The sequence below is a fragment of the Chenopodium album genome, chromosome 1 (genome assembly GCF_948465745.1).
Source record: "Chenopodium album chromosome 1, dcCheAlbu1.1, whole genome shotgun sequence".
In the NCBI taxonomy this organism is placed as follows: domain Eukaryota; kingdom Viridiplantae; phylum Streptophyta; class Magnoliopsida; order Caryophyllales; family Amaranthaceae; genus Chenopodium; species Chenopodium album.
The window spans coordinates 27,355,548-27,427,636 of NC_137834.1; the positions used below are offsets into that span (position 1 = coordinate 27,355,548).

The 72,089-nt window shown below is 35.6% G+C and overlaps 5 protein-coding genes across 7 annotated transcripts in view; 4 read left to right on the plus strand and 1 right to left on the minus strand.

Moving 5' to 3' along the window:
- Nucleotides 1-12,614: 12,614 nt before the first annotated feature.
- Nucleotides 12,615-20,013, plus strand: LOC145642942 (syntaxin-22-like). Its single transcript, XM_081694099.1, has 7 exons — nt 12,615-13,125; nt 13,228-13,321; nt 14,335-14,474; nt 14,577-14,639; nt 15,743-15,900; nt 16,014-16,114; nt 19,748-20,013. The coding sequence occupies exons 1-7, from the start codon at nt 12,941-12,943 to the stop codon at nt 19,811-19,813; spliced, it is 807 nt and encodes a 268-aa protein (XP_081550225.1). The 5' UTR covers nt 12,615-12,940; the 3' UTR covers nt 19,814-20,013.
- Nucleotides 20,014-23,087: 3,074 nt separating this feature from the next.
- Nucleotides 23,088-31,236, plus strand: LOC145630435 (syntaxin-22-like). The gene is made up of 7 exons (XM_081682694.1): nt 23,088-23,251; nt 23,464-23,557; nt 23,670-23,809; nt 23,902-23,961; nt 30,363-30,517; nt 30,806-31,012; nt 31,133-31,236. The coding sequence occupies exons 1-7, from the start codon at nt 23,088-23,090 to the stop codon at nt 31,234-31,236; spliced, it is 924 nt and encodes a 307-aa protein (XP_081538820.1).
- Nucleotides 31,237-52,100: 20,864 nt separating this feature from the next.
- On the plus strand, nt 52,101-58,046 carry LOC145577515 (uncharacterized). Its single transcript, XM_081635035.1, has 2 exons — nt 52,101-53,129; nt 57,632-58,046. The coding sequence occupies exon 1, from the start codon at nt 52,203-52,205 to the stop codon at nt 53,109-53,111; it is 909 nt and encodes a 302-aa protein (XP_081491161.1). The 5' UTR covers nt 52,101-52,202; the 3' UTR covers nt 53,112-53,129; nt 57,632-58,046.
- A 1,204-nt stretch (nt 58,047-59,250) lies between these two features.
- LOC145577610 (DNA cross-link repair protein SNM1-like) lies at nt 59,251-64,631 on the minus strand. Its single transcript, XM_081635119.1, has 9 exons — nt 63,888-64,631; nt 62,553-62,733; nt 62,181-62,420; nt 61,966-62,110; nt 60,365-60,499; nt 60,190-60,256; nt 60,024-60,101; nt 59,883-59,935; nt 59,251-59,790 (listed from the first exon to the last, which is right to left on the minus strand). Exons 1-9 carry the CDS (start codon nt 64,492-64,494, stop codon nt 59,692-59,694), a joined length of 1,605 nt encoding a protein of 534 aa, XP_081491245.1. The 5' UTR covers nt 64,495-64,631; the 3' UTR covers nt 59,251-59,691.
- Nucleotides 64,632-69,426: 4,795 nt separating this feature from the next.
- The window catches only part of LOC145642943 (protein FAR1-RELATED SEQUENCE 8-like), a 4,977-nt gene continuing 2,314 nt past the window's right edge, over nt 69,427-72,089 (plus strand). Inside the window, exon 1 of one of the 3 annotated variants that reach the window (XR_014115737.1) lies at nt 69,427-70,345. Coding sequence is in view for 2 of the 3 variants with exons in the window: in XM_081694100.1 (XP_081550226.1) it covers nt 70,940-71,770 (831 nt within the window). In the remaining variant the exon portion in view is untranslated. The other 2 variants (XM_081694100.1, XM_081694103.1) reach the window with 2 other exon arrangements.

Here is a 72,089-nt window from a genome sequence, read left to right on the forward strand (position 1 = left end):
CTTAAAAAGAATTATGACTCAATTTTAGGTATATTTATTAGCTCAAATTAATTAATTAGGCAAAGTCCTTTAGTCCTTGGTTAGTTTATTTAAGATTTATTTACAAACACAAGTCAAACCAAGCGGTTAGTTTAGTCACATAATAAGTATGCACAAGCAAATAATGCACAAGTAGTCAAGTAGGCACAACATGATGCAATGAGTTTGCAACCTAACCATGGCTCTAGTTCTCTAAAGTTCGGGATATGGGTTAGTCAAAGAGGGTCCATGGTTAATTGTCCAGATGCACCGCGCGGAAGCCTAATCGTGAAGGGTTGGCGCGAGTGGATGGGACACCGCGAGTTTTAGAAAAAAAACTCGCTTCCATGGTTTGGTGAATTCAACATTCTTGGATGTACCCTTTGTTGCTCAGAGCGTTCAATCAGGTAGACGGAGCATGAATTCTCAGGGGGTTATGTCCATATGTAGAACACATATGGGTTTTAGAAAAGTGAGAAAAACTCAATCAGGAAGTAGGATCGAGCAAACGGTGCGAAAAACTGGTCGAAATTAGAACGCATATTTCTGGCTCGGTATTGGAAGAATTTGACGCCAGCAAACAGAGGCCAGCACCACTTTTTGGCTTTAGCGCCTGGCGACAGAGGTTGTCGTCTAGTGCTAAAGTCAAAATACTGGCGCTAATCTTTGTTCGCTGACGCTAGTTCCTACATGCCTCAACAGCTTTCTGTGCTCGATAAAATTTTCCAGTTTCGCGCAGTGTTATTTCGATCCTAGTTGTGAAAGATATTCCTCAAATTTCCTACATGTAAAATCCTATGTTTTAACTCATTACGGATGATCTTTCCAATTAGATCTTTTTTATGGATATGACAATAATGTTAATCAAAATTACGCACATGAAATACTTAGAACGTTTCGAGTCTCATCCACTCATTCTAAATCATTGCCGAAATAAATTTCAGGAATTAAAATAGAAATCCTCCCCAGTGGATTCGCCAAAAAATTGTAGGGAATATTTCAAGCATTAATCCCATAGCTTGAACCCCACTGTGATCATACACTAAAGTACGGTGGCGTCCAAACAAAAGAGTCGCCAACAAGTTTTAAGAACTTGTAAACCGTTCACGAGGTGAAGGTTACACCCCTTAACGATCCAAGAGATCGTCAACTCCATAAGGTCTTGAACCAAATAGGGTTCGGGGATGAAGGTACAAATCCAACCTAAAAGAGATTGAACCTGCCCTAATAATAGGCCTCCACTTTATTTTGATCGTATTCATGTGCGCTTTCTGACTAACATACAATCAATAGGATTAGCCCTAAACCTATTTAATCTATGTTGGTTGAATATTAATGCACAAATAAACTATTATTGGCGATCACTGGAATTATAATCATATTAACCCTAAACAAGATTATTAATTATCTTATTAAGCGTGATTACAAGTACAAATTCCCTTTAAACATGCATAAAATAAATATCAAACAACATAATAATAATAATAATAATAATAATAATAATAATAATAATAATAATAATAATAATAATAATAATAATAATAATAATAATAATAATAATAATAATAATAATAATAATAATAATAATAATAATAATAACAATAACAATAACAATAACAATAACAATAACAATAACAATAACAATAACAATAACAATAACAATAACAATAACAATAACAATAACAATAACAATAACAATAACAATAACAATAACAATAACAATAACAATAACAATAACAATAATAATAATAATAAAGCATAATAATAGCAAGATCCTAAGCATTATACTAACAAGATTAATAACAAACCCTAGCATGTCACTAAACAATAAAGATCAAATATTTAGCCCTAACATGATACTAACAATCATAAATATTAGGAAGAAAATAAAAGGCATCATACTTTTAATCATACTTGATATTAAAGTTACCCTAGACATGATACTAGGAATTTATTGTTGTCACCCTAAACATCAAATTAAGGAAAACATCCTAACATGATACTATGATCAAAATAACAATCTAAGCATGTTTTCTATATCATAACATCAATTAAACCATTAAAGTACTTACTTGGATGCCTTGTACCTCTTTCTAATAACAAAATACACGTGTTAGTAACTTCAAGGAAAATAATAATTAAAACAATTAAATTAAATAATTGAAAGAGAGATTTGGGACCAAACCCTCAGAAATTAAACCTTTAACGTCTAGGGCAAAGGCAACTTCGAATTTGGCTAGGTGTATCTAAGTCTAATGTATGCGGAATTTTTATATTTGAGAGAAGGCTAGTTTAGAAAAGAGAGAGAGAGAATAATCAAGAAAATCTTGATGAGAGTTGGTGAATCAAAATGGAGTTTTTAGGAGAATATTTATAGAAAAAATCAGCCAAAAAGATAAAACATCAAAAACAGAGTTCTGACGCAAAAAAGCCTGATTAGCGCCAGGCGCTAAGGCTAGCGCCAGGCGCCAAGCGTAGCGTCAGGCGCTACAGCTGGCGTTTGGCGCTGACTTAGAAATTCACGCGTTTTCTTAAAATCAGATAGAAATTGCCGTACAGGAGGATAAAATCGTATTTTCCTCAAAAACGTTCTTTATTCTGATTAAAATTCTAAAAAAATCAACAAAAGTCAATTTATCAATGCTAATTAAATTAGGAATGAAAAGAACCTTCTAGAAGAATCTAGAAGACTAAAACCATTCCTAATTGCATTAGAAATAATAAATCTATATTAGGCTCTCCTCTAGATCATTGGGCCGCATATAAGACTCAAACCAGGCCCAGTTCAGTAATTTGACCATAACTTCCTCAATATTCATCGGAATTGAGCTTATAATATATTGTTGGAAAGCTATTTTCAAGCCCTATCCAACTACACTACTATTGGACCCATATCATGGACCAACCAAACTGGATTGGCTGTTTTCTTAAAATAGGTTTTCAAAAACTGAGAGAAGAGAAAAGAAATTAAAACTATTCGCAACACTAAACTTTTCACACTTTCACTTCATTCGATTATGATTTGACGTGAAAGGTACTCATCACTGGATTTGGTTTTGGGGAGACACAAATGGGTGTCTACAAAAGCCCCCACTTTGACTGAGTTTGGAGAAACGCAAGTTTCGAAAACAAAAGTCAAAGTATCGATAGGGACGGAGAATGATTCAGAACGTTCTGCGATCCTAAATCATTCTTGTAACGTCGATACCTGCAAACTAGAGTTAGTTAAACAGATAAAAGAGTTAAGAAACGCGTATCTTGCACCGTCGAACACACGTCTCTAGAAGTAACCGATTTGTTGTGACGATCTTCCGCAAGCTAGAGAATACCGCCTGAAGACTGCTACGCCTGTAACCGCCTCCAATTTCCGCCGTGATAGTCTTCGAAAAGATCACTGCTTGTTGATCCTTAATGTTGCTATGCCAGTACGTCGGCGCTTTGCTGCTTGTGAACTAGTATGTTGGTGCTTTTGTTGTGATGACAATCCTCTTTTCTTTGGGAATAGTTGCCAACACAACTCTTGTATGATGTATGAAAATCCGATTTAGGGAAAGTTGTCAATGCTTTGTAGCAATCCATCCTTGGAAATGTTGCCACGATGAAGCGACGATTCGTATCTCGGAAAATTTGCCAAAATCCAATTTTTGGGAAAAGTTGCCAATGCTTCGTAACAATCTGTCATAAGAATTTTGCTACGATCGACAATCCACATCTTGGAATATAACTCTTGAAAGCAATCCACCTTGGAAATTTGCCGACGCTATGCGACAATCCTTTTAGGAAAATATTGCCACAATTGATAATCTGCGTCTTGGAACATTTGCAAAACAAGAGTCGACCGACAATCCACTTCGTGAAAATTTGCCACCTACTGAAATGAATGACAATCCACGTTGAGGAACCTTTGCCGATATTTATGATGAATAGAAACCTACAACAATCCTTTGGGAAATTTTTCCATAGGGAACTGGATTTCTTCTTCGAGGCTTGGATTTCGATTGGGCTCGATTCCTCGGCCCAATCTGGATTTTCTCATCGGGTCTTGATTAATTGATCCAATAGCCCCGGTATCTCATACCGAGCCCTTAATCACCGGCTCTCACCGATCCTGGGCTTCAAGAGTGGTCGTGTCCTTCTAGCTTCCGTAGTCGATCCATGAAAACCCGGGAAAATACTCCAAAAGTGCAATTCCTGTAAAACTCAACTAAAATTACGAAAACACTAGAAAGCACAAATTAGTAATAAAAGTGGCTCTAAAGAGCCAAAAACACTACTAATTATGACCATGGGACGGGGTAAACACTATATAAATTAGACATATCAATACACCGAGGTAGTAAAGGAATAAATAATAAATGTTGTTTGTCACTAATAAATCAAGAATTTAAATTGGGAATTTGCCTTGTTTGATTGAATTGTGTTCGGAATGTTTGTATTGTAATGCATATGAGTCATCACCAAGTCTAAACTTGTAAAACACGTAAAGTGCAAGATGGATGAGCAATAAAACTCTGGATTGGTGCACGTCTGGAGTAATGACAATCAGGGGTTGGGGTACATGGGGTATTAGCCGTGTACTTTTATCGAGGTCGTCTGATCTACGAGTCTCCTATTTCAAATACTTTTTTTTTTAAAACTAGGAGTTAGGTGAGATCTCATACTCACTACTGTCATGGAGTCGCGCCCGTGGTCATTGGATGTTTATTGATGTTTCCAAATGGAGGCATGGGGTTTTTCTTTTATTAATGTTCCAAATGGGACATGGGTTGGACAACCTTGTCTATTGCTAAATCCAATGAAATAAATAAATGAGTTAGTTAATATCAACTATTGAGGTCTTAATAAATTTGATAATTGAGTCATGTGTTGAGTTTGTATTTAATGATGCTTATGCTTGATTATTAGTAGCATGTTAGGTATTTTCTTAATTTATTTCGCAGCTTGTATGTATTCAGCTTTGCTGATTGCGTGCGTTTGTGTGTGTCTTTCTTTGGTCATGGCCTTCGCCTTTCAATGACCCTGTGACGATCCAATTTTTACACTTGTAATATTGGGGAGCAGATTAACCACATGTTCTTTCACATGCAGCATCTATTTCTAGATGGTGTGATCTTGAGTGAAGAGTTGGTTGCTTTTCTTATTTTATTTACTATTTACATTTAAAGTTATTTAAACTCAATTTTGCTTTCACACTATTTCTATTGGTTTCAGTTTTGAATAAGGGCCTTAAGGGTTTCAAGTTGTAAGATTTAATTTGGTTTTGGTTATTGATTTTGAAACTTATATATACTTATTTTAGTCTTTCCGCTGCTATTTTCTGAAACAGCCTTAACGTTTGAACACGTGGCGGTAGCACGCCAATAATTCTCTTGGAATTGTTTTTAAGAGAGAATTATTGGGGTGTTACATGCTCTCATTGCACAAACAACTATAGGTGACTTATCATTAGGGGCGTCTAAAAAAACCCCGACTGTTTGACCCGACCCGACTATTCGATGACCCGCAAGATACCCAACGGGTATTTGGAATTATTTTATCATATTTTCGGGTTGGGTAACTGACCCGTTAAAAAACTCAAGTAATGGGCTGGAGATTAGGCTACCCAGGTACCCGTTAATACTGCTTTTATTTTTTTTTTCTCACTTTTCCTTAAAAAGAAAAAAAAAACTTCCCTTAGGGTCTGTTCTTTTCAACTTAATTTCAGTTCATCAGCTCTAATCAGTTTCAGTTCAGCTCTTAATTTTCTTATCTCATAAGTAATTCATTTCATCTCTATTCAGTTCAGTTCAGTTCAATTCAGCTCAGTTCAGCTCCAATCAGTTCAGTCAGTACATTTCAGCTAAGTTCAGTAAATCAGAACAAACCCTTAATACAGTAAATTACAAACTAGGTTAAAAGGGTTTTAACTCTGCATAGTATTTCACATTCCCCTCTACCTCACCACTCTCTCAGCCGCCTCCCGCTCTCTCTCTTTTTCTTTCAGCCGCACCATTTCAATTTTTGTTTTAAAAATAATTCAAGAACCCCATGCTTTTCACTCCTATTGCAAGACTACAACCCATATCTCTCCTTCAAAATCAAACAAAGAAAAGATGTCAAAACCCCTGATTAGAATTTCGGTTTCAAGAATTGTGCTTGCTGATCTTTTGCCACTGTTTTAGTTATTTCAATCTTCACTACTAATTTCATATATGTATTGGTTGGGCTATGCCTTGTCTGGACTTTTTGTCTAAGTAATTAATTAAGTTCTCTTACTCTTTAAAAAAAAAAGAATTGTAATACAGTATTTTAGTTTATTTCATTTTATGTATTGTATTTCATAAGATAGCAGAGTAGATGGTATAATTTTTTGTAAAAAATTTACTGTAAATTGTGTTACTCGGATACCCGTGACCCGACCAGTGAAAATAGGGTACCCGGTTTTCACGGGTCAGGTCATGGGTCGAGCATTGAACTACTTACAAAGGCGGGTTCCCGCCTCTTCGAGTACCCCAAAACCCCGGTTATGAACAGCCCTACCTGTCATGTAGCCCTGTAAATAGAGCTTGTCTAAAGGGAGGTTTGTTATGCACGGAAAAATGCATAATAAGGGGCAAGACTGTAAAACAACAAGGTCTTTGATAAGTTGAGTGGAATTCCACCTTACTCCCTGTTTTATTTTTTGTCAGCATGTTTGGCATGTATTTTGGTATTTTTTTCGCGTATTTTGTTGGCGGGGTGTATTGCACCTTTTGTTTGTGTATTTTGTTGTCTAAAATTTCCCCCTCTCTTTGTCTGTGTTGAATAGATCATTTCCAAAACTTTCTATCACCGTTTTTAATTGCCTTGATTAAAGCTTCTAAAGCTCTTAGATTCGTAAGTTGGTGGGTCAGTAATCCCTGTGGTGTTTTGGTGAAAATTTATCGCACAAAAAGGCACGAAATGATGAACTGAGAAGTAACAAGTATTTTATTCTTTGTGTACCAACTGTTAAAATTGAGTTAGACTTTGTATAAAGGGATGGATTAGGGTTACATTGAATTTTGAGGTTTGATTTTGTTGATTGTTATCACTCGTGATTTCATTTAGGGTTTGTATAAAGTTTGTCAAAATGGGTTTTGGTTGAAATTGGGGGTTTTGGGTTTTGGGTATCTTCTTGACTGCTATCAATCACAAATTGAATTAGGGTTCGTATAAAGGGGATGAATTAGGGTGTAATTGAAGTTGGGGGTTGTTGTTTTGTTGATTGTTATGAGAAAAATTGATGACTTTTCTAAAATTAGTATAATTCTTACATTTTCCCTTTAAATTCGATGATGTAAGATTGTAATTTTCCCCAAATAGTGTTAGGGTTTATAAAAAGGAGCATCAATGGGTTAATTTGTTGGATTGGGTAATTCGATGTGAATAATGCACATGAATTTGTATGATGTTGAATACTGCACAAAGTTGTTGGATTTGTAATTTGGTGAATATCTTGTTTGAAATGAATTTTATGATTATGTGCCTTTCATATATTTGTTTTCCCGAGCAACTGGTGAAAGGTGTGAATTTCAATATTATGTGCAGTACATATGATTGTTTACTGTGAAATTTTTTATCGGCAAAGAAATCTGAAATTTTTTGAAATCATTATTTGAAATTGTCTTGTCTTTAGTGGAAAAGTGAGTGTGCTACATTTGGAATGATGTAGTTGGGTACAAATGGGATATTAAAATTCAATGTTGTGTTTGAGTTTTTAAAACAATGTGTTGTGTACGTATTAGTCATTTTCAGATTCATAGAAAATTTGATTGAAATAATGTTTAAAAAGATTATGTGTTGTGTTGTAGTGTTTGTTGTGAATTGATATAGTAGTTGACAATAGCAAAGAAGATGATGAGGAATAAGTCGATTGTGAGGTAATATTCTTGGAAACGGTCGGGGGGTGAGTGCTAGTATTGAGTTGAACTAAACTTTAAATTTTTGGTTAGCTATCTGAGCATGTAAGCTTATATTTGATTGTGTTATTTGGTAGGGTTCTTCGAATCACAAAGTCTTATATGTGGCTGGCCACACAGTGCCGCCATCCATTATGAGGGTTTACTTCATTAGTGTTATAGGGTTTACTCGTTCAATTTTAATGGGGTTACTTCATTAGTGTTATATGGGTTACTTGGGGGTTACGTGATCAGTATTACAGGGGTTACTGGGTCAGTGTTATAGGGGTTACTTCGTTTTTTTTTATAAGTAGCCACATGGTGTGGCTATGTCTTCGAATTCTAGAGCGGGAAGTTAAAAAGTAGATATTGGCAAGCCGAAAGGTTTTGATGTTAAGTCGAAGGAGAATTCCAAAAAAGCTTAACACAAACAAATGGTGGATGAGTCTAGTGATGATGAATCTGATTCTAATTCTACATAATCGAAGTACAATGAGAATGTTAAGTCATCTTGGTTAGGGTCATTAGAGGTTTTGTTAAAATAGTATTTTAAGAGCAAGAGTAAGAAAAGTAAGATGGCTCTAGGTTAGAAAGAAGAATCCAAAAGGATAAAGGTGCCAAAAAATGAGGGAGAGAAGGTTTGTGCTAGGGATGAAGTGTTGAAGACCAATTTTGACAATGTGATCCGTGCCATTTATGGCACCTTTAGGCTATGTTTTCTTTATATTTCTATGCTCATTTTTAGTCGTTTATGTCGTCTTTTTAGAGAATAATGCTCGATTTGCGTTTTTTTGTGTTAGTTTAGAGAAATGCGTGCTTTTAATGGTTTTCTTATCATTTTATTCATTTCTCGGCAATTTCTCTCGCTTCTCCGTTTCTTTGTCTTGTTTTGTAGGTACGTCGAGTTCCCGCGGATTTAATAATCAAGGAGGGAGCTCAAGTGCATTCAAGGAATTTAACGGAGCCAAGTTAGGGAAGCCAAGCACGCAAGTCAAGCCAATCCAAGCAAGCTCCACAAACTCGAGTTCCGAGGTGGCGATCCCGAGCGTTAAGGAAGCGAGCCCGAGCTCCTAGAAGCACAGCAGCACAGCCGCGGGCTATATGCATGGGAATTGAAAATAGCATCCACTAGGATCGATATGCACTTTTCAGAATTGAATTTGAGTTAGAAACAAAGGAAAACGAAGGCTTGCAAAGTATAAAAAAAGGACATTTGTGCATTGTTTCAGCCATATCTCGAGTTCTACAGATCGGATTGAGGTGATTCAAGTTGGGTTGGAAACTAGACTTGAAGATATTTCCAATTATAGGTCGCATTCCTTCATACAATTCCTAGATTGTGATTTACAGCCTTCGAAAGTTGGTCCTGCAAATCTGCCCGCCGGCTGGCCGCGGGCGCGGGCCCTGCTGCAGCCTATTTTTGCCCATTTTCGACCAGGAACTTGGAGAGGGCAGGTCGCGAGAACCCCAAGGGCGTGGGCCTAGCCTCGCGGGCGCGGGTTCCAGCCGCGGGCACGGGCTTGGGGGTTTTCTCCTCTGCAGGCGCAACCGATTTCTCCGCGGGCGCGGGTTTCTGGGTTTTACTCATGATTTCTTTTATTTCCTCCTTTTGTATATATAGTGTACGACCTTCTTTATTCTTGATAAATGAAATACTTTAGAATTAGGTTAGATTAGGAGGTTCTCTCTCTAGATTAGGAGTAGTTTTAGAGAGAGAAAGTAAAGGATTACAATGGTGATTGAGAGATTGAAGATACAAGGGTGACAATTGTGTTGAAGATCATCTCTATTATCAATGAGCATTCTTAACTCTATCTCACTTTATTGCTTTGTTTAATTTCATGTTTGTTTGGTTTAATTTTGATGTTTGATGCTTGAATAGTGTAATTGTTCTTGATATATTGTTGATTCTTGATTTCTTTAGTTGTTTGTTGATAGATGATGATATTTGAGTAGTTGTTGGCTAGGAATTGGGTGAAACTTGTATGATTGATTAATTGTGATTAATTTGGGAATTGTGTTGATTGATTGTTGAGATTAAAGTGATTAATGAAGGTTTGCATGTGTGTAATTCGATTAGGCCTTGAGAATTATGCTAGATTGCATTGTAATTGCTAATGACACGAACAATTGATTTAGGAGTTGCAATTATCGATTGTTTTTTATAGTGATTCTTTCAGTTTGTTATTCATAGTGAACCCTAGCTTAACAATTAGGAGATAGCTCTTTGATTCCAATTGATTGCTCTTATCATTAGTCCTCACAACCTTTGATTGGCATGCTCCTCCCAAGTTGTTGCAATTGACATGATTACTTGTTGATCCCCGTTCCTAGTGTTTTATTTGTTTGGTTGCTTGTATCGTTAGTTGTTAGTATTCACTCTTACCTTCGTCTTCGACCTAGCTTAGGGGCATAATTGAAAGTGCTTAAACATTACCGTTCCTTTGGGTTCGACCCTTGACTTGCCTCTATACTTGCATTAAGGTTTGTTAAGTGTTTATAAATTTAGTTTGACTGAGGGAAGATTAGATAACGACCTAGTTTTCCCCTCGTCACAATGTTGGGAAGGTATGAATTCTTCCTTAATGTTGTTTCGATAGTACAAAGGTTAATGATGATATCTTATATTTAAATGGATTTGTTGTGTGTATGTTGCCGCAAGTGAACTAGGGAAGTGTCTGAATTCTGAAAGAGTGAGAAAAGTTGAAAAGGAAAAGAGGGAAAACGGATTAGGATATAGGTTTATACTAGATTAGTACCCGTACATCGCACGGTAGTAACAATTTTTTTCATAATTAATTTGTTATATAATATAAAAATGAGGCAATTCATATGAAATATACAAATGCAATGTGTATAAGAAAAATGAAATAATAAGGTCAAAATAATTAAAATTAAATTGAGAAAAAATTATTGTTGATTAGTTACGTTGAAAATATTTAAAAGTAGTATAAGACATTATATTACATTAATGTTGCATGTTTTCCCCAAAAATAAATATACAACGTACTTTAAAAAGATAAGCTAAGTAGAAAAAAAAACTTTAAAGATGACATCATATATTGTTTTGGCGGGAATTTTTTAATAATAGCTTGATATGTGTCAAAAATAATGTAAGCATGTTCTGTTTTAGTATTAGTTAATAGTATAGATATGAAGGGAAAAATGGGCTAGGGAATTGGGCTCAATATAATTTGTTTTGGAAATCCGTTTTCCAGTTTTTGGAAGCCCAAAATTAAAACCAAAACCGATCCACAATCCATAATTTTTTAAAATCTCAAAACAATCTAAATCAAATTTCCAAAAAAAAAAATTGAATTTTAAATTCGATTCGGTTTGGTTTTCGATTTTAATCCATATTACTTTCACCCTTAACAAAGTACCTATAAATACATTTACACAACAAACCATAGTATAAATGGACAATATTTTAAGATCTATATTTAAGTTTTCAAATTGAAATTTCAAAATCTATAATAGAAGGATCCATAATATCAACTAATTTGTAAGTACTAATGTAGGTCTGCATGTCTGTGTTTGACCCACATAAACTGTCTATGTGTAACTTTAAAGTTACAAATAGGTTAAAGCCCGTGCAACAGATGCACGATTGTTCAATAATTTTATTCGATTAATTATAAAAATAGTGTTTTTTTTAAGTACTCGACACACCAATTATTAAAGAGTAATTTAAGGAGTATAAAGTACATTAATAAATCCGGCCACATATAAAATTAAAATGAAGAATTTAATATTTTAGAAAGTTTAGTTTATATTTTACGTAATCTAAATGTAATAATTTTAAAAAAAAAATAAGAATAAATTATTTTAGGCAAGTATTGTTGGAGGAATATTTTATTTTTTTTTTTTTTTAATTTTTTTAAAGCAAGTATTATTGGAGGGAAAAATTTTAATATATTATTGTCAAGTTTCCATTTTGGTCTTGCCATTAGTAATATGTAATAGATGACCAAAACCTAGCAAATTAAATAGCAAATACAAAGATAATCATCGTGCATTGTGTCTAAAATATACTTCCTCTGTTTTTTTTTTTTTTTTATTATTATTATTTTTTTTTTTTTTATTTGCAACACTTCCCTAAAATGGAAATGTCACAATAGTTGCAACACACTATAATTGGAAAGTATTTTATGTCAAAAGTTGTACTACCACCCTTATTATAATCTCATGGTCCACTAAATTATACTCATAACAATCTCTCTCCTCCATTTTAAGTGTTTTAAATCACATGAGATCCACATTTCTTACACACCGTGAAAAAGGGTGTGTTGCAAGTATTACGAAACGGAGGAAGTATGTTTAATTAAACTTGAATAAATTACCTTTTACACTTTCTTTAAAAAAAAAAAAAAAAAAAAACCTCTTACACTTTTCACTTAAACACCCACTTTACCTCTCTATGACTACATACCCCATACACAGATAGCGGTAATATGGTTTCGTTTCTTCAACATGATCGTCCAGCAGAGGTCTCTTGCTTATGTTTATTGTGCGATATTCGCCGTCTTCTTGAGGGTCTCCCCGTTTGCAGGATCTCTAAGGTGCCTCGACACTGAGTTAGCCCCGCCCATTGGCTAGCCAGGCATGCTAGTGAGCGTAAGATTTTGTTTTGGTCCTTTTGATTTTTTTAGGGGCGTTTGTTAGTTCCTATTGTAAAAAAAAAAAAAAAAACAAAAGAAAACAAAAAAAACTACAAACCCCATAAACTTCACCAAATGACCCCTCATTGTCCCACATTTTATCAAATCATCCAATTATAGTATATCATCCTTCCAATAAATCTCTTAATCTCTTATGCTTTTCATTTGCAGATGTTAACTACCTGTCATTACAATAAAAATCAAGTAATAATTCCTAAATAGGCCCCTCCTCTCACATTTCAAAATCATACTCTCCACTATCACCCCTTTTCTCTCCCTTTTCCCCTCTTTCAGACACACACCATCTCTCTATTTCTTTCATTTTTTTGGCCGGCAATTACACCTCCATCACAATTCACAACCATGAGCTTTCAAGATATCAGAAATGGCGGAGGTCGGCCAACTTCTTCGTCGCGTTCTTCCGCACAATCACCATCTCAAGCCGTTGCCGCCGGTATTTTTCAGATCAACACCGCCGTATCCTCCTTTCGCCGCCTTGTGGACGCCATCGGAACTTCTAAAGATACTCCTGATCATCGCCAGAAATTGTTCGTTTTCTTCCCCAATTTTTGAATTTTGAGCCCTAATGAATTGTTGTTTTTCATGAATTGTGATCATTTTTTTGTTCTTCGAATTATGGATGATTTTAGGCATACTACAAGACAGCGTATATTGCAGTTGGTTAAGGATACTTCTGCTAAGCTTAAAGCTCTCAGTGATTCCGACCACTCTGCTAATGTCACGGTAATCTCTCTTTTTATGTGTGTCATTTTGTTTGAAATAATTTATGGTTTTAGTGTTTTAATTGAAATGTAGTTATCCTAATTGAGTAGATTTCTATGATTTATGATGCTCAAATTTTAGTTGTAATTCATTGGTATGCAAATTAATTTCAATTCTTAGATTTTTTTTACCTGAATTTTGAAGTAATTTGCAGTTTTGAATCTTGCATTTCCATTGTCCCCTCTTTAAATTTGTTCTTAAAATGTATTCTATGAAGATTTTATTTTATTTTATTTTTTATTTATTTATTAATTTACTATGTGTAGTAATTTTTTTAGCTAATTAAATAAATGGAGAAGCCAAATAGGTGTAAAGGGATAATTCGTACAATTTAAAGTTTTTTATACATGAGATCTGATTCAAGGTTTAGCAATATATAGAAGTAGAAATGTGGGTTTTGTTTTTGACAATGGAGGGGAACCAACTAATTTGACAAATCGTTGATTTCTTGACTTTGTAGTTGATTTATTAATTTGATGAAATGGGAAGTTTTTCTGCAACTTTTGTTTGTTGGATCTTGGAATGAAATGTTTACACTGAAAGACATTGATATATTAACAGGACATTTCTTTTGATTACAGATTGTGGTAAGGTATTTAAGGTTTGTATTTTTGTGAACATTGTGATTTGGGTTTGTTGACATGATGATGAGGCTGACTACTGTTGATGAATTCTCAGAATTGTGCCTTAATCATTTGGGACTTTCATTTATTTATCAGCCGCGTGTTAGCTTTCTTGCCTCTAATAATATGGAAAATATAGAACTCTTTCTTGGAACCTTTTGTATTGCTACATGCACTGCTATTTCTATACTTCATGTATGTGCATTTTGTTCATGTATATAAGGAAGCTAAGTTTTATTTTCCTCTATCTACTGTTATGGCTAAACTTGTATGGAGATGTTGTGTAATGTGTATTTGAGAAAGTTTGCATGTAAAGTAGTTTGAGAATCATTATTGTGCTATCTTTTCCAGCAAAGCAAAAAAATTGAAGATGCTAAGCTTGCTAGAGATTTTCAAGCTACTTTACAAGAATTTCAGAATGTTCAGCAGCTTGCTTCTGAGCGTGAATCATCCTACATGCCATCTGGGGCTCCAACTTCTGTTGTAACAGAGTATGCAATAAGCAATTTGTTAGTTTGTCATATCTTTTTTGAACAACAATTTCAAAATAATCTTCGCATGCTGAAAGTTGAGTTTTCCTTGGTTATTAACAGCTCGAGTGGTGAAGAAGCAAAACAGGATCTTGAGAACCAACCTTTCTTGTTGGATCAAAAAAGGTTAGACTTTAACTTGATCTATTGCCTGTTAATGGCAGTATTGTTTGTCATCGGTGCAGGCAATGTTTTTTTCACTTTTGTTATAAAACGGCTCTTTTCTTCTTAACTTATTTGAACAACTACTTAGAAAAGTAAGCTCTTCTCATCAAATCAAAATAAGCCATGTAATAATATAAATTAATAAAAATTTAAAGCTGAAAATGAGTCAAACTTTTAGAAATGCAATGAGTATATGATACTTGCAGTGACTAGGAAAGTAGCAATAGTGTAGAATCATATGTGCAGGCAACAATTGGTACTTTGGGATAATGAAGTTTAATTTAATGAAGCTATTATAGAGAAGAGAGAACAGGGAATTAATTTTTTTGAATAAGATATTAAAAGTATATGGCAATAAGGTTACGAAAATAAGAAAATTTGGTCCGATGGGTCTAAATTCTTCTGATGTGTATTATTTTAACAATAATAAAGTAATTAAAACAAACAAGGAAAACAAAGCATGTGCCTGTGATTTGTCAAGGAATGGATTGTTACAATAAATTTGTTGAGTTTACTCCAACAAAATTTACTACATGAAACTGTTAGATATTAGAACACTTTGCTTATAGACTTCTCTTGAATAAAATATTTTCCTTCAGTTCCTTTTATTGTCCTTTCTGTCATTTAGTACTTTTGTAAAGTTTGAAGTTCAATAAGATGTGTTCTTTGGTAAAGTTTGACAATCAATAAGATGTGTATGATGCTATGCATCCTTATGTTTTAAACTTGCAGCAACAGTGCATTTTCTCATTCGTGTATGTGTAAATAGATCCTTTATACTCCATATGTTTCTAAATATTTGACTCTCTTATATTGTAGTTTCTACAAATGTTTGGGAAAAGTGTGAGATTGACTAAAAAAGTGGGTGAGTGTAAGAAAAAAAAAAAAAAAGATTAAGGGGGAGGAGCGAGCAGAAAGGTATAAAAGTAGTGGGGTAAAGAGGTATTATTGGCGAGTCAAACTTTTGGAAATACTTCAAAGCTGAAAGTGAGTCAAACTTTTAAAAACGGAAGGAGTATATGATACTTGCAGTGATTAGGAATAACGTAGAATCATATGTGCAGGCAAGAATTGGTACTTTTGGATAATGAAGTTGTATTTAATGAAGCAATCATCGAGGAGAGGGAACAGGGAATTAAGGAGATACAAAGCCAAATTGGTCAAGTTAATGAAATCTTCATGGACCTTGCTGTTCTAGTACACGAGCAGGGTGTAGTAATTGGTAAGATCCCGCATTTCACACAGATATGCAAACTCGCATAGTCCAAATTTTGTTGTATATTCTTGCATTTGTATTTGCCTCAGTTTGTAAAATTTTCTCCTTTTTAATTGCAGATGATATCCATTCTAATATTGAGGCTTCTGCTGCTGTCACAAGCCAAGCCAAACAGCAATTATCTAAGGCTTCTAAAAGTGAAAGAACAGGTTCAACTTGGGTAAGTTTCAGAAGTATTTTACTGAAAGTTCATATCTAAATTTAAACATTTTTATCTATGTGTCCTTCCCATGTGACAAGTCACTTCTATCTTTATTCATTAGAGGTCAAAACAAATGGTAGGAAAATTTACTTAATTAATTGACTCCGTTTTGCATGGTTAGATAGGACATTGCTGAACTTAACTATGTTGAAGTCAGAGAATCAGTAAGAGAGTGAAATGATAAACCGTGGACAACTGGACAATATACTTCAAAATATCAACTTTTGTACAATTTAAAATCAAGTACAAAACAAGAAAAAGGATCGGAATCAAGGAACATAATAGAAACTAGAAAGGAAGTGATAAAAACCTCTTCGTTCTCATTTGTTAGGTTAAGGCAAGGGAAAGAATGAAAGTTGGTTTTGGGTCTTTGATACAGGGGAATACTAAACCCTCTTCCACAGTCATTCTCTCTCTTCCTTCTTTGTCATGCATCACCTTCCTCATCTCCCATTGTTCAAGCACCACGTTTAGCTGCACACTTCTTCACCTCTCACCACTGTATTTTGCTCTCCTGGTGATGTCTCATTTTGCTTCGCTCTGCTACCTCCATGGCCTAGACCTTCACCATTGGTGGTCAGCTCGTATGGAAAGAGATGATCTAATTACCAAAAGCTAAGAACTCGATCAACTTTTGTGGGAAAAGTTTGTACTCAATTTTTGAGAACTATTTTGTACTTCTCAAAGATTTGATTCTATAACTTTTTAGCTGAGTTATGTGCCCTTTCTTCTCTCTATCTCAGTCTCCCTCGTCTTTGTCTTGGTGTATATGGTTGGCATGGTTAGATGTTGTAGCAATGTTTTGCCTGGGAAGGGAAGCAATTATGTTGTGGTTGTTAGCTTATGGGGATGTGCTAGTGCCCTTGGTGTGAATGGAAGTAGCAATGGTGGTGGAGCTGATGAAGAAAAACTTTGCCTCAGGAGGCGCTGTTATTCACAAAGTGTTAGGATTTTTACAATTTTATGTTTAAGCTAAGCCATATTGGCTCAGGGCGCAACAGTGTTGTCACAAATCTTTTTACCATTAGGTTTGCCTTACTTCAACATGGCACAGGGAGCATCGAATAGCCTTGGTTGCACCTTAATGTTTTTTACACATTGGGTGAAATGGTGGAGGCTATGAAAGGGGATGGATGGTGGCCATGGTTTGGTGCTTAAGTTGTTGAGTTTTGGGTTGTGTTACTTACATTCTTCATTTCCCCTCAAGTGTCCGTTTTTGGTCTTTGACACTCCAACACGGGCATGGATACTTCAACACTTCATTTTGGACCTAACATTATATGAGTCTAAGGTACATAGGTTGTGGGAATGGGTGTGTTACAGTGTTAGAGGTGGAAACTGGTGTAGGATGGAAGCCCTATATTGGGGAGTCAAAAGTTTTAGAAAAATTGAGGATATGAAAGAGCTGATTTTAGGGGGATCTAACCGTCAAAGGAAAATGTGTGAGACTATTCAGTGTAGATGAATTTTTTTAGTGAAACTTGAAAGTTGGAACTTTTTCCGATTGATAAATGGCGAAGTATTAGTTCATCTTGAAAAGCTAATTTGTAGCATATGTGAGTACAATGGAAAGTCTGCTTATGTTGGCAACTAATGGTAGAAGAGAATTCATTGAATCAATTTATATAAAGATTAGTTTTGTGCCCCAATCTATATATCAATTTTTTGGTGTATCATTGATACAAAATTAGGTAGGAATTGATGTGTTTTGTGACGATTAGCTATCTAGTAGTCATGTAATGATTGATAATAGTGTTAGGTGGAAATGTTCGATTTAATACGTTAAAAAATTAAAAAAAAAATAGCAAAAAATAAATTAAATACTACCTCCGTTACATGTTATATGCAACGATTTGACATAAAGTTGAGAGGAAAAATGTCTAATCGTTGCACATAACCTGTAACGGAGGTAGTAAAATAAATGTTCAAAATCCATTGGGTTGACCCGAACCCAATATTTTGGGTAAGGGTTGAACATTTCTTGACTCGTAACCTGAAGTGATATTCGAGATGACCCATGACCCGACCATAATTGACAGGTTTACATAGTAATAAAATTCTATTAGATTGTTAAATATATTATTTTAACGATTAGTATATATTATATAGGTATGTTTTACGTGTTGAACTACTTCCTTCGCTCCAAAAAAATGTTATGATATAAAAAATAAATTTATATGATAATTTCTGAAAATAATTATTTAATAATTTTTTTTGAATGAAACTATAATTCAACTAGGTTTCATGCCATGCATGCTAATTTTCAATGATTAATTTTAAAATTAACCTTTATTATATTTTTGACTTTCATATGTTATATTCATATCAATTGAATGTTGAAAATCAACAAAAATGGAAGGAAAAATTACACGCACTAAGAATAACCAACATGTGTTGCTCTTGGTAAGTATTATTGAAGTATAAAATACTAATTGATTGAAATTCAAATCATAAATTATTCAACGAAACACACACACACACAAAAAAAAAAAAAAATTATTTAATGATTTGATATTTGCATTTCATTAATTTAGTTTGTATGTAGCTTCTATTACATAAATAAAAAAATTTTAAAAAAATTATATACTCTTGTTGTAATAAACGTATGTAATACATAATATGTATTTACTTTAAAAATGGTCAATAACAATTTTCGGAAAGATCCATCAAAATCTTCTATTACATTTTATAGGAAATTAATACTTAATATATAATTTGTTTCTTAAATATATTTTTTTTTCCTTAAAAAAAAAAAAAAAAAAACCTAAGGACACACATGTCATTGCTGGTGTGTCTTTTAGTATATATATTATTGATTTGTACATTTGAAATATTGGTGTTTTATCGAAAATAAAACTCTATTCCTTAAAAAAAAAAAAAAAAAAAAAAAAATCGAAAATAAAACTCTAAACTAACAATTTTATCCTAAAATTTATCCAAATAGAATTCTAAACTAACTTTTTTTATCTTATGAAATCTATTTAAATCTATCCAACGTGACGCGACACTTGGCGAAAAATTAGATAGAAAATCTTGCGTGGATCTGGTTCACAATAAAATTATTGTGGACCTAAGGTTAATTCACATGTAACTGACATTATATTTAATATAATGACCCTTATTTTTAACATAGTAACCTTTTTTAAAAATTTGAGTGATCTTTAATGTATTATGATCTTTATTACTCATATTGACCATTATATTAAAAATTTCATTAAAAAAATTAACCTTTTATAGCTTTTAAAATGTCACACTAACTTTTATTTCAACATAATAACCTTTATTTTAATATAGTGACCCTTTTTTTAATTAATAAAACAATCATATTGTCTCTAATGTTAATGGTCCACGATAAATTAATGTGAACTATGTCCATTTAAGAATTTGTAAAAATTAGAATGTCAAGTGTTGCTGTCTCGTGGTCTGGCTAAAAGTTTAGCTTTATATATTAGTTATATATATGATGATATGTTACTCCTTTGGTTTTATGTAGCTGTTGTAATTGCAGTGGCCTATTTATGCCTTCTTTCCTATGATTATACATTATACATTATTCTTATTTGTTTTATTTTTTCTTGTGGCACTCGACAGTGTTGGTGGTTGCTGGCTTTGTTTGTATTGGCGATTATTATCTTTGTGATGATCTTAATCCTATAGACTGCAACTAAAGATATGAATTTGATGGGATTGCGGGAGAGTGAATTCTACATTTTGAACCGGCCGATATTCTTTTCTTCTTATTTTTGTGGCTGTAGGAGCAATTTTTTTGTAAAATTTTATGTATGCATGATTTTTGCCGTGTTGTTTTCTGAAGGTTTGTCTATATTTTCCTATACATGTATGTTATTTATTGTCTCCCAAGGTTTTCCGTTTGTATATTCATTGTAATTTCTGCTGTTTATGTTACGAGTAATGTTTTTCGAGTGTATGGCTTCCTGTTTCTCATTGTTGGAGAAATTTGTTTCAAGAGAGAGCAGAGTATATCCTGGCAAAATTCTGTTATGATTTTATTGGCTTGACCTAATTTTTTTTTGTTCTCCCTTTTTTGTTATGATTTTAAAACATATACTCACCCTAGACAAATTATTGCCTTGACCTAACATTTTTTTTTCATAGCGTGTTACAACTTGAAGGTGAGACAAGCTTCACCCAAACATTGGTGAAATTATTATAACTACCCATTACAATTACAGCTGTTAAAGAAATTTATCCACTAACAGATTTTCTAACGACCCTTCCCACTAAAACAGACTTCTAGCTGTTAACAAACTAACTCTCAATTAGATCTTCCCTTATCAGTTCGTCATTTAAAATTTTTGTTGTCCATGAAACCCAACTTAAAGATAAAAATCTAAATATTTCAGGAAGCATGTTCAGGTACATTTTTTAGGTTCAAATTGGGAAGATCACGCAAGAAAGGATTAGTTTATTTTAAATTGTTATTGTTCTAATAGTGGAGCAACTAAGGATTTCATTTAACAAGCTTGTTCATGCATATCTCAACACAATAGTAAATTATCATTGTTTTATAATGAGTAAATCCAAATTGATATCCTATATCAACGAAGCTCGTTGATATAAGGGCATTAACGTCAACTCGGTCATTAAATTAAGGACAAAGTTGGAAGAGAGAAATTACTGCCCAATTTATCCCCTTTTTTGACTGAGTATCCCGTTTTTTGACCTCCGTTATCGTTTTAACATCGTTAATGGTTTTCTGTCTTTGAAATAGCTCATTAAGCCGATGAAATAGCTCATTTCTATACAGTATTTCTCCATTCTTCCCAAATTACAATAAATTAAGGACTGAAAATAAGTTAACAAAATTAGCTCATTAAGGACAGCCAAGTTTAGCAATAATTCACTCATTAGATTTGCATAATCTACACAAAGGCTATATCGGAAAATAAGTTCAGCAAAATTACCGTGATTTCGGATCTACACAAAGCCTGCACTGTCGAAATCTTGCATAATCTCTCTCCTGCACTCCACATTTACTCCAACACAACCAGACGAAATATTGTATCCCAAATCAGCTAATGGTTTATTGATTAGATTTGAGTGTTTGAGTGGCGGTGGTACCGGATTATCCACCGCCGATGATTACTTTATTGAGATCTAAAGGATGATTATCTCCTCTGGAATTTTAGATCTCAATAAAGTAGTCACACAACGTTAATTTTTCCATCCATATCAATACCGTTACAAGATTTGATTAAGAAATTGCTCCAACGGACTACATGTCAGCATTCCACTTGTTTTCATGTGGGTCTGAGCAAAACTTCCAAGTTATTACAAGTTTGCCATTATATCAACAAAATTTGGTTGATATATGATATCAATGGGGTCTGGCTCTTTTATAATGCCTACATATCTTAACAATTTCAAAACCTAATCCAATTTTAGTAAGGGGAAAAGAGATGTAAGAAATTTTGGGGCTTCTTGATGAAATTTGCTCCATGAATTGCCTAAATTAAATTTTATGCAACTCACAATTATCCAATTTATATTTGAATCTCTACTAACTCATTTTTAACTCGATAGCTTTGGTACAACTTCTTTGAAATGTGTTGAATAACTTCTTCTATAACTAAGGGTTTTTTTTTTTAGTAATCAGACCCAAACTAAACTTGACTCGATGGCGATCTGACTTTCACCTCAACTTTGGCTTGTTTGGTTTACATGGGAAGTAAATTCCTATATGAAATCATATTACATGCAAAATTACTTCCCACTTGCAATTCCAAGGAATTTTGTATCCAATTTTGTTTAGAACAAGGGAACTTGAAATTCCAATGAATTTTGATTGACCAAGTGGGAATGTGGTAATTAATTTCCTATATTTTGCGGGAAGTTTTTTTTTTGAGGGAAATATTTTGCGGGAAGTTTAGATTCACATGATTTTTTATTTCCACCATTTTCACATGCATTTTATTTTCAATCAAACAACCACCCCATTTGCAAAATTAATTCCCATGAATTTCTATTTCCTTCACTTTTGAAGATTAATCAAACAAGCACCAAGAATATAACGGATTAGCCTGAAGTTTATTTGGCCTAATGAGAGCAATGTATGTTTAACCCAAGACCAAATTTATACTCCCTCCGTCCTCGAATGATAGTTACTATTTCCATTTTTGGACACCCAAAATGTTAGTCACATTTCACAATTTTAGGTCTCATACAATAACACAAAATGACCTATATACCCTCATTTTTTTTGGATGTATTATATGTGCTTCCCAAAATACCCTCATATTTGCCTTTGTACTTGTGCCTTAATTGAATGAGTTGTCTCCCTTTTTAATGACAATGAGTTTCTCTCTTCTTTAAATTTTGTGTTTGCAAATGATTGAATTTTAGTTCCCATGTACTTTATTTATTTCTCCTTAATTCCCGTGATTTTCACCCAAAAGTGACTATCATTCGGGGACGGAGGGAGTATTACTTGCCGTGAACGGCCTAAATACAACTCAACATTGTATAAACGAAATTCAAATTTTGAATCTAATTTGAATTTTACTTGAATTATAATCAACCCTTTACCCCAATTGACAGCTCTAACATGTTTAAGTCACGTACAACTGTATAAGTCAACAATTTTCGCCGATAAAAAAAGAAAAAAAAATACTGTGTAGGATAAAACCTTGAGTGATGCAAATAGAGGAATAAAATTAATGATCCAATTATTGATGTTCTTAGTTTAAGTTTTTAATATCAATCATGGACATTTAAAATTAAAATTAGTTGACGGCGTCTATCGAAGTCATTCAAATACGATTAAAAGGCATAGTTTCGTTGATTTGGGTTCCTTTTATCTAAAAAATACTCTCAAGTCACAACTTCTGCCAGTTGACTTTCTAACCTTATAATCGAATAATCGGTAACATTTTCTAACTAGAAGTCATAGTCCTAGAATAACAAAACTAAAATGAGTTCCCAAGATGATCAAAATGACCAAGGATCATCATCAGAAAATCTATCACATGGCGTCGCTGCCGGTATTTTTCAGACCAACACCGTCATCACCACCTTCTACCGCCTAGTCAATGCCATTGGAACCTCCGGAGATACTCCTGATCTCCGCCAAAAGCTGTATGTTTACCTCTTTTTGTTTAATAAGTCGTTCATAATTGCTGTTATAATCATAACACCCTTTTCTGTAATGGTTTATGATAAAGAATATAAACTGATTTTGGGCTTTAACCATAAGCTTAATCGTTATGGTTGAAGCCTAGGATCGGTTTATATACTCTATTAGTTTATTTAATTATATACTTATTGGTACATTATTGTGGTTATTACAGACATCGTACAAGGCAGCATGTAATGACATTGGTAAAAGATGTTTCTGCCAAGCTCAAAACATTGAGTGATTCCGATCACGCTGCTAATGTCCCTGTAATTCCCTTGCTTTTCTCTGTATATTGGTATTTTGTAGTACTATGTGCTATGGTATTGTGTAACAAGTGAAGAGATAGTTTCAAAATCAATGTTGTGCTATTTTTTTCAGAGAGGCAAAAAAATTGAAGATGCTAAGCTTGCAAGAGATTTTCAAGCTAGTTTAAAAGAATTTCAGAAAGCTCAGAAGCGTGCTTTGGAGCGCGAATCTTCTTACATTCCATCAGGGACTCCTGCATCTTCTGTAATAGAGTACGCTGCGAGCAATTTGTTTTCTATTCCCTCCATTTCATATTCGCTGTTAGGTAAATAGTACAATTAAACTTTTCCTGACTCTGTATCAGCTTAACTCGCGAAGAAGCAGCTCAGGATGTCGAGAGCCAATCTTTTTTAGAGAAAAAGAGGTAAGCCTTTGAATATATGATTTATTCTTACCTCTTATTTCTGTATGTCATTACTGTTATCACACAATATTCTGGTTAGTTTAGTGTGTTATACTAATAAGCAATAAAACAGAATTAACTTATCTCTTGATGCGTGAACCAAACTGACAATAGCCGCGTCGTGGAGAACCACTGACCTAGAAGACGATTCCGCGCTACCTCCCGGTGCAGTAGACAGATGCGGTCGCCCTCCAGGATAAGCACGGCGCCGGAGTTTATGTGCACTCACAAACCCGACTGGAACTCAGAATACTTGCCCAGAAAACATAACAGAAGAAACTCGTGTTTAGATAATTTTAGAGAAGAGAGAAGACTGATTGTGTTGTGTGTTTAGACTGAGTAGGCTGAAGAGGAAAAACGGAAAGCATAAAAGGTGGGAAGAATCTGGCCAAGAAAACGACCAGGGAATTAATCAGTCAGCTACAATCAAGGAATTAATGACTGAATTAATTCCGTAATCCCAACAGTCAGAAAAGAATAATCCCAACAGACAAAAAGGAATATTCTGTTTAACAACGAAAGGGAAATAAAATTTCTCCAAAAAAATAACAAGGACCCACGTCCGCGCATCGCATTCCCCAAGACCCCAAGTCCCGAGCCTGGCCCGGCGCGCGTGTGTGTGTGGAGTAACACACACCTCCAACTCACTCAACTAAGTAGTGATAAAGCACTACAATATAAAAACAAGGAAACACCTCACTCCCCAATCAATGTGGGACTTTTTCTCTCTCACTTTGTTTTTCTATCAAGAACTTCCAACAATCCCCCACAGGTTCGAAGATATGGAAAAAAGAGAAAGGAAAAATGAATTTTGGGCAAAACAAAACAATTGCATAAGTGTCAATGTCTCGCGACTTGAATTAACACATAGTGGACATCAAGCTATGATCCCTCACCTACCAAGTGACCTTCGTCTTGAACTCAATAGGGAGTTAGGGACCCGTCACTTTGAGCCACACAATTGAACATGTATAATATTCTGAAATTCCGCGAATAAAGGTGACGCATTATACTGGCCATACGTCCAGCCTGGATGCTCATAGGTGCTCTAGAGTATAAGCCCACGAAATACTCATAGGAAGCGGCCACACTTCCACACCTAAGTAGGTGAACTCCATCAAGTGTGAGCTAAAACACACCTCCAAAAATATGGATATGGGTTCATTAAGAGCCGTATGCTCAACCTCCTTCTCATATGTAGCTAAGCACAAAACAAACATCTAGAGATGGACAAATAAAATAAAAATGTGCTTCCGAATTATTACATAATGTTCCCCTTTGAACTCATAGTGAGTAGGAGTTCATTATTTCACAATTCATACAACGGGCTTTAGCCCCATCTCTTCCGATGTTTCCAAAACTAGTTTTTTACATAGGCCTTTAGTTAACGGATCCGCAATGTTCTTTTCGGACTTAACATAGTCCAATGATATCACCCCTTCAGACAACAAATTTCTAATGGCTTTATGCCTCAGACAAATGTGTCTCTTCTTCCCATTATAGGCATGGTTGTGTGCAACAGCAATAGCAGCTTGCGAATCACAATGAAGTGCAACTGAAGGAGCTGGCTTCCCCCACAGTGGAATATCTGCAAGCATGTTCCTCAACCATTCTGCCTCATGACCTGCCAATTCAAGAGCAATAAACTCAGATTCCATAGTAGACATAGCAGTACAAGATTGCTTACAAGATTTCCAGGATACGGCTCCACCCCCAAGGGTGAAGACATAGCCACTAGTGGAGTTAACTTCATCATTATCGGATACCCAGTTGGCATCACAAAAACCCTCCAAAACTCCAGGAAATTTGGAGTAGTGCAAACCCCAATCCATAGTACCCTTAAGGTACCTAAGCAACCTCCTTAGAGCAATCCAATGATCACTGCTTGGATTATGAGTGTACCTGCTCAACCTACTAACAAAATAAGCAATGTCAGGTCTAGTGTAGTTCATAAGAAACATAACACTACCAATAATTCTAGCATATTCAGACTGATTAACTGGATTACCATTATTTTTCTTTAGGTGGAAACTTGGGTCATAGGGAGTCTTAACTGGATCGACATTAAATGAGTCAAACTTTTTAAGAAGTTTTTCAACATAGTGTGACTGATTAAGACAGATGCCATTTGGAGTCCTTTTGATTTTAACTCCCAAAATCACATCTGCCTCACCCATGTCTTTCATTTCAAAATTCGAACTCAAAAACTGTTTTGTCTCATTTACACGATCTAAGTTAGTCCCAAAAATCAACATATCATCCACATAAAGACAAATAATTACACAACCATGACTATCATGCTTAAAATAAACACAAGAGTCACCTTCATTAACATGAAAACCATTACCAGTCATAGTCTTATCGAATTTGTCATGCCATTGCTTTGGAGCTTGTTTAAGCCCATACAATGACTTGACTAACTTACAAACCTTTTCCTCTTGTCCTAGAACAACGAACCCTTCAGGTTGGACCATGTAAATCTCCTCATCCAAGTCACCATTCAAAAATGCAGTTTTAACATCCATTTGATGAACAACAAGATAAAAAATGCAAGCAAGAGCAATTAAAGTCCTAATGGTTGCAATTTTAGTAACAGGGGAGTAAGTATCAAAATAATCAATGCCAAACTTTTGAGTAAAACCCCTTACCACTATCCTTGCCTTATACTTGTCTATGGATCCATCGGCCTTTAACTTTTTTCGAAAGATCCATTTACAAGTAATGAGCTTACAACCTCTAGGAAGTTCAACCAATTCCCAAGTGTTATTATTGAGAATTGAGTGTAACTCACTATCAATTGCTTCTTTCCAAAAAACAGCATCAACTGACCTCATTGCCTCATCATAGGTTCTTGGATCATCTTCCAAAACAAAAATATGCACAAAATCATCATCAATTAAGGAAGATTCAGATAAATAGGAAGTAGTAAAATCAGGACCAAAACTGTTTTCCTTTCTTGCCCTTTTGCTTCTCCTTGGCTCCAAAACAGAATCATCGTTAGTAATAGGAGCATTAGCAATAGGTAAACTAACAGAACTACTAGCATGCAATTCACTATCATTAGAAGGAGACATTTTCAAAGGAAAAATGTTCTCAAAGAACTCAGCATCTCTTGCTTCAATGATATGACCACCTGCATAAGAGTTGTTAGCACCTTTAACAAAGAAACGATAAACTACACTTTGATAAGCATAGCCAATAAAAACAGCATCAACAGTTTTAGGACCAATTTTATCCCTCTTGAAACTAGGTATGCCTACTTTTGCTAGGCACCCCCACACTTTCAAGTATTTCAGGTTTGGCACTCGACCCTTTCATATTTCGTATGGAGTCTTGTCAAGCTTCTTGTGAGGAACCCTGTTCAAAACATGACAAGCAGAAAGAATAGCCTCCCCCACATGTTATTAGGAAGCTCAGAACTAATAAGCATAGAATTCATCATATTCTTTAAAGTTCTATTTTTCCTTTCAGCTATACCGTTTTGTTCGGGTGAATAGGGAGCCGTTGTCTCACGAACAATGCCAAGTTGCTCACAAAATGCCTTAAGAGTGTCAGGGCTGTACTCACCACCCCTGTCACTCCTAACCCTCTTGATCTTTTTGTCCAACTGGTTCTCTACCTCAGCTTTATATTTGAGGAACATTTCCTCAGCTTCGTCCTTAGACCTGAGAAGATAAACCATGCAAAAACGTGAACAATCATCAACAAAAGTAATATAATACTTTTTACCCCCTCTACTTTCGTGATTATTAAAATCACCTAAGTCACTATGAACAAGTTCTAGTACTTCAGTCTGTCTATCTACTGATTTAAATGGCTTCTTAGTAAATTTGGCTTCAACACAAACTTGACATTTCGAAAAATCAGTGTTAGAAAAACTTGGAATCAAATTTAAGTGTTTAAGCCTTTTAACAGAATCAATATTAACGTGACCTAATCTAGCATGCCATAAATCAATAGACTCAGCAATATAAGCAGAAGAAGTACTAACATTCTTATTCATCGTGTCAACTTTAACATCAAGAGTAAAAAAACCCCCATTACAAAAGCCCTTCCCCACAAATTCCCCATTGCGAGTAAGAACTAATCTATCAGAATCAAAGGAGAGCTTCAGTCCAGCTTTCATGAGCAAACTGCCAGAAATTAAATTCCTGCGCATTTCTGGAACATGCAAAACATTAGTGAGAGTAAGCAATTTTCCAGAAGTGAGAGTGAGAACGATCTTCCCTTTGCCTTGGATAGAAGCAGAAGCTGAGTTGCCCATGAAGACATTTTCACCTTCAACCTTGTCATAGGTAGTGAACATGTCCTTGTTGGCGCAGATGTACCTGGTAGCTCCAGTGTCAACAATCCACTCAGCAGCACTACCAGTAAAGTTAGCTTCTAAAACAATAGCAACAATAACGTCAGAATCCTCAATAAGATTTTCTTGACTTTGCCCATTCTTCTTCTTGACCCTGCAATCTTTAGCCCTGTGACCAGTCAAACCACACTCATAACAGATTCCCTTAAACTTGTACTTCTGAATTTTCCCATTAGGCTTAAGGTTACTGTTTTTGGCTTTGGACTGGTTGTTTGATTTGGGTTCAACAAGGTTGGCTTTGGAAGAAGAAGAGGAAGGAAAAACAGAAGGGGTTTTGTCTTTGATACGGTTTTCCTCCTCGATTTTGAGGTGGGCAGCAAGTTCCTCTAGGGTTAGGTCTTTCTTTTAGTGCATGAGTTGGTTAGGAAAATCCTTCCAAGAGGGAGGGAGTTTCTCAATCAGAACAATAGCAAGGGTAGTATCACAAATAGACAGACCTTCAGCAGCCATAGTAATACAAACACTCTCATAAGCATGAATCTGATCAATAATAGGCTTATCATCAACAACTTGAAAACTTAACCACTTACTAACACAATAACGTTTAGTACCAGCATCATCAGTTCCATATTTTTTCTCTAAAGCATCCCAAATATCCTTAGCATGATAAAAACCCATATAAATATCTAACAGACTATTCGACATATAATGCAACAACATGCCCTTACAGGTTCTATCATCCTTAGCAAACTTAACATCACTTTGAGACAAATTATCCTTATCATCAGGTTCAACAATATCATCAAGAACATATGCAACATCAATTTGCTCCAAATAAAAACGCATCCTAATAGCCCAACGTTTATAATTTTTCCATCAAGAGGTTCTAACTTAGACATATCAGGAATCAGAAACTTGGAAGCCATAATCGTCTTTTAGATTGTTATACTAATAAGCAATAAAACAGAATTAACTTATCTCTTGATGCGTGAACCAAACTGACAATAGCCGCGTCGTGGAGAACCACTGACCTAGAAGACGATTCCGCGCTACCTCCCGGTGCAGTAGACAGATGCGGTCGCCCTCCAGGATAAGCACGGCGCCGGAGTTTATGTGCACTCACAAACCCGACTGGAACTCAGAATACTTGCCCAGAAAACATAACAGAAGAAACTCGTGTTTAGATAATTTTAGAGAAGAGAGAAGACTGATTGTGTTGTGTGTTTAGACTGAGTAGGTTGAAGAGGAAAAACGGAAAGCATAAAAGGTGGGAAGAATCTGGCCAAGAAAACGACCAGGGAATTAATCAGTCAGCTACAATCAAGGAATTAATGACTGAATTAATTCCGTAATCCCAACAGTCAGAAAAGAATAATCCCAACAGACAAAAAGGAATATTCTGTTTAACAACGAAAGGGAAATAAAATTTCTCCAAAAAAATAACAAGGACCCACGTCCGCGCATCGCATTCCCCAAGACCCCAAGTCCCGAGCCTGGCCCGGCGCGCGTGTGTGTGTGGAGTAACACACACCTCCAACTCACTCAACTAAGTAGTGATAAAGCACTACAATATAAAAACAAGGAAACACCTCACTCCCCAATCAATGTGGGACTTTTTCTCTCTCACTTTGTTTTTCTATCAAGAACTTCCAACATAGTGATGATCAGGATCCATTGCGTCTGAGGTATGAGAGCTCAATTATACAAAAGAATGTCATATATCATTTGTTTGTTGGCTTCCTTTATTTCCTTGATATATGTGCTGAAGCCCGACATTGCTAAAGCTTAGTTAGTGCTCCGTTTCTATGTTTGGTAATAAACTTGGAATAAATCAGGTTAGAGTCCTAGTGGGGCTTCTCGATATTACATTCAGTATTCAACGTAGGATGATGTAGAACACCGTAGCAGCCTGTAATTTCTTACAACTTATGACATCGACTGTGTATGTACTATTGTTTTACTCAAAAAACGGATGATTACTCTCATTATTATTATGTTAATGGATCCTGTATATGTGTAATGTATGCCAGTACTATATGACTATATTTGAGTAATGCAGATCAATATGGTTGGATGGTAAGATTGAATTTATTGAAGACACTCTTGAGGAGAGGGAGCAGGAAAAAATCAAAGAGATGCAAAGCCGACTTGATGAAATTCTTGAATTCAATAAAGAGCTTGCTGCTCTTCTACAAGAGCAGGATATATTAATCGGTAAGATTATATATGTAGTTTACTTGTATCTTTAGTTTACTAGACATTACTCTTTTTGTCTCATTGCTACACGAGATGGGGTTGAATAGGACTTTGATATTAGTACAAAGTAGAGCGAGAGAAAAAAAGTGAGTGAAAAGATGTGAGGCCAAAAAGCTGGGAAAAATTAGTTGTAAGCTAAATTTGTCACAAACCACCTTATAAAACATAAATCTATTTCTAAGTTTATGCAGTTATGCTATTGTATTTGCTTCATTATTTGTGCTTGATCTCTTTATACAAATGCAGATGGTACGCATTCTAAAGCTGAGGTTTCCTCTGCTGGATCAAGCGAATCAAAACCACAGCTTTGTAAGGCATCTAAAAGTGGAAGATCATGTTTACCTTTGGTAAGAAACAATGTTTTCTACTTTTCTGATTGTTTGAAGTTAAATAAAGATCTACTTAAAAATGTATTAGGCTTTTTCTTATCATCTTACACTAAGGAATTACTAAGTATTTGCCAATGGCCTAATTCTATAATTCGTTTATTGCATGTTGAAGTCAGAGTATATATATGCATATTAATTGTAACTTACATTCTTATCATTATTGTTTTCTTGTGGCACTCAACAGTATTGGTGGTTACTGGCCTTCGTCGTGATTGCAGCTATCATTGTCTTGCTTATCTTTATCCTATAGACCGCAATATGAACGTTGATGCATTTGCTGGAGTGTGAATTCTGTAACAGGCCAATATTTCTTCTCCTTGAGATTTAAGGCCATGGAAAGCAGAAAAATGGCTTCTTTTTTTTTTTTTTTTTTTTTTTGACAAATGCAAAGAATGGCTTATTATGTTTATTGGAATAGCTTATTTTCTATGTACACACCAATGAACAGTGAAATCTGGTCACAAATATTTAGAACTATTCTTGTTTGCATATTTGAAAAGATGAAGATTAGTGTTGTTTATTTAAGAGGATTGTAAACTAGTGGGCTAATAACAAAATTACAAACACAACATAAATTAATGGAGAGATAGAAAAAAGATTTTGTTTTGTCAAAAATATTGTAGGTAAATAAATTGTTTGCATTCTTCGCACAATCAACACAAAGGGTGAGGTCTTGTTTTTTTACCAGAAGGGAAATCATCCCCGGTGACCCTCTTAAAAATAAAATACTACGTATATAAAATGGCCATATTTAAGAATTTTATCCCACTTATAACCTTATTTTCATTAATATATCTCAAAAAAAAAAAAAAATACTTACATGTGGTAAGATTTATTCTTACCAAAAAAAAAAAAATCAAAAATCTAACCAAACCACCAACCCACCCCCACTACCACCTCCCCTTCTCCAGCCACGAAACCTTATTCCCTTGTGTTTATTGTCTTTAATTTGGCAGTGGAGGGGGGTTGAGCTTGTGGTGTTCACCGGGGGAGGAGGGATTTGGTTTGGGTGGACTGGTGGGTGTTTACAGGGGGAGGGGGCGGCTATGGTTTTTTATATTACTCCATTTTTTTTCTTCTTAATTGTAGCATTTTCCTTTTTAGGAAGTTGCATATTAATCGCACCATTTCCCTATATGATATGCCTTTTTCACTTTTTGGTTGTGTTCACACATAAAATTCCTTACCTAACTTTGTTCACATGTGATAATAAGTTAACCGTCATTATTACCCCACCCTTTCTATCTTTCATTTGTTTTTTTTTTTTTCACATGGACACATTTGACATACTCTAGAGTGGTGCTACACATACAAAGCTTGTATGTGAAGGCCCACATACAAAACCAATGGGTGTGTGCCATGTCAAAAGTGAAGAAAAAAAAGAGGGGGAAATAAGAGAGGGAAAACAGGTAAAAGAGGGGGAAAAGAGGAGGGAAAATTGGCGCCCTCAAGCGTTGGAGGCGGGAGATTTCCCTCCTAAATTGGCGCAGCTCTTCCTTTGTAAAGTTTTATAATTTATTAGTAACCACACCGACTTTTGTAGTATCATCACCTCGACAATTATTCATGTGCTTCACCTTATTTAAATGAGGGATACTCTTGTTGCACGTTTAATTTTTTTTTTTTTCTTTTCAATATCTAAATCTGCAATTCATGTTACATTTTGTTATTTCGTGAATTATACCACAAGCAAAACAAAAATATGGAAATATTTCATACTTAAATTCCACCTTCACTTCCTTCCCCTGTTTATCTTTAATCCATTGATGTCGTCTAAGAGGTTTACGAACATCAATCATGATTCAAACTTTTCGGAAACGATTTAACCCAAAAAATCGTCTTCGATTTCCAGATATTCCCCTAATCCCGTTGTTAGGGATTTTATATCTTTCAATGCACAATTAAAAAGCAAATTGTAGACTCTAATCCAGAAAGTCAAGTGCGTTAAGGGAATACTTTTGGGTTGTTTGTCCCCTGTAATTTCCTTCAACATCAGAAGGTGGTTCTCCCAACACCATGGTAGTCCATTAAGAGCTTTCTCCTTATCCCTAACCTACAATGGAAGAATTGAAAGGCATGGAGATTTGGTCCAATTGAGCGAATAATCAAATTGTGAGTCGGCGCCTACACCTTTTGCATAGTTCTTTTGAAAGCATCATCGTTGTAATTTCTTTCAGTACATAGCTTCCCAATTAGGATTGTTTTCAAGGATTGTTCACACCAACATTCTGTGAAATTAAATTTGGTATTCATGAAATCAAGAAATCCTCATGTATTTTGATTATCAAGTTTGTAATTGAAAAACTAATTTTAGCATGCATTATTCCGTAATCCTTGAAAACAGTGGAACGTTTAATAATTCATTAGTAACAAATATTTATTTTGTAGTATCATCACCATCACAATTACCCATGTCCGAGGTACTCGAATATTTTAATTTGAGGTATGTGAGGGAAGCATGACATTTTATTCTAAATAGATCCTTGTCATTCGCCAAGGTTAAGACACCTTGCGGACTAGAGTGAACACAAATAATTTCCGAACTGTGACGAGTATCCCGTCACCTTGCTAATAGTTGAGCAACAATGGTTTCTGCTCTGCGAACGTGAGAAATATTGAAAGAACTATTATACAAATAAGAGACATGATGTTGTCTATCTCATTGGACAATTTTTTTGTTACTTGTAAATTTTTTAAAAAAGTGAATAAATTAAACCACGGTGCCCACCAATTTATTTTCTCAAAGCTGTAGAGAGGCTAGTGGTGTGATTCCCGTTAACGGGATCTTGTAGTTTACTATGTTTGAGCAATTCAAACATATTCTTCACTCAGCCAATAATGAGTGTGGGGCAACCCTACCTTGTTTAATTCGCGCTATAACTATCACAATTTCAAGAAAAAAGAAAAATTATTTGTACGACTACTCAAAGCTTATCCTACGCAAGCGTCTACAGATAAAATTGATATACGTGTACGAATGAAACACCTTACACTAGATTACCAGGAAGTAAACACATGTGCACAGATTAAACGCTCGTGACGATTAGGCCACAAATCGAATAGGGTGGGGTTGCCCCGCACTTGTAATCGGATAAACAATAGAGTACGTAACCCGCCGCATACATTGATTGGAAAACAGAATACCGTGTGGAATACGTGTCATATTATAGGTTTGAATCCGATGCTAAAGATTTGGTATTACAGATTTGAGTTTATGCAACCGTAATATTGACAGATTGATACAATAAATTGTGTAGGGATAGAGTCTCTATACATCTTTAATTTTGTAAAAATAAATTTTGATAAGCAGTTTAATTTCAATCCAAAATAAGATATTGTATTAGTGAACAAAGACTTTTATTGGTATCATAATATAATTTATAGTAACGGTAAACCTTAATTGGTATTAACTTAAAGTTGACATAGTGACGGCTAGGACACTAATCGCACAGGGTATGGGGTGGGGTGGGGGGGGGGGGCTGCCCCGCACTCTTCATAGGCTCAATACAAAGGCACACGTATCCTACCGCAGACGTTAATTGGAAAAAAGAAAACCGCGTGGAGGTGTTTCTCGATGACCATAAAATGCGTCCGCGTTCCTTGGCCCCTCTAGAACTCGTAACCGCTCGAGCTGGCGAAGTTGAATTTTTCTTCCGATGCCATTTGTAGACACCCATTTGTGTCTCCCCAAAACCAAACCCAGTGATGAGTACCTTTCACGTCGAATCATAATCGAATGAAGTTATGGCCAATTTACTAAACTGGGCCCGGTTTGAGCTTTATGTACGGCCCAATGATCTAGGGGAGGGCCTAATATGATTTATCATTCCTAATGCAATTAGGAATTGTTTTATTCTTCTAGAATCTTCTAGAAGGTTCTTTTCATTCCTAATTCAATTAGCATTGATAAATTGACTTTTGTTGACTTTTCAGAGTTTTAATCAAAATCAAATAGCATTTTTGAAGAAATTATATGATTTTATCCTCCAGTACGGTAAACTTATCTGATTTTCGAAAACGCGTTGAAATTAGGCTTAGCGCCTAACCCCAGGCCTTGGCGCCTGGAACCAGGCCTGGCGCTAGTGTTGGTGCCTAGCGCCAGCTAGTCAGGGTTGGCGCCAACCTCGTTTTGCGTGCGTCAAACTCTGTTTTGTTTAATTTATCTTTTTGGCTGATTTTCTTTATAAATATGGTATTAAAAACTCCATTTTCATTCATCCACAATCATCTACATTCATTCACCAATTGATTTTATTCATTCACCAATTCTCACCAACTCTCATCAAGATTTTCTTGATTATTCTCTCTCTCTCTCTCTCTTTTTCTAAACTTGCTTTTCAAATACAAAATTCCGCATTCGCAAGACTTAGATATACTTAGCCATATTCGAAGTTGTCTTCGCCCTAGACGTGAAAGGTTTAATTTCTGAGGGTTTGGTCCCAAATCTCTATTTCAATTATTTAATTTAATTGTTTGATTTATTATTTTCCTTGAAGTTACTAACGTGTGTATTTTGTTATTAGAAAGAGGTACGAGGCATCAAAGTAAGTACTTTAATGATTTATTGATATTATGATGTAGAAATCATGTTTATGTTGTTATTATAATATTCCTAGTATCATGTCTAGGGTAATTTTAATATTAAATATGATTGTTGCGATGCTTCCTATTCTCTTCCTAATATTTATGAATGTTAGTACCATGTTAGGATTAAAGCTTTGATTTTTATTGCTTAGTGACATGCTAGGGTTTGTTATTAATCTTGTTAGTATCATGCCTAGGATCTTGCTATTATTATGCTTTAATATTAACATGAACATGATTATTATTATAATTGTTATAATTTATGATGATTATGAATATTATTATTATTATTTTGATGATGATTATTATTATTATTATTATTCATGTTTATTCTAATGATTGATTATTTATTATTATGTTGCTTGATATTTATTATTTATTGCTTGATCACACCTTTTATTGCATGTTTAAAGGGAATTGGTACTTGTAATCACGCTTAATAAGATAATTAATAATCTTGTTTAGGGTTAATGTGATTATAATTCAAGTGATCGCCAATAATAGTTTATTTGTGCATTAAATTCAACCAACATAAATAAACAGGTTTAGGGTTAAACCTATTGATTGTATGTTAATTAGAAAGCGCACATGAATACGATCAGAATAAAGTAGAGGCCTATTATTAGGGCAGGTTCAATCTCTTTTAGGTTGGATTTGTACCTTCATCCCCGAACCCTTATTTGGTTCTAGACCTTATGGAGTTGACGATCTCTTGGATCGTTAAGGGGTGTAACCTTCACCTCGTGAACGGTTTACAAGTTCCTAAAAAAACTTGTTGGCGACTCTTTTGCTCTATCTTCTTCCCTTTTGGACGCCACCGTACTTTAGTGTATGATCACAGTGGGGTTCAAGCTAGTGGGATTAAAGCTTGAAATTGATTCCCTACACCATTCTTAAACGATAAAGTCGTACCGATGTGTGTTTGGCTAAAAATAGGAGTTTCCACGGTACAGCTTCATTTTCGAACGAAGTTGTTACGCTGAGTCTTGATCGCATTTAGTTAGGCGGTCGGCGGGATTTCAAGGTAGACATAGTGAACACGTGCCCAAGCACCCCTCTCAGCGATTTCGACTGCTGTCGACGTTCCTTAAATGTTCCAAGAAACTCGACACTCACTCAGGGGTGGATGTGATGAGAAGGCTAGTTTGGCAGCCAGGCCTGCATCGCTCGTTACTATAGTATGCCGGAAATAAGCGGATGTGGTGTTTCACGGCCTTCCCTACGCCTCTAGGCCCAGCTGTGGCGACCCTCTAGAATGGGTTAGAACTTCGGAATACACTGCTTTTTTGAATTCATTGTCGCTCCTGCATGAAAAGATTACATGTCCCTTACCAAGCGGCACTTATGATGTTACCGCTAAAGTATATGTTGTTACCAAACTACCCATTTCACTTTCGTACGACAGTTAACGGGGGAATTCGTGAAATTAATCGATTGAACTTGGTCGCGGACTGAAATTTTAAGCCAATTCCGGGGAAAGGGAAAATCGAAGCTTCTGTTACTGTGACCACATCTAAATGGCACGGAAGATAATCAGCTTCGTCGCTCGTTTAAGTGATTAGGCCTACTCCCAAATAAAGGGCACGGAATATAAACTATCCCTACGGAATACGTGCAGCGGGCTGTATGCACACCGTTAGGCACGCTAAGGTTTCCGGTACCTACCTAAAACGATAAAATTTCCCTTACCAAGCGGTACTAATGTAGTTACTTCCGTCATATAAATCGTTGGTAAAAAGAGTTCTTTAAAATGAGATACATTTATTATATATATGTATAAAAATAATAATAATAAAGGAAAAGAAAATAGGTAAAAATAAGGTTTAATCGGGACATTATCAGTTTAGTTTGGTAAAAATAAGGTTTAATCGGAAACTAGTCATTATAGATTGATAAAAATACTTGTAGTCCAGTAACAGGAAATTTTTTAGGTGCAATAAAAAAATACAAAATTTAACATTGTCATATGCATTTACGTGCAAATAATGCTACAAAAGAAACACTATTATAAAAATAAGCGACATGATGTCGTCTATCTCGTTGAACATTTTTTTGTTACTTGTAAATATAAAATAAAGTAAATAAATTAAACAGCAGTACCCACCACTTTATTTTCTCACAGCCGGAGAGAGGCTGGTTGTGTGATTCCTGTTAACGGGATCTTGCACTGTACTATGTTGGAGAAATTCAAACATATTCTTCACTCAGCCAATAATAAGTGTGGGCCAACCCTACCTTGTTCAATTCGCGCTATAACTATCACAATTTCAAGAAAAAAGAAAAATTATTTGTCAAAAAGGAGAAAAGTATTGAGATGATTACTCAAAGCTTAGGCTAAGCAAGCACCGACAGATAAAATTGATATAAGTCTCTGAATGAAACGCCTTACACTAGATTACCAGGAAATAAACACATGTACACAGATTAAACGCTCGTGACGGTTAGGGCACAAATCGAACAGGGTGGGGTTGCCCCACACTTGTTATCGGCTACATACAAAGGAATATGTAACCTGCCGCAGACATTGATTGGAAAAAAGAAAACCGCGTGGAATACGTATCATATATATATAGGCTTGAATCCGATGCTAAAGATTTTGTATTACAGATTTGAGTTTATGAAACTAGAAATTTTTTAATCGAGACATTATTATTTTAGTTTGGTAAAAATAATTTGTAATCGGAAACTAATCATTATACATTGGTAAAAATACTTGTAGTCCAGTAACTAGAAATTTTTTAGGTGCAATAAAAAAATACAAAATTTAACATTGGCATAGACATTTATGTGCAAATAATACTACAAAAAGGACACTATTATACAAATAAGCGACATGATTTTGTCTGTCTCATTGTACAATTTTTTTGTTACTTGTAAATTTAAAATATAGTGAATATATTAAACAACGGTACCCACCAATTTATTTTCTCACTGCCGGAGAGAGGCTGGTGGTGTGATTCCCGTTAACGGGATCTTGTAGTTTTCTATGTTTGAGAAATTCAAACATATAAATTCACTCAGCCAATAATAAGTGTGGGGGCAACCCTACCTTGTTCAATTCGCGCTATAACTATAACAATTTCAAGAAAAAAGAAAAATTAATTGTCATAAAGGAGGCAAGTATTGAGACGATTACTCAAAGCTTAGGCTATGCAAGCACCGGCAGATAAAATTGATATAAGTCTACGAATGAATCGCCTTACACTAGATTACCAGGAAATAAACACATGTACACAGATTAAACGCTCGTGACAGTTAGGGCACAAATCGAACAGGGTGGGGTTGCCCCGCACTTCTCATCAGCTAAATACAGAGGAGAACGTAACCCGCCACAGACATTAATTGGAAAGTAGAAAACCGCGTGGAATACGTATCATATATAGGTTTGAATCCGATGCTAAAGATTTGGTATTACAGATTTGAGTCTTTGCAACCGTAATATTGATACAATAAAATATGTAGGGATTGAGTCTCTATACATTCTTAATTGTGTTAAAATAAATTTTGATAAGCAGTTTAATTTCAATCCGAAGTAAGACATTGTATTAGTGACAAACAACTTTTATTGGTTACATAATCTAATTTATAGTAATGATAAACCTTAATTGGAATTAACATAAAGTTGCCATTGTGACGGCTAGGGCACTAATCGCACGGGGTGGGGGGGGGGGGGGGGGGTTGCCCCGCACTTGTCATAGGCTCAATACAAAGGCACACGTATCCTACCGCAGACGTTAATTAAAAAAAGAAAACCGCGTGGAGGTGTTTTTCGATAACCATAAAATGTGTTCGCGTTCCCTGCTCCCTCTCGAACTCGTAACCGCTCGAGCTGGCGAAGTTGAATTTTTCTCCCGATGCCATGCTCAAACGATAACGTCGTACCTATGTGAGTTCGGCTGTAAAGAGGAGTTTCCACGGTACAGCATCATTTTCGGACGAAGTTGTTACGCTGGCGCTTGATCACATTTAGTTAGGCGGTTGGCGGGATTTAAAGGTAGACGGAGTGAACACGTGCCTAAGCACCCCTCTCATAGATTTCGATTGCTGTCGGTGATCCCTAAAATGTTTCAAGATACTCGCCACTTAGTCAGGGGTGGATATGAGAAGGCTAGTTTGGCAGCCGGGCCTGCATCGCTCGTTACCGTAGTATGCGGGAAATATGCGAATGGGCTGTTTCATGGCCTTCCGTACACCTTCGGGCCCAGCTGAGGTGACCCTCTAGACTTGGCTTGAACTTCGTGGTACACTGCTTTTTTGAAGTCATTGTCACCCCTACATGAAACGATTACATTTCCCTTACCAAGCGACACTTATGTAGTTACTGCTAAAGCATATGCTGTTACTGAACTACCCATTTCACTGTCGTAAGGCAGTTAACGGGGGCGATCGTGAAATTAATCGACTAAACTTGGTTGCGGACAAAAAATTTAATCCAATGTCGGGAAAAGGGATTCTAAACCCGAAGCAGCCGTTAATGTGACCACATCTAAATGGCACGGAAGATAATCAGCTTCGTCGCTTGTATAAGTGATTAGGCCTACACCCAACTAAAGGGCATGAAAAATAAAGCATCCCTACGGAATACGTGCAGCGGACTGTATGCACACCGCTGGCACGCTAAGTTTTCCGGTACCTGCACAAAACGATTAAACTTCCCTTACCAAGCGGTACTTATGTAGTTAATTCCGTCATATTAATCGTAGGTAAAAAGAGTTCTTTAAAATGAGATCCATTTATTATATATATATATTGATTCAATAATAATAAAATATATATAAAAAAAAAAAGCATCGGTAAAAATAATGTTTGATCGGGACATTATCATTTTAGTTTGGTAAAAATAAGGTTTAATCGGAAACTAATCATTATAGATTGGTAAAAATACTTGTAGTTCAGTAACTGAAATTTTTTAGGTGCAATATAAAAATACAAAATTTAACATTGGCATAGACATTTACGTGCAAATAATACTACAAAAGGGACACTATTATACAAATAAGCGATATGATGTCGTCTGTCTCATTGGACAATTTTTTATATAGTGAATAAATTAAACAACGGTGCCCACCAATTTATTTTCTCACAGCCGGAGAGAGGCTGGTGGTGTGATTCCCGTTAACGAGATCTTGTAGTTTATTATGTTGGCGAAATTCAAACATTTTCTTCACTCAGCAAATAATAAGTGTGGGGAAACCCTAACTTGTTCAATTCACTCTGTAACTATTACAATTTCAAGAAAAAAGAAAAATTATTTGTCATAAAGGAGACAAGTATTGAGACGATTACTCAAAGATTTGGTACGCAAGCACCGGCAGATTAAATTGATATAAGTCTCCAAATGAAACGCCTTACACTAGATTACCAGGAAGTAAACACATGTGCACAGATTAAATGATCATGACGGTTAGGGCACAAATCGAACAGGGTGGGTTGCCTCGCACTTGTCATCGACTAAATACAAAGGAATACGTAACTCGCCGCAGACATTGATTGGAAAAAAGAAAACCACGTGGAATACGTATCATACATAGGCTTGAATCCGATGCTAAAGATTTGGTATTACAGATTTGAGTTTTTGCAACCGTAATATTGATACAATAAAATATGTAGGGATCGAGTCTCTATACATCCTTAATTATGTTAAAATAAATTTTGATAAGCAATTTAATTTCAATCCGAAGTAAGACATTGTATTAGTGACAAACAACTTTTGATTGGTTACATAATCTAATTTATAGTAACGATAAACCTTAATTGGAATTAACATAAAGTTGCCATTGTGACGGCTAGGGCACTAATCGCGCGGGGTGGGGGGGGGGGGGGGGTTGCCCCGCACTTGTCATAGGCTCAATACAAAGGCACACGTATCCTACCGCAGACGTTAATTAAAAAAAAAGAAAACCGCGTGGAGGTGTTTTTCGATGACCATAAAATGCGTTCACGTTCCTTGGTCCCTCTCGAACTCGTAACCGCTCGAGATGGCGAAGTAAAATTTTTCTCCTGATGCCATGCTCAAACGATAAAGTCGTACCTATGTCTGTTCGGCTATAAAGTGGAGTTTCCACGGTACAACTTCATTTTTGGACGAAGTTGTTACGCTGGCGCTTGATCACATTTAGTTAGGCGGTCGGCGGGATTTAATGGTAGACGGAGTGAACACGTGCCTAAGCACCCCTCTCATAGATTTCGATTGCTGTCGGTGTTCCCTAAAAGGTTTCAAGAAACTTGCCACTTAGTCAAGGGTGGATGTGAGAAGCCTAGTTTGGCAGCCGGGCCTGCATCGCTCGTTACCGTAGTATGCGGGAATTATGCGAATGGGCTGTTTCACGGCCTTCCGTACACCTTCGGGCCCAGCTGAGGCGACCCTCTAGACTGGGCTTGAACTTCGTGGTACACTGCTTTTTTGAAGTCATTGTCGCCCCTACATGAAACGATTACATTTCCCTTACCAAGCGACACTTATGTAGTTACCGCTAAAGCATATGCTGTTACTGAACTACCCATTTCACTGACGTAAGGCAGTTAGCGGGGGCGGTCGTGAAATTAATCGACTCAACTTGGTCGCGGACAAAAAATTTAATCCAATTCCGGGAAAAGGGATTCTAAACCCGAAGCAGCCATTAATGTGACCACATCTAAATGGCACGGAAGATAATCAGCTTCGTCGCTTGTATAAGTGATTAGGACTACACCCAACTAGAGGGCACGGAAAATAAAGCATCCCTACGAAATACGTGCAGCTGACTGTATGCACACCGCTAGCACGCTAAGGTTTCCGGTACCTGCACGAAACGATTAAACTTCCCTTACCAAGCGGTACTTATGTAGTTACTTCCGTCATATTAATCGTTGGTAAAAAAAATTCTTTAAAATGAGATCCATTTATTATATATATATATGGATTCAATAATAATAATAAAAAAAAGAATCGGTAAAAATAATGTTTGATCGGGACATTATCATTTTAGTTTGGTAAAAATAAGGTTTAATTGGAAACTAATCATTATAGATTGGTAAAAATACTTGTAGTTCAGTAACTGAAATTTTTTAGGTGCAATATAAAAATACAAAATTTAACATTGGCATCGACATTTACGTGCAAATAATACTACATACAAAAGGGTCTCTATTATACAAATAAGCGATATGATGTCGTCTGTCTCATTGGACAATTTTTTATATAGTGAATAAATTAAACAACGGTGCCTACTAAATTATTTTCTCACAGCTGGAGAGAGGCTGGTGGTGTGATTCCCGTTAACGAGCTAGATCTTGTAGTTTAATTATTATGTTGTAGAAATTCAAATATATTCTTCACTCAACGAATAATAAGTGTGGGGCAACCCTACCTTGTTCAATTCACGCTATAACTATTACAATTTCAAGAAAAAAGAAAAATTATTTGTCATAAAGGAGACAAGTATTGAGACGATTACTCAAAGCTTATGTACGCAAGCACCGGCAAATAAAATTGATATAAGTCTCCGAATGAAACGCCTTACACTAGATTACCAGGAAGTAAACACATGTGCACAGATAAAACGCTCGTGATGGTTAGGGCACAAATCAAACAGGGTGGGTTGCCTCGCACTTGTCATCGACTAAATACAAAGGAATACGTAACCTGCCGCAGACATTGATTGGAAAAAAGAAAACCGCGTGGAATACGTATCATACATAGGTTTGAATCCGATGCTAAAGATTTGGTATTACAGATTTGAGTTTATGCAAATGTAATATTCACAGAGTGATACATTAAATTGTGTATGGATCGAGTCTCTATACATCCTTAATTTTTTTAAAATAAATTTGATAAGCAGTTTAATTTCAATCCGAAGTAAGATATTGTATTAGCGAAAAAAGACTTTTATTGGCATCATAATCTAATTTATAGTAACGATAAACCTTAATTGGTATTAACATAAAGTTGACATTGTTACGGCTAGGGCACTAATCGCACGTGGTAGGGGGTATGGTGGGGGGGTTGCCCCGCACTTGTCATAGGCTCAATACAAAGGCATACGTAGCCTACCGCAGACGTTAATTGAAAAAAAAGAAAATCACGTGGAGGTGTTTTTCGATGACCATAAAATGCGTCCGCGTTCCTTGGTCCCTCTCGAACTCGTAACCGCTCGAGCTGGCGAAGTTGAATTTTTCTCTCGATGCCATGCTCAAACGATAAAGCCGTACCTATGTGTGTTCGGCTAAAAAGAGGAGTTTCCACGGTACAGCTTCATTTTCGGATGAATTTGTTACGCTGGCGCTTGATCACATTTAGTTCGGCGGTCGGCGGGATTTAAAGGTAGACGGAGTGAAGGGGTGTCTAAGCACCCCTCTCATAGATTTCGATTGTTGTCGGTGTTCCCTAAAATGTTTCAAGAAACTCACCACTCAGTCAAGGGTGGATGTGAGAAGGCTAGTTTGGTTGTCGAGCTTGCATCGCTCGTTACCGTAGTATGCGGGAAATAAGCCGATGGGCTGTTTCACGGCCTTCCCTATGCTTTCGGGCCCAGCTGAGGCGACCCTCTAGACTGGGTTAGAGCTTTGGGGTACACTGCCTTTTTGAATTCATTGTCGCCCCTACATGAAACAATTACATGTCCCTTACCAAGCGGCACTTATGTTGTTACTGCTAAAGCATATGCTGTTACCGAACTACCCATTTCACTGTCGTACGGCAGTTAACGGGGGCGGCCGTGAAATTAATCGACTGAACAGTGTCGCTGACTAAAATTTTAAGCCAATTCCGGAAAAGGGATACTAAACCCTAAGCTTCCGTTACCGTCGCTCGTTATTTGTAAATTTAAAATATAGTGAATATATTAAACAACGGTACCCACCAATTTATTTTCTCACTGCCGGAGAGAGGCTGGTGGTGTGATTCCCGTTAACGGAATCTTGTAGTTTACTATGTTTGAGAAATTCAAACATATAAATTCACTCAGCCAATAATAAGTGTGGGGGCAACCCTACCTTGTTCAATTCGCGCTATAACTATAACAATTTCAAGAAAAAAGAAAAATTATTTGTCATAAAGGAGGCAAGTATTGAGACGATTACTCAAAGCTTAGGCTATGCAAGCACCGGCAGATAAAATTGATATAAGTCTACGAATGAATCGCCTTACACTAGATTACCAGGAAGTAAACACATGTACACAGATTAAACGCTCATGACGGTTAGGGCACAAATGGAACAGGGTGGGGTTGCCCCGCACTTCTCATCGGCTAAATACAGAGGAGAACGTAACCCGCCACAGACATTAATTGGAAAGAAGAAAACCGCGTGGAATACGTATGATATATAGGTTTGAATCCGATGCTAAAGATTTGGTATTACAGATTTGAGTTTTTGCAACCGTAATATTGTTACAATAAAATATGTAGGGATCGAGTCTCTATACATCCTTAATTGTGTTAAAATAAATTTTGATAAGCAGTTTAATTTCAATCCGAAGTAAGCTAGTTTGGCAGCCGGCCCTGCATCGCTCGTTACTGTAGTATGCATTAAATCAGCGAATGGGCTGTTTCACGACCTTTCCTACACCTTCAGGCCAGCTGAGGAGTCCCTCTAGACTGGGTTAGAACTTCATGGTACACTGGATTACATTTCCCTTACCAAGCTGCACTTATGTAGTTACCATTAAAGCATATGATGTTACCGAAATACCCATTACACTTTCGAACAGCAGTTATTGCGGGCGGTCATGAAAATAATCAATTGAACTTGGTCGCGGACTAAAATTTTAAGCCAATTCCGGGAAAAGGGATACTAATCCACAAACTGCCATTGCTGTGACCACATCTAAAGGGCACGGAAGATAATAAGCTTCGTCGCTCGTATAAGTGATTAGGCCAATACCCAACTAAATGGTACGGAAAATAAAGCATCCCTAGGGAACACGTACAGCAGACTATATGCACACCGGTGGGCACGCTAAGGTTTCCGGTACTTGCACGAAACGATTAAATCGTTGTTAAAAAGAGTTCTTTAAAATGATATCCATTTATTATATATTTATGTATTAAAATAATAATAAAAAAAAAAGAGAAGAGAATCGGTAAAAATAATGTATAATCGGGACCCATTATCATTTTAGTTTGGTAAACATAAGGTTTAATCGGAACTAATCATTATAGATTGGTAAAAATGCTTGTTAGGTGCAATAAAAAAAAATTTAACATTGGCATAGAAATTTACGTGTAAAGGAACACTATTATACAAATAAGCGACATGATGTCGTCTGTGTCATTGGACAATTTTTTTGTTACTTGTAAATTTAAAAAATAGTGAATAAATTAAACCACGGTGCCCACCAATTTATTTTCTCAAAGCCGGAGAGAGGCTAGTGGTGTGATTCCCGTAAACGGGTGTTAACGGGATCTTGCAGTTTACTATGTTTGGGCAATTCAAACATATTCTTCACTCAGCCAATAATGAGTGTGGGGCAACCCTACCTTGTTTAATTAGCGCTATAACTATCACAATTTCAAGAAAAAAGAAAAATTATTTGTCATAAAGGAGACAAGTATTGAGACGACTACTCAAAGCTTATCCTACGCAAGCACCGACAGATAAAATTGATATAAGTGTACGAATGAAACGCCTTACACTAGATTACCGGGAAGTAAACACATGTGCACAGATTAAACGCTCGTGACGGTTAGGCCACAAATCGCACAGGGTGGGGTTGCCCCGCACTTGTAATCGGATAAACAATAGAGTACGTAACTCGCCGCAGACATTGATTGGAAAAAAGAATACCGCATGGAATACGTATCATATTATAGGTTTGAATCCGATGCTAAAGATTTGGTATTACAGATTAGAGTTTATGCAACCGTAATATTGACAGATTGATACAATAAATTGTGTAGGGATCGAGTTTCTATACATCTTTAATTTTGTAAAAATAAATTTTGATAAGCAGTTTAGTTTCAATCCGAAATAAGATATTGTATTAGTGAAAAAAGACTTTTATTGGTATCATAATGTAATTTATAGTAACGGTAAACCTTAGGTATTAACTTAAAGTTGACATTGTGACGGCTAGGACACTAATCCCACAAGGTAGGGGGGTGGGGTGGGGGGGGGGGGGTGGGGTTGCCCCGCACTCTTCATAGGCTCAATACAAAAGCACACGTATCCTACCACAGACGTTATTTGGAAAAAAGAAAACCGCGTGGAGGTGTTTCTCGATGACCATAAAATGCGTCCGCGTTCCTTGGCCCCTCTGGAACTCGTAACCGCTTGAGCTGGCGAAGTTGAAGTTTTTTTCCGATGCCATTCTTAAACGATAAAGCCGTACCGATGTGTGTTTGGCTAAAAATAGGAGTTTCCACGGTACAGCTTCTTTTTCGAACGAAGTTGTTACGCTGAGTCTTGATCGCATTTAGTTAGGTGGTCGGCGGGATTTCAAGGTAGACGGAGTGAACACGTGCCCAAGCACCCCTCTCAGCGATTTTGACTGCTGTCGGCGTTCCTTAAATGTTCCAAGAAACTCGACACTCACTCAGGGGTGGATGTGAGAAGGCTAGTTTGGCAACCAGGCCTGCATCGCTCATTACTGTAGTATGCCGCCCAGCTGTGGCGACCCTCTAGACTGGGTTAGAACTTCGGAATACACTGCTTTTTTGAATTCATTGTCGCTCCTGCATGAAACGATTACATGTCCCTTACCAAGCGACACTTATGATGTTACCGCTAAAGCATATGCTGTTACCGAACTACCCATTTCACTTTCGTACGACAGTTAACGGTGGCGTTTGTGAAATTAATCGATTGAACTTGGTCGCGGACTAAAATTTTAAGCCAATTCCGGGGAAAGGGATACTAAACCCTAAGCTTCCGTTACTGTGACCACATCTAAATGGCATGGAAGATAATCAGCTTCGTCGCTCGTTTAAGTGATTAGGCCTACTCCCAACTAAAGGGCACGGAATATAAACCATCCCTACGGAATACGTGCAGCGGACTGTATGCACACCGCTGGGCACGCTAACGTTTCCGGTACCTGCCTAAAACGATTAAATTTCCCTTACCAAGCGGTACTTATGTAGTTACTTCCGTCATATAAATCGTTGGTAAAAAGAGTTCTTTAAAATGAGATCCATTTATTATATATATATGTATTAAAATAATAATAATAAAAAGGAAAAGAAAATAGGTAAAAATAAGGTTTAATCGGGACATTATCAGTTTAGTTTGGTAAAAATAAGGTTTAATCGGAAACTAGTCATTATAGATTGATAAAAATACTTGTAGTCCAGTAACTAGAAATTTTTTAGGTGCAATAAAAAAATACAAAATTTAACATTGGCATAGACATTTACGTGCAAATAATACTACAAAAGGGACATTATTATACAAATAAACGACATGATGTCGTATGTCTCGTTGAACATTTTTTTTGTTACTTGTAAATATAAAATAAAGTGAATAAATTAAACAGCGGTGCCCACCAATTTATTTTCTCACAGCCGGAGAGAGGCTGGTGGTGTGAAACCTGTTAACGGGATCTTGTACTATACTATGTTGGAGAAATTCAAACATATTCTTCACTCAGCCAATAATAAGAGTGGGCCAACCCTACCTTGTTCAATTCGCGCTATAACTATCACAATTTCAAGAAAAAAGAAAAATTATTTGTCATAAAGGAGACAAGTATTGAGATGATTACTCAAAGCTTAGGCTAAGCAAGCACCGGCAGGTAAAATTGATATAAGTCTCCAAATGAAACATCTTACACTAGATTACCAGGAAGTAAACACATGTGCACAGATTAAAGGCTCGTGACGGTTAGGGCACAAATCGAACAGGGTGGGGTTGCCCCACACTTATTATCGGCTACATACAAAGGAATACGTAACCTGCCGCAGACATTAATTGGAAAAAAGAAAACCGCGTGGAATACGTATCATATATAGGCTTGAATCCGATGCTAAAGATTTGGTATTACAGATTTGAGTTTATGCAACCGTAATATTCACAGATTGATACAATAAATTGTGTAGGGATCGAGTCTCTATACATCCTTAATTTTGTTAAAATAAATTTTGATAAGCAGTTTAATTTCAATCCGAAGTAACATATTGTATTAGTGAAAAAAGACTTTTATTGGTATTATAATCTAATTTTTATTAACGGTAAACCTTAATTGATATTAACATAAAGTTGACATTGTGACAGCTAGGGCACTAATCGCACGGGGTTGGCCCACTCTTGGGGGGGGGGGGGGGGGTTGCCCCGCACTTTTCATAGGCTCAATACAAAGGCACACGTATCCTATCGCAGACGTTAATTGGAAAAAAGAAAACCGCATGGAGGTGTTTCTCGATGACCATAAAATGCGTCCGCGTTCCTTGGTCCCTCTCGAACTCATAACCGCTCGAGCTAGAGAATTTGAATTTTTTTTCCAATCCCATGCTTAAACGATAAAGCCGTACCGATGTGTGTTAGGCTAAAAATAGGAGTTTCCACGGTACAGCTTCATTTTCGAACGAAGTTGTTACGCTGACGCTTGATCACATTTAGTTAGACGGTCGGCGGGATTTCAAGGTAGACGTAGTGAACACGTGCCCAAGCACCCCTCTCAGCGATTTCGACAGCTGTCGGCGTTCCCTAAAATGTTTCAAGAAACTCGCCACTCACTCAGGACACAAACTTAACGAGTGTGACCATTTAGATCAAAATGGAACAAATTAGACTTGGGATAAGTGAATTACACTTACACCCTTACCAAGCGGTACTCATTTTTTTTTTTTTTTTGGAAACCAAGCGGTACTTATGTAGTTATTATTTTCGTTATAAGTTACACTTATGTACTTGTTAAAAATAAATTTAGTAACAATTTATAAGTGGTCAAGGTATAGGAATTGTATTACTAAGTTTCCAGTATTTATTTGTTTCTGATTAATTTTCAAAATACGGCGTTCGACTTGAATTGTCCTTTTCGTCGTCTTCCCTGCAAATAAACCTTTTAGCCATTTTAATCGCCGGAATGATCCTTCAAACTTGAATATTGAATGACTAAGATCAATTATAATCTTATCCATTATTGACAAATCATATGTTATTTTTTCCAACAATGTAAAATTTCACAATTTATCTTTTTACATTGGGGGAAAAATTTGTCGATTGTTAATGGATACAACACACAAATTAGACAATAAATTAACAAATCCACTGTAAATTAATAACATGACCATAAATCAGTGTTCAAGACTAGACACAACTATTAATTGGAATGTAAATTTCGTTGATTATACACCAAAAAAAGCTTTAATTATTCTGAGTGAACACCATCAAAGCTTCCATAAAAATTCAACAAAAGGCCTTTCAATATGAAAGGATGAATAGCAGGATCAATTGGCTACACATCCGAGCGAAAAAGATGAAAATTTGGAGTAAATAAAGAAGATGGCGGCGACAGAGAAGAACAAACCCCCCCCCCCCCCTTTTTTTTTTTTTTTTTTTTTTTCTGGAATGCCAAATTAAAAAAAAAAAAATTAACAAAAAAAAAAAGGAAAAAAATAAATAAATTTCAATTTCAAAATATGTTGATTGAAAATTTGGGTGAATTTTGAAATTTTGGCTGAATTTTTTTGGCTGAAATTTGGTTTTTGGGTGGGAGTGGGCCCCATTAAGTAACCCAATGAGAGGTTGCCAGCAAACTTTGTATGTGGGCCTACACATACTAGCTTTGTATGTGTATCCTTTTGCCATACTCTATCGTATACACCTTTTATTAAATCACGTGCCCAATCCCAATGGTGCAATTAAAGAAAGGAAAAATTGATTCTAATAATCCCACCTTTAACCGATTCGTCATTAATAATCCTACCTTTAGATTATTATTTAATAATCCCACCTTTATAGGGGATTCTCTTCTATTGGTCCTTACCTATTGGTAACCTGTTTTCATAGGTTAAGATGTCATGTGTCGTTTTTTAATTAGCTGAAAAATTAAACTTAAGAAAAAAAACAAAACTGAAAAAATAAAAAACGAAACCCACCAGCCACCCCTACCCACCGTGAACCCACCCATAACCCCCACAAATGGCCGGTTGGAACCACCAAAAACAGACTGGTTGCCACCCATAACCACCGCAAGTGGCTGGTCAGAACCACACATAACCGTAAACCACCCCGCCAACCAATAGCAACCCCCAAAATCACCCCATGACCCGAATCCCACCCTCGACCACCACAGCCACCACCATAAAACCCAACCCAGCCGCCAAAAACCCCCCTTCTAATCGCCGAAAAACCCCTCTAACCGCCGAATACCACTGTAAAACCCCGAAACTCTTACCCAAATTCAACCTCAAGCCATCCCTTGAAGAAATTGATTCATTGATTTTTTTTTTGAATTCATTGATATTAATGGGTTCGATGGTTTTTGGGAGGTGTGAGGGTTGGAATTGGGGCGGTTTTTTCTAGGTAAGAGTGGGATTGGGTGTTCCGGCGGTGGGGATGGGGGTTCGGTGGTGGATGAGGGGCTGCCGGAGGTTAGGTTAGAACCTTAGGGTGTTTGTTGGAGGCTGGCTGGGTTTTAAAAAAAAAATGTATTCTTTTTTTTTTCTTTTACCAATTTTTTGACCAATTATTTAGTGACACATGTCACTCAAATTAAAAAAAAAGTTTACCTAATGTTCAGGTTACCGGTAATAAGGGACCAATAAAATAAGATTCCCTACAAAGGCGGGATTATTAGATAATAATCTAAAGGTGGGATTATTAATGGCGAACTGATTAAAGGTGGGATTATTAAAATCAATTTTTCCTTAAAGAAATAGAGAAAGTAAAAATTCAATGAGAATAGGGTTAATCAGGATTAAAACGATATGTTAATTAGGCGTCGGGTTGCCAAATGACGTTATTTATGGGTTAAGTAGCTGGAAAACCTAATTAGGTATCTTTCAATCCTAGTTTTTGCTAGGGTTTTCTCGATCTTTTGGGTTTTCTTTTAATCCTAGTTTTTGTTTTTGTGTTTTTTTTTAAACATGAAAAACGGATATATATAATTGATGTGCCTAAATGAAAATTGGAAAATAGCAGAGCTTAGTGGTTTTGGCCTGGCTCACTAATTTGCACCTTGGGCTTATTAGTTAGAAGTTCGATTTTTCATTACTATGTTACCTACATTCAAATTTAATATTGTAACATTTGTAATTTTCAATATTTACTCACACTCCTATTGTTTTTTTAATTTGTGATTCTCAAATGTAATCTAAGATATTTAAGTTACAGAATTTGCATGGACAAGCAAACCCACACTTCTGAATTCGTAGATACGTCAGTGCTTTCTTATATGCAACCCAAACAATGGAAAACTAATTTGCAATTGTAATTTACCAAAAAATTATATTTTTCATAAAAAATAATTTTTAATAAAAATTAATTTTTCATTGAAAATATTTTACATCAAATCAAACCGAGCTTAAATGAAAATTAGGGAGGAATACGGGGTACTTCGAAGTTTTCAACGTTTCTAACTTTGCTCGACTATACTTTCTTCAACTCATCATCATTCTGGGTCCCTTCCCCTAAATCACTCCTCACGCAGTGACGCCAAACCCCCTATTCCAAACTTTGAAAACCAAAAAACAAAAACTCCATCACCCCTTTCAAAATTCAAATTCCGACAATCACCACTCTATGATCCAAAAATGTCATCAATAATCTACCAAATCTTAACCTCCACAACCCTCCTCTCCCTAGGCCTCTACCACCTCATCTCCACCACCCGCAACTACCTGAAATCCCCACAATCCTTCACCTCCAAACCATTCCACCCACTCCCTCTCTCCTCCTCCCACCTCCGCCTCCTCCCTCTCTACTTCCTCATCACCTCTCTCCTCCTCTCCTTCCTCCACTCCCTCCTCTCCTCCTCCCTCCCTGACCCCCTCATCCACGGCCACTCCCCCGTCCACCTCTTCACCTCCCTCCAATCCGCCTCCATCTCCTTCCTCTTCCTCCTCCTCTCCCTCTCTCTCCTCCTCTCCGAATCCACCTCTCTTTTCTCTCTCCTCCCTTCCGACCTCTTCTTCGCTCTCGCCTCTGCCTCCTTCTTCCTCTCCTCCTCCGTCTCCTCCTCTCGCTCCGCTCTTCTCACCTCCGATCTCCAATCCCGTTGCGACTCCATCTCCTCCACCATCTCTCTCATCTCCTCCATTCTCTCCCTCGCTCTTGCCGCCTTTCCCAGGGTGTTCGCCTTCGACGTTGGCCTCGCTGCGTCGGTGTGTTTGCAGGGTTTATGGGCTCTGCAAACTGGGTTGTCTCTCTATGTGGAGGCGTTTATTCCTGAAGGGTGTCATCGTCTTCTTGATGTTGTTAGTGGGGTTGAAGGGTCGACCAAATGTGAGCTTGAGGAATCTAAGCTTCGTGCGGTTGCGATTCTTGATTTTATGTTCTTGATTCATGTGGGTGTTGTTGTGGTTTTGGTGTTTGTGGTTTATGCTGTGGTTTCTAAGGCTTTGGGTGTTTCTAGAAGATTTGGGGGCTCGTATGAGGTTTTGCCTACTGCTGCTGATACTAATCATGTTCAATTGAAGACTTTGACTGGAACTCAGGCTTAATTTGGGTATTTTTTTAAGGTAATTTATGAACTTTTATTTAGGATTTTTGATGTCTTGTTTTTCAAGCTTTTGTGATTTTGCCTTTTGGGATATTCTCTTCTTTTTTGTTGTTGGTTTAATGTTTTTATTGGCTTTGTTGTTAAGTTTTGCATCTGTTTTTGATTTGCTAAATGGCTGTTGTTTTTATGATTGATTTGATTTGATGACGGGATGTTATCGGTAGAATGGTAGATTTAAGTCAACTCCCAGAAATAAGCAGAATTATATGGTTTCAAAAAGTTGTTTATTGGAAGCGTGATTGATTGTCATAGATTTTAGGATATTGATGACATTGCAACTACTTCCTAATTTCCAATTTCCCATGTCTGTCAATGCAATAAGAGCTCTTTGTTAGAAGGCTAAAATTGAGTTAGTGATGAACTTATAAGTTAGATCTGTTTCGTACAAGTACATGTGATTGATAATAAACTCAATTCAATGCTACTATGAGTGGCTTAACACATTGACCAGTTCTTTTTGCTGGAATGAACTGTATTTTTGAAGGGAGTGAAGATGTAAGAAGAGACGCTGTTAGAATAGACTCTTGAATGATGAGCTATAATTGCCCCTTGGACTCCTAGGAATTGCAGGCATTGAGTAAATTAAGCAAACACTAAAACTATAGACTATGTTTTTGAAAAAGGAAAAAACAACGAAGCTTCTTGAAAGCTAAAATCTCCAAGAATATATTCAAATGATGGATCCATTATCCATTGGGTAACTTTCAAATGGTTGGCTGTAGGTGATGACTTTCTGTTGCTTGGCTAAAGCACATCCTACAGTTGAAGAAGGAAAGTGGAGATAAGCACTTTCTAGGATATGTTGATAGCCTCTGTTTGACGGGGGTGCATTTTTTGTGGTTTGCTCTTCTTTGGTTATGCTTCTTGTAGATTCTTGTAAAGCATCGTTATCAGGGATCAGCATAACTTTCCCATCTGATTCAACTAGAGTTGCTTCAAAAATGTTAATAGACATAGACTTGGAAAATTCACTTTGAAATAATGATTTTGATGGTATGAAGTTTTACTTAGGCAGGCATTTGTCACTGCTTTTGGTTCAATGTAAGGTAATTGTTCATAATGTGATAGATGTCAGAATGATGTTTGTCTATTTGTAGGGGCTTTGTTTTAAAAATTATCTTAAAATGTCAACAGTAGTTGTACTATCATGCTTATAACTTAGTGTTTCCATATGCAGCCAAAATTTAATATTTACCCAATGGATCCATCATTAAAATTTATCCTTAATCTTATGGTGAATCCTAATATCAATCTGATTGGCCAATGGGCCAGCTGTGTTCAATGCATAATAGGCTATCCGATTTATTGTGATACTCCTAATTACAAATGTGTGAAGAAGCAACTATTAGGTTTTAGTTAGAGGATCTACTTCTACACTCCTAGCTGGCTAGCCCTTGTCACTAACAGCAACCACCTCTACCACCTTTAAAATAAAAAGTAAAAAATGCTGACATGCATCATCTGCCCAAAGTAATAAAACAGGCTTATAGATTTTATCAAATCCAATTATTTCATCCTCCCTTTCTAAGTGCAATAGTACTAAAGAATTCCCCAAGTAGGCCCAATATATAACTTCATAATTAAAAATGTAATTGTCTTTCACTTCATGATAAAAAAATAAAAATTGTTTCACTTCATGAACTATTCTGGGTTTTTTTAACAGAAATTAATTCATACGAAGCACATGCCTTTTTCATGAAGTTGGACCGTCAATATACAATAATCGTAGTCTTTACTAGCAGCTCTACCTATTAGAGATTGCTTCATCTTTTGGCTTTGTTTTGGGATGAGCAATTTTCCAATGCCTTGTATATATTGATTTATCTTTGTTGATAGATATCACCAAGCATAGTAGTATATCATCACTACTTTCACTTATACTGTCATAGTATTATTACAATGAGAAATGAGATTTCTCCAACCTGAAATGGACCTTTCATAGTAAATACCTCTTTGTCAAATACAAAGTATATTAGCAAACAAAATCATTTTTATCTGTATTCACCTTTGAATAATTGTCATAATCCATTTCAGCCCTACTGTTAGTTGTAGAAGTATGGTAATATCCTTGTGTGTTTTTGGAATGATCAAGTTATGTGATCCATGTTTCTGTTCAGTCACATGTTTTACCTTTTTACAATAGTAGTGGGCCTTTCCTAAGATTTTGTTTTTGAGTAGTGCAAGGAATTTCCTTACATGGCATCTTTTAGCTGCCTTTAGACTTAGTGAGAAAACTGCATTAACATTGTTGTAAATGCAGCTAAATGTTGTGCGCTTAAGTTGCAGAACAACTTGTATACATACTGCTGATTGTGTAAATAGTTAAACCAAAATGCTTCATTAAAAAAAATGGCTATGAAACTACAACTTTTGCTCCTGTTGTTTATGACTGTTTGCGTTGGAACAAAGGTGATACAGAAATTTTAACTTCTTGTTGTCTTCTTCCTCATAAAAGGTCAACCATGTGTCACCATCTTTGGTGCATTCTTGGCTTTGCTAACTTTAGATATGTTTTATTTTGTGACAGTGGCGTATCCAGGAATTCCGAACTGTGGTTCGGAATCTTAAAAAACAAACGATGCTCATATATTAATTAAATATTCAATATATAAGTTCAAATTTTTATTACAAATGGATGGATTAAACAGTTACAAAAAAAAAAAAAAAAAAAAAAAAAAAAAAAAAAAAAAAAACCTACAAAAGCATTCTTCGAGTTTTATACTTTGAAAGCGTGCTAATACATTACTACTTCTATAAATAATAAATGAGAGTTGATACACATACAACCATTGTATACAACACCATTTAAATTTGGACACATCATTAGAAAAAGTGAGAAAATTAGAAGTCAAATATAAATTGAATATAATGGAACTTGGGCCCATTATTCTAGCCAATCAAAACATGAAAAATTAGAGTTGTATGTAGGGACCACATACAACAATTGTATGTTTAGGCTTTTGCATGATGAATCTATAATTCTATTGCAAAAAAATCAATATTACATGAAAAACAAAAATCCCAAGTCCCCAATAAACACAAATTTGACAATGTAAAATTTTTCTAATTATCAATTAAAAGACCATGTAAAAATTTTAAATTCTAAGTTTCTAAATTCAATTTGTACGTCAACAATTCAAGTATTCAACAATATATCAAAACTAATTAAACAAATGAGTAATTAATCTAATTATCACTAATTTACAAACAAATAAAGATTAAGAATTAAGAAGAGTAGAGGAATAAGAGGACTGTTGAAACTAATACGTACTAAAGGATAAAAACAATAATAATAGTAGATAAGTATGAAGCAAGTAAAATAAGGAACTCAATAATATTTCTTTATGCTTAATTCTCCAAATACAACAGCCATATATATAGGCTAACAAACAACAAATAATAAGTTAAAAAACTAAAAGTATAATGCCATGATAAACCCACTAAATAAACTCAATAACTTCTAAATTTATTTGACTCTCTAACTTAACAAAATGAGCAACATACTACTAAAATTATTGACCCAACTATAGACAAACTCAAGAAGAACAACGGAAGAAAAACAAAACAAAAAATAAGGGTGGCTAGTCTCGAACCCATGATCTAAGAGGAGCTTCACTACTCTATTAGTCATTCCCTTACTAATGTGCCAGACTTACATATTTGGTTATTTACTTCACAGAAATTTCTTTTAACCTTATTTTTTTCATTTTAAAAAAAAAAAAAAATCAAAACTTATAATTTTTTTCAAAAAATCTGGGGGTTCAATGAACCCCCTTGAACCCCCCGTGGATCCGCCCATGTTTTGTGATTAGCTATTATATGATTAATATGGAGAAAGCTCTTCTTGGTGTCTTCTAAAGTTATATAGTGTAACTTGATAGAAAGATTGTGCAAGTACATAATGTGTTGGTTTACAAACTCTAATTTTTTGATGATTTTGAGTGGTAAATTTATTTGCACTTATGTAATAATCAGTTTTAATTGATTTTAATTCTCATAAAAAATTTAGCTACACTACTAAGTATGATACCATTTGTGGTCACCATCTCTAGAAGTGCCTGGTACATTTACTAAAAATTTGATCATTCAAAGCTTTCTGTGAATGTGTCTAATATTGTTTGTGGTTTTGTGTTGTGTTGATCCTAAATAGTTGAAACTGTTATTCTTGCCAAGTCCATTCCATATTACTGTCATTGAATACTTCTAATGTCTAGATCTATACACTAAATATTCTTAGCTATGCTATAAATTTGTATGTATTCTTGCAAGATACTTGGAATATATATTAATTTTCTGGTGAAAGGGACAATGTGCATGACATTTAGTGTCAATAAGGTAGAAAACAGGCCACAAGGCCTACAAATACAGTAGGCACCATGTACCAGATCTTGTGCATTTTGCAGTTTGCCATATCTTTGCTTGGTCAGATCTAACTCTTTCACTATTTTATATGTTATTCAGGTTGGTATATCTTGTGCAATAGTTTGAGTTAACAGATCATCATTTGTGGGGGATTGATTAATGTGTATATGAAGTCCCCTAGATGCAAGCACATCTACTACAGTTCTTTGTTTGCTGAGCAGCAGGGGAAACACCTCAACCGGTGGCCATGGAAATATATAAAAGAAAAGAATGGTGCTGTGTACTTTTGAAAGTGGATTGTTATATGCCTCTCTTATGCTAACTTAGAGCATAATAGCATATGTACAATTTTCAGCAAAGCTGTGTAGTCTGCTTGGAAAACAAAATTTTGTTGAAATTTCTATCATAGAATTGGGGAGCTTAAATTAGGCATTTGGATTAAATTCTCATTGATCAGTGCCCAGTTTTAATGTCCTACTCTAATCTATTACATTTGAAGCATGTTTTTCTCTAAGTCTTAAAATTCTATTCCCAACTCTTATGAATAGAGTAATCTGAATCTAGAAGACATTCATCCTTTCCCTTGATTTTCCTCCTAGTGGCAACCAATGCACCATTATCACTATCGGTGTCAATGAAGCTAACATTGGCAATAGCTGAGGTTCCTTGCCTTTGTGTTCTTAGCATCACCATTCACCGATTGTTTCTTTTGTCATTTCCAACACTCTAATTTAATGAGGCTCTTTATGCGTCAATAATTGCAAATCTTGTTACGGTTAGGGTTTGGCCTTTTCAACTTAGACTAAATATTGTTCTTGACTCCTTGTTCTTCCCCCATTAGTCCATTACCATTACTATTAGAACTCTTTTTAAAGTTTCTACCTCTCACAAACAAACCATCATTGGGGTTATTATTTGATTTAGAAAATAAATGATTGTTTATATTAAGTCCCTTTGGGTCAACACGGAAAGCTAATGAACGCAAAATACTTCATAGTTTCAAAATGAGCTCCATCCACTCAAAATACTCATTATGTACATTACCACCTTCTTCTTACAAAATGTTCACTCATAATGAGCTCCATCCACTTTTGGGGAGATTGAAGCTTGTATTACTTTTTAATGGAGGAAGAACTACAATGGAGAAATTCTCAAGGAAATGAGAAAGATGGTTGGTGTTCTTAGTAAGCTAGGTTTTAGATTTATATCTAACTTGTGTATCTCTCTCATACTCTTAAAAGACTATGCGAAGTGTATTTTTAGTTCTTGAAAACAAGGTAGGTTTAGGCGAACCTACCCTTGAGCAAACTACCAATGGTTAGAGCTAACCTCACTCTTAAGTTCAGGCTAACATTTACCAGGAGTGTCTAGACGGTTTGTTCAATATGTTTGGGCAAACCTTCTATGGGCTTGGGTAAACTTTTGCTTAGAAGAACAACTTTTCATAAAACTATAACTCACTAATTTCTTATAAAAAATGAACTTATGACCACTCGTTGAGAAGCTCTTGAAACAAGCTATCACTTTCAATTAGAATCAATTCAATATTATTTCTAGATTTTGAGATATGATCATTTAAAGTCAGCCTTTTACTAAGCTTCTCTTCTTCAAGCTCCAAATACCATAATACCAAACATGCATCAACATGGAGCATTCGAGACACAAATAACATAACCTATGGCAAAGGATATGTAAAACTTGTTTCAAATTTCTATGTAGTAAAACTGCAAAAGTAGTCAAGCATCTTACTTCAACGAGTTAAAAAAGCATAAGAAATTTGTACTAAACCAATATACAGCATTTAAAACTAACTTTTGAGATAGAGCTGATATACAATATACTAATAGAGATACAACCTTTGAGTACCATTTGAAATAGCAGCTATGAATTCATGTGTTGCCAATAAGCTAAATTTTCTTTTGTTGGGGGAGAAACATTGTAGTGTTTGCCTTTCGTTAATTGTCCCATAAATCAAAAAATATATAATGGGCAAGAGCAAGAATCTACTATAGAAAACTCGCTGATGGTAGCTTTAAACCATCATGGCTTAATCGGAGCCATTTCCTAACAGTCATCAATATGAGCCCAACCAAGCATGACCTATTATTCCAACAAAATGCTCCGCAATTCATGAACAAATTGGCCTACTTTTTTACTGCTCAGCCATTTAGCCACTGTCGAAAGTATGATTGCTGTTTTTCCCGGTTAGCAGGATTGCCAATGTTCACTGTCGGAATTATTTTGTTGGGCCTAAGAAACTGAAATACAGCAATAACTAAGTCTAAGTAGTAGTGTAAACAAACGTATTTGCAAAATAACTTTTCAACAGTAGCAAGGATTTGAATCAAACCTGAACAAATTCTTGCAGTTCAGTAAAACTGGAGTGCTCACTGTAGGGAACTCCTGCACAGTAAAAGGAGAGAACTAAATTAAGCAGATATAATTTTCAAATAGTCGAAGTACTAATTGCTGGAAATTCTTTCTATATTACCATAAATTTGGATGTTTCCTCGTGAATTGGGTTTGATTAGATCCAACTGACTACCGACAGACTCCGAGAATGTCCAGCCTATAACTCGGTAAGCATGTACAATTAATACTTTAATAGATTCAAGAAAAAATAGAGAACAGCAGTTTGCAGCATTCAGCAAGACTACCTGTTGGCCAAAATGCCACGACTGCATTGAACTGATCCTGGTATGTCTTCAAGTAGTTCTTAAGGGTCTTGCCCATAAATCAAAAGGAAATAAGACATTGTGAAGTATGAATGTAAGTTCCATAGAGATAAACCTTAAAATGTTTTTAATGGAAGGTCCACATTCAGATTAACACCTCATGTTTTAACGATGAAATAGGCAGAACATGAAGAGGAGTATCCTTCCCGTTGGTGCTGAGATTTTTGGAAAGGTGAGGCCAGTCAAAGGACTGCAAAATTCTTCTCCTTGACGCATTTGCATATATCTTGACCTAAAGTCAACATGAAATAAAGTCAGGAAACTACAACATAGAAATCATCTTAACAATACTACTCCGTATAAGGCAAGTCTTATTAGCAGAGACAGACTTTAGAAAAGAACTGATCCGGGATAAATTAAAGTAGGATTCTATGAGCTGCCTCCATTGAATAAAAGATACAAAGTTCTAGAATTTTGAAACAGTTACTTTCACTAATATTGCTAAAACTCATCCTTCACAGGGTGTCATCAGAAACACTCTTTCCATCACAGTTAAAATCCCATAAACAAAACCCACCTCTGTAAGCCTATCACATAATTCATTTATAGTCTTAGGGATTTATTAAGAGGGAAATTGAATCTGTTATATATGCATTATAATAATTGAAGCAAGATGAAGACAATAAGAGATGTTTCATCATCTACTTTGTACAAGCTATCTTAATTCTCAAATGGGTAAGTCATCGCACTTTAGATTGTAATTTCTTGTAATCATGATAGCAATCAACTTTCTTACTGCATTATATGCTATATTGCCTCTGATTCCATATAACTGATTACCAAGCAATCTGCTATATTATTTACTTCAGTTAAAGGCCATGATGATCATCAAATTTTTTTAGCATCCGCATTATATGCTTAAAGAAGGCCATGTTTTAGTATCTACATTATATGATAATTGATAATGACTACTGCACCCATCAATTTAGTGTATGCAGCCCTTATATATTCTCTAAAACAAAAGGAAAAAATGATATTCCAAATAAAGTGTCCAAGTCCTACAGCTTTTACACTCTGAGACATCACTGGAAGTCCTTAGACTTTAGCGACTCTTGAATACAATGTGTTAGAACTCTTTTTTTCCAAAAAAAAATGGACCGACTCAACTGAAAAATAAGACAGGAGAACAAACAAGATAAACATAGCGGTAGCAAAAGGACTTTTTGTTCTCTAACGTTCACTATGCACTTGAAACATACTGCATTTACAGCAGTGTCACAGTAGCCATTCCGATTTTTTTGGGGTGAACTGTCATCATATTTCTATTGTAAATTTATGGATTCATCAAATCTGTTTCTATTGCATAATCATGAAACTTATAAGGTAGTTCCTGTTGAAAAAAGCTGTTGGGGGACATTTTGTTTTACATGCAGTAGCAGGTTAAGAAGTAAAGAGTAGTGTGTGTACACTTTACTTCAGTACAACACGGATACAAGACTAAAAGATAGAACACAATTGAATGTTGAGGAAAAAGGAGATAAAAGGTAGTGGCACACATGTTTTATTAAATACAAGTATTTTACAAACTATCATGATCACTACATTATTTACCAAAAATAAAGCCATATTTTATAACGTGAGATAATGTCATAATCCCTATTCATATCTACTCAGAGCTAATAAAACTATCCATCTTACATCAAAATGAAGGAAAATGACTGTATATGGAATCACCAAATAGTAAGGTCAAAGAAATACCTTTATTGCCTCTGAAATGGCAATATATACACACTCTTTCCCAATACTATATGCCCCAACTACAATGAGGGTCTTTGGTTGCCTTTTGAGACAGGTCTTAGTAGTCCTTACAACAAAGCTCGTCACTTCTTCTTTTGAAGGAAACCTGCAATGCTCATATATGTAAGATATTGCAAACTGCAGAATATAAAAAATCTAATGGGCACACATATTACCTGTATTTTGGGTTGCAATAAGTTGTATCTAGGTAAATTACATTGACTTTGTTATTTACAAGAAGGGGATAGGTTTGCATGCGTTTACAAGCTCTGAAATCTCCTGTGTGTAAAAAACGCTGTCCATCTGAAAGACGGAAGTAAATTAAGGCAGCACCTGGGCAGTGATTGGCTTCTAACAGTGTCACTTTGACACCATCTATTAGGTGTTCAACATCCAACTCCAAAGGGCATATGTATCTGTTCCCATAACAATGCAAAACATACTATACACAATAAATGATACATCCATATTATATGAGTATGTATAGCAAAATGAAGGCAAGACCTTAACAGACTCGTATATAAGTGAGTCACGGTAGGAGTCCTTACGATGGATTAACATAGAGACACATTCTAACCAGGCGAGCAGTGATAGAGGTGCAATAGATGGGGCCGTGTGACCATGCCTTGCTTAACCCACCATAATGATCAGCATGAAAATGACTTAGAAAATAAGAGGAGCAGCCTTTAACAGCACCATATCGAAATGCGTCCACAGTAAAGGGAGTACCTGGAAGATGATGGACAACCTGTTAAAACATAGCCTATTGACGTACTGGAGAATGATCGATAGAAAAAATGTAATTTATTAGAAAGAGTTCAAGGCTAGTGACACCCTGACTCACACAACCACAGATCTGAGCACATCAAAGCAAGTTAATGACAACACCTTCTTCCCTACTCAGTTCAATCCTAAGCTGTATGCTATGGATGTTAATGGGATTCTTTATTTTGTTCTTTTGTTTGTTTCTCTAGCCTTCATCCAAGTCATCTTTTTTCTTTTTCAAATCCTATCACTAGTTCCTTTTATCCTCCAAGTTTTTTCAACTCCATCCTTTATTGAATATGAAACAACAGGTAGGACTAGGAGTACTTCTCATCATTTGCATCCAAACCAATAAATAACATTAGCAAAGATGTGATAATTTTTTATAAATTCCAATTCCTTATTGCCTAAAAATTTATTTACACTCCAATTGACTGTAACTAACTCAAGAAGATGGAAGTTCTAAGCTGTGTTTGGCAGTGTTACCCTATAACATTAAAGATGTATTTTAATATACCATCTTCTCCAAGTAAGGAAAATCTTTTCCACTTAGGAGTCAGGAAATTTAATATCAGATCACGAAAATTATTTGTTCTTCACAAACCAATTACGGAAAATGAGAACATAAACTCGTTAAACTCGAAAACTGACTTTCCCTTGCAACCAAACACAGCCCGAGTTCACAATAAGACAGGACCTATTTGCTCTATCTATAGTACCAAAAACACCTATCACTTGGTTGCTTCATTCCAATAAAGGTTCGAACCCCTAGCCCTCACAAACTTCAGCAGCACAATTCCCGAAACAAGAATGATCAGACCCTCATTTCCACACCCACACACTATCATTTGAATAAGAAATTCCAATATGATTTAGACAAGATCACAACCCAAAGGACAATAACTGATTCAAAATTCTTCTAGACCAATTTTAGCAATTTCAGCATAATCACAATCATCCACACATTCTCAAGCTGAAAATGAATAGTATTGCTATCTTTATATTACTGTTATAGAGCTCAAAATTGGAAGTTATCAATTGCATCCAATCAAACAATTCAAACACTAATATAAAGTAACGAAAAAATTAAAAAAAAGGAAAAAAAGGGAGCTGATAACCTGGAATCTTCTTATAGAAAGGGCAAGACCTGGCATTTCCTTGTACCATGAATGATTTCCTTTTCTGAGAAGCCTTTGAATCGATTCCGAAAGCTCGATTTCCAGCACGAAAAGGGTCAGGAGGAACACAAGGAGGGCTTAAATGTGTATCAGTTTTCATATCAGGAAGAACACCAATGTGGGTTTCATTCTTTTTATCGTTTTTCTTCTCATTTTCCATCTTTTCATGCTTTTCTGGTTTAAGCCCCCACATTTGAAAAAGGTTTTTTTGCTTCAATTTCTTTGACTTCAAAGGCAAATCAACTCGCAATTTCAAGCTAGACCAATCAGACCCACTTCGATAGAAATCGGCAGCAAAGCTCCCGTCTTTCGAAACCGAACTTGAACTCGAACTCGAACACCCAATTGAATTTTCATTGAGTAAATCACAATCAACTTTGCGGGGTTGTTGTTCTTCAAATTGTTCGTTGAATTGAGGTTGCGGGAATCCATTTTCGTCTAGAGAAATTGAGGGTTCTTCATAAAATTCAGAATTGGGATCTTGGTAAAAGAGATATGAATCAGATAATGCATCATTTTCTTCGAATTGGTTGGCTGATTCAAGCATAATTATGTTGATCTGTGAATTGTGACCCCAAAAATCCCAGTTTTTCTTTGAGAATTGATATGAATGGGTGGGCTTGTTATTACAGCGGTAATTGGGTTTGAAGTTTGAAGTGGTGTTATTGTTTTTTTTTTTTGAGTTCAAAGGATTAATCGTCGCGGGAAATCTTTGTTAATTTTGGGTCGGTTGGCCTCTTCATATACCACTTACTAGTTTTTAGCCCCGTGCAATGCACGGATTTATAAAGTAAGATTTTTTTAATAATTATAGTCGACTGACATTAAATAGAGTTAATTGAAATAAAATGACTTATGTAATAATTTTATTTTATTTTTTCAAATTTTAATTTATTAATGTCTACGGAGTATCTTGTAAATTCTCAAATTAATATGTGTTGCATAAATAAATTTTTTTAAAAGAATTTAAATTTTTAATAGAATTTTTTAAGGAAAATAAATGAATAGTATTTTAGAGGGAAAATTTTTCACAAAATTATGCCAAGTGTCCCATTTGGTGATTACTTTAGTATATAGTATAGATTTTGGGATATCCCTACCTTATAAGAAGTATAAAGTTGTTCTTATGAATAGTGCACGGACTTTTATACCCTTCAAATTGTTATTTTACCTTTGTACCCCTATTTACCCTTCAAAATGTGTTTTACCTTTGTACCCTTATTTGTAATTTTGTACTCCAATAGTCCAATTTCAAATTGTTCTTACCCGTCTACATTTCCTTACACATTTGAGCTTTCTCTCCTCCTCTCCATGACTCCATCTCTTGAAAGCTTTTAACTTTCTCTCTCCACACTGTCATTGCCATTTCCAAGTACTAAATTCCACATCTTTATTCACCACCTTCCCAAAATTTCCAAATCAAATTGTGGCCAAAATAAATTTGACAATACTAATATATAGCGGTTGTTTAATATTGTTAGCCTCTGTGGTGGATTATGAATTGGTCGTTTCGGTTTCATCATTGATGATTCTTTCTCTATTTCGTATTGTACCACCACAATTAAGTAATGCTAATATCAACACTGCGAAAATAAACAAACAACAATTCTAACATTTGTTCCTTTTCTGCATCATCATTGAAAAACCTAAGAATTATATTCTACAGTGACTCTACATAGTATTTCAATTAAAAGAATCACCATATACGAATAATAAAATAAAGATTTTTTTCAATATACGAGATATTTCACACATAACATTCAACTTAGCACGACTACAAACAAACAATGCCTAAGCAATAAAAATACTACCTCCGGTTCAATTTATTCGCAACAAAGGGGTATTATTTGTGAGACATAAGATATTTCTTTGTTGCGAGTAAATTGAACCAGAGGTAGTATATTCATTTGACGGTCTTTTATTCCTCCATGTGAAGTGCAAACACAAGACAAGTAAAATTAAGTTGCAAATTAAAGGCTAGCCATTCCGCGCGCAACGCGCGCGTTGACTGCCCTAGTGTAGTAAAAAAGTAAAAATTGACTCTACCATTCTTAACTAAATTAGTATGTGCCCATGCTAATGCACGGGTTATAACTAATAATGGAATATAAAAAAGAGTATATTTCAATAGCGCAATTACTCTTGTGTATGTAAATTGATTTTGGTATAACAATTGTAATATTAAAAAAACACTAAGGCTATGTTTGGATAGCAAAAAATGGAAGGAAAGGAAGGGAAGGGAAAGGGAAGGAGACAAACTTTCTTGTTTGGATAATATGTTGGGGGCAGGGCCGGCCCGGAGGGGTAGGCCTCGAGTGCGACCGCCTAGGGCCCACGCCAGAAAGGGGCCCAAAAATAAAAAAACAAATCAATTTGCATAGCTGTAGAAATTTAAACTGTCTAAACTGTAGTTTTTACTCGTTAAAAAATAAGCTACTTTTAAAAAAGATAATAAATGCATTTAGTTAGCAATTAATATTAAATTACTTAGATGTCAATTAGGTGGAGATAATTATGCAATATAACCTCTTCTTCTTCTTCTTCTTCTTCTTCTTCTTCTTCTTCTAATCTTATGATTTTATGAGTATCTGTTTCAAAATATTAATCTTTTCAATTACACCGTTTCATATTTATTCAATTACCGAAATATTATGCAAAAGTTATTACTCCAGTATTGTGTATGGAGACTTATTATTCAAATAATTTAAGTTATTTTCATTGTCTTATATTTAAAGATATTGCGTGTAAAAAAATTTGTTTACGTAAGGGGCCCTTTTCTTACATTATGCCTAGGGCCCATAAATTTTTAGAAACGGGGCTGGTTGGGGGAGGGAAGGGGAGGGGGAGGGAGGGATCCATTTTCCCTCCTCCTTTAATAAAGACCATCCCTTCAAAATTGGAGAGATTTGGAGGGAAAATGGAGCTCATCATTTCCTCCACTTTCCCTTCCTTCCTCTTCCTCCTATTTCCCTCCCTTCCATTTCCCTTCTAATTTGTTATCTAAACATAGCATAAGGCTATGTTTGGATAACCAAAAATGGAAGGAAAAGAAGGGAAGGGAAAGGGAGGGAGACAAAGTTTCTTGTTTGGATAATATGTTGGGGGAGGGAAGGGGAGGGGGAGGGAGGGATCCATTTCCCTCCTCCTTTAATAAAGACCATCCCTTCAAAAATAGGAGAGATTTGGAGGGAAAATGGAGCTCATCATTTCCTCCACTTTCCCTTCCTTCCCCTTCCTCCTATTTCCCTCCCTTCCATTTCCCTTCTAATTTCTTATCCAAACATAGCATAAATAAATTATAAACAGAAAGTTAATTAAAATAACAATTGCTATATCCAAAAACAAAACTAGTAAAGATAGGAGATTGAAATAGTCTGTTTCACCTACAAAATAAAATATAACACCATATGAAGTAATTAAAATAAAAAGAACCTACTAAATCATCGATCAACACAACCCAAATATCAAATTGTTAGAGTTATTTTATGTTTTCGTTCCTCTCTAAAAAATCTTATTATATGATTAAGCCCTTTTATTATTATTATTATTATTATTATTATTATTATTATTATTATTATTATTTGTAAATGTAAATTGGTGTAGTAGTACTCCAATATTTTTATAGAAGTGATTATCAAGTGAGTTCCTAACCTAATTTCAAATCACATTAAATTCAATGTAGACCACCTTATTAATAGTGATCAAAGTATAGTTATATAGTTACGTCGCTACTGGCTTTATTTTTTTATTTTTATTTTATGAACTCATTACGTATAGCTTATCAAAACTTATTTGAACTAATTAGCTCGAATTTGAACTTTTCTGAAATTATATCTCTTACAATAAATGAAGAAATCGATAATGATTAAACGTAAACATCATTACATGAATTGTTAACAAACCGACCCAAAAATGTACCCGAACCCAATATGCCCCGACCTGAAATCAACCCGAAACCAAGATTAACATAATATTTGTGACACGAAGCCAAACATGACCCGACTTAGAAATGACCCGATCTGATTGTAACCTGCAAATTATTGACTTGAACCAAACCTAACTTGAACCCGAGAATGACCCGACTTGGAATTGACCCAACTTGATTATCACCTGCAATTTTTTTACTTGAACCGAACTCGACTCGAACCCGAGTATGACCCAACATGATTATAACCCGCAAATTATTGACTTCAACCGAACTCGACTCGAACTTGAGAATGACCTTAACTCATTTTAACTCGTGAAAACTCGAATTAAACTCGACCTATTATTCACCCGACCCGAATATAACCCGACCAAAACCCGATAAGATGTATGACCTAACATGATCCGACTCAAGCATGACTCAACCTGAACCCGACACGCATAGGTTACGACATTAACCCGATTTGACCCGACCCCGAGTTAACTAGACCTACACTTACTTAACCCAAACCCGACCCGTTTACCCGAATTGACAGCTTTAGATGTACCGTTTACATTAGCAATTATTTTTTTTCCCAAAGTTAAAACAAAACCGCTAAGTGAAATAGTGTTTTCATATAATTAAATGAGTGAAAAATTAACTGCTAATGTAATATTTCTATGAAAAGCGCTCGTTATTACACAATACAAAAGTAAAGAATTTAATTGATGAGCAAATATTATCTTCATAAAGCCAAATTTCAAAAATAAATTAAATAAGCATGAATAAGCAAATCAAAGGCAACAAACATATGATTATGCTATATAAAAACTAAAATAGATCAAAGCCTATAAAATTAATAAATTTAGTATACTAAACTCTATATATTTATGATGATAATAAATATAATTAAATGAATGATTTGGAGAAAAAGGTCGTATCTTTATTATGAATATTTTATAGGAGGGTAATTGGAACACCCAACAAAATTATGATCCAAAAAAATCTCATGAAAAACACTAATTAAATTAAAGAAGTGATCTGATTAGAAGAGATTGAAACCAACCTTTATAAAACCTCATAAAATACAAATTAAATTAGTTAAAGGAATAATCATTTTTACATATCTAATCCTCTCAAACTTCAAAAATTATGACAATTTTCTTCTAACAAAATTGATATAGCTACAATCAAATATATTGTTTGAATATTGAATTTTCATCTGCAAAATACACATAATGACCAACAAAAAAAATAATTAAATCAACAGTTCATATAAGAGATAGAAAGACTGAAAATAAAATGAAAAATAACAAAATTGATTATCAAAGAGTAAATATCTAGCAGAGTAGAATGTAAAATTTAGAAAAGAAAATCAACTAAAAAAAATCGAGATGAAGCTGAACAAATCGAAAAATTCAAATTTGTCAATATACTGTTATAAAGTAAAAGGTAGGATAAGGAGGAAATTCAAGTTTATAACAGGGATAAACTTTTGTTGTTTATCCTAGGGTAGAATAGTCATTTCCTAATATTGGGTAAGGGGTACCTTTGGAATTAGGGGTTGAAAGTTCATAAACGTCTGGTTACCCGTTAACGCTCCTTCATGTTGTTATTGCTTGTGGGGACCATTACATCTAACCCTGGTTAACCAAATAGAATCAATTCCGAATTGAATTATAGTAAATAGAAACTACACTAAAAGGGGCTCCCTCCATAACTACCCAACCTACATCAATTTGTTCATCATTTTATGCCTTTATGTTTTCGAAACCATCAGTTTCTTTAATAACTGTAAAACTACATCTCTTGCCTCTTATCCCTCCAATTTGTTATGGAGAATTCTTCTAGATTTTCATCTGCTTTAATTTTGCAGTTGATAAATTCTTCTTCTGATATATTTTTGGATTCATGCATGTACTTTGATTTTTTTTTCTTGATTTTGGAGTTTAATTACAGAATTTTTTGTTTCACTTGAAAATTTGATTTTTGATTATTTTTGGTAAAATATGTGATTAACAAGAGAAATTGATTGAGTTTTTTTTTTTTTGTTTTTTTTTGGTTTTCTGGTTTTCAACATTGACAAGTTGCAAATTTGCAATTAGTAGAAGTGGAGAAGAAGATCAGACATTTTTTTTTTATTAATTACCTCGATCGCTTGTCCCTATTAATCTCAGGGATAAACCAAAAATGTTTATCTCATAGATGTTGGCCCACTTATTGGTGACACATGTGCGAAAAAGGTGAATGGTCTTTGACAGTAGGCAATGTGGTCCCAGGTCTTAATTTGACGCCTGTTTGCTTCTGTTATTTTTTCCTTAACCATGGTTAGAATCTTCTTTTCTATTTCCCCATCCTCAATTTTGTCGTGGTTTTCTAGTCGTTTTCAAATTCGTTCTCTTCAAGTGTCTCCTGAGTTGTTTGATGGAAGATTCCGGCGAGTGATTGCTTTTTTTTTTTCCAGTTAATCTGTGGCGACTGGATGGTAAATTAGGTAAGTCCTTTATTCATTGGCTTGTTCTTATGGTATTATTACTTCCTAGTTTCTTTGTTCCTTTCTGGGTTTAAGTTCAATTCGTTGGTCGTATAGGGTTTGTTTGAGATGACATTAATTTCTTAATTGTTTGAACTCAATTGGGGTTTATATATCATCATTGTTGGTTTCTACTCATTGGGAGTATTAGTATTTGTCTACGTATGCTTTTATGAATTTGATTAGATTATCCGTGCAATAGTTTGTCGTTTCACATTCATTCTATATTAATTCCATTATACTTGTTTAGATTATCCGTGATTAGTTTGGTAATTGGTACTGTTTTTGTGGTGTGATTATTTTGCTATTCGGACATCATATATTAAACTTCGTGATTTATGTATGTTGTTATTTGATGTATTCACAGATACTAGATACAATATTTGTGGGTATTGGTGTATATTTGATCTATTAGTTTGATTGAGTAGTTGGAATGAGTTGTAGCACTGCTTTTGATGTTGAGTGCTCTCCTAATCGGGGGTGTGTTGAGGTGGTTCCTTCTGTTTCCCCGGGATTAGATGGTGGGGTTGTGTAGATGGCAGTCATGTTTGTTACATGACGCCAGTTAGGACAGTAGAGACTGTCCACACCATTGTTTCGAGTAAAAAGGTTACTGTTGTTCCTTATGTGGAACCCTCCATGGAAGGAATGGTTTTTAAAACATGGCAGGACGTTGAAGCCTATTACAAGGAATACGCCGAACATAAAGGTTTTGGGCGGACCAGGGTGCAAGGCTCATACACCAAGGAAAAGGAACGTAGGGCGATGACATGGCATTGTGAGTGTTGGGGTAGACTTGATATGAGGGCAGTTAGGGAGGCTAAGAAGAGAGCTAAAAAAATGCAGGTCTGTGCAACTAGTGGGGTTGTTGGAGGTGTAATTGGAGAGGATGAGCTAAGCCGTTGTAAGAGAAAATCAAAGAAGTGTGAGTGCGAGGCAAGGATTTATGCAAGTGTGAATGGGGAAGGTGTGAGGGAGATTAAGACTGCAGAGTTAAAACATAAACACTTAACAAGCCTAGGCAAAGCAAAACTGGTTAAGGAGTACAGAATGAAGAATTACTCATCTAATGTTAGGAAGAAGTTAATGAATTATTATGAGGAGGGTGTTCCAGTTGGTAAAATTCACAGTTATCTTGGGACTGAAATGGAAGAAAATTTGACTATGACTGTGAAAGATTTTTTGCATGAAGTTTATAAGAAGCGGAAATCTAAGATGCAAGGCGGTGACTCGGCTGCTATGATGGCTTATTTTGAGTATATGATGGTCGATAATCAGAATTTTTTCCATGCAAATAGGGTTGATGCTGATGGCGGGTTGATAGATGTTTTATGGGCTGATGCCCGAAGTCGGGCTGCGTACGAATGCTTTGGTGATATAGTCTAATTTGATGCAACCTACCTTACTAACGAGTATGAATTTCCCTTTCTTAATTTTGTTAGGGTGAACCACCATGGTCAATCTCTATTGCTTGGATGTGCACTTGATTCTCACGAGGATTCAGAAGCATTCCGTTGGGTTTTCCGGCAATGGTTGACTTGCATGGGTGGCAAAGCACCTTTAGGTTTTCTAACTGATCAAGCTGTCGCGATGCGTAAACCATTGGCTGAACTGATGCCTAATACAAGACATAGGTGGTGTATTTGGCATATACTGTCCAAATTTATAGATAAGCTAGGGAAATTACCTTTGTTTTTGGTACAAA

Bases quoted from the DNA above. Each gene is read 5' to 3' on its own strand.
- LOC145642942 (XM_081694099.1), top strand. From the start codon at position 12,941: ATGAGCTTTCAAGATATCAGAAATGGCGGAGGTCGGCCAACTTCTTCG. The intron at 13,322-14,334 runs GTAATCTCTCTT...TATCTTTTCCAG, and splicing joins ACCACTCTGCTAATGTCACG to CAAAGCAAAAAAATTGAAGA. The intron at 15,901-16,013 runs GTAAGATCCCGC...TTTTAATTGCAG, and splicing joins CGAGCAGGGTGTAGTAATTG to ATGATATCCATTCTAATATT.
- LOC145577515 (XM_081635035.1), top strand. From the start codon at position 52,203: ATGTCATCAATAATCTACCAAATCTTAACCTCCACAACCCTCCTCTCC.
- LOC145577610 (XM_081635119.1), bottom strand. From the start codon at position 64,494: ATGCTTGAATCAGCCAACCAATTCGAAGAAAATGATGCATTATCTGAT. The intron at 60,500-61,965 runs GTATTTCTTTGA...TGTTGACTTTAG, and splicing joins CCATTTCAGAGGCAATAAAG to GTCAAGATATATGCAAATGC. The intron at 60,102-60,189 runs GTAGTCTTGCTG...ACCGAGTTATAG, and splicing joins CGTGGCATTTTGGCCAACAG to GCTGGACATTCTCGGAGTCT.
- LOC145630435 (XM_081682694.1), top strand. From the start codon at position 23,088: ATGAGTTCCCAAGATGATCAAAATGACCAAGGATCATCATCAGAAAAT. The intron at 30,518-30,805 runs GTAAGATTATAT...ATACAAATGCAG, and splicing joins AGAGCAGGATATATTAATCG to ATGGTACGCATTCTAAAGCT. The intron at 31,013-31,132 runs GTATTTGCCAAT...GGCACTCAACAG, and splicing joins TTACACTAAGGAATTACTAA to TATTGGTGGTTACTGGCCTT.